The 72,089-nt window shown below is 41.8% G+C and overlaps 3 protein-coding genes across 6 annotated transcripts in view; 1 reads left to right on the top strand and 2 right to left on the bottom strand.

Moving 5' to 3' along the window:
* ATPAF1 (ATP synthase mitochondrial F1 complex assembly factor 1) overlaps positions 1-2,099 on the bottom strand; it is a 25,317-nt gene extending 23,218 nt beyond the window's left edge. Inside the window, exon 1 of the mRNA XM_068539825.1 lies at positions 1,711-2,099. Within this exon, the coding sequence (XP_068395926.1) occupies positions 1,711-2,033 (323 nt within the window). The 5' untranslated portion in view covers positions 2,034-2,099. The remainder of the gene's footprint in view (positions 1-1,710) is intronic.
* A 3,645-nt stretch (positions 2,100-5,744) lies between these two features.
* Positions 5,745-7,089, top strand: TEX38 (testis expressed 38). Its single transcript, XM_068537950.1, has 2 exons — positions 5,745-5,848; positions 6,482-7,089. Exons 1-2 carry the CDS (start codon positions 5,812-5,814, stop codon positions 7,087-7,089), a joined length of 645 nt encoding a protein of 214 aa, XP_068394051.1. The 5' UTR covers positions 5,745-5,811.
* Positions 7,090-8,722: 1,633 nt separating this feature from the next.
* On the bottom strand, positions 8,723-44,976 carry EFCAB14 (EF-hand calcium binding domain 14). 4 transcript variants are annotated; one of them, XM_068539821.1, is made up of 13 exons: positions 44,760-44,976; positions 43,796-44,166; positions 42,080-42,228; positions 37,652-37,797; positions 27,380-27,478; positions 23,803-23,913; positions 21,372-21,476; positions 20,147-20,338; positions 18,390-18,476; positions 15,854-15,965; positions 14,683-14,808; positions 12,030-12,197; positions 8,723-9,936 (listed from the first exon to the last, which is right to left on the bottom strand). In XM_068539821.1, exons 2-13 carry the CDS (start codon positions 43,975-43,977, stop codon positions 9,899-9,901), a joined length of 1,515 nt encoding a protein of 504 aa, XP_068395922.1. In that variant the 5' UTR covers positions 43,978-44,166; positions 44,760-44,976; the 3' UTR covers positions 8,723-9,898. The 4 variants fall into 4 exon arrangements, with proteins under 4 accessions (XP_068395922.1, XP_068395924.1, XP_068395923.1 ...); XM_068539823.1 differs by lacking the exon at positions 20,147-20,338 and having other exon boundaries at positions 43,796-44,976; XM_068539822.1 differs by having other exon boundaries at positions 8,723-12,197; positions 43,796-44,976.
* Positions 44,977-72,089: the final 27,113 nt, after the last annotated feature.

The following is a 72,089-nucleotide window of genomic DNA, read 5'->3' on the forward strand; positions in this document are numbered from 1 at the left end:
CAAGAAAAGGTTTTTAAGATGACAAATACTTGAGTATATCTGAATTCTGCTGAAGGAGAGCAAAAATACTCATTCAGTTATTCTGTCATTCTTTCAAAGAAAGATCATTATAGTAGCAGTGACATGGACTGGGGGTAGATGGGTCTAAGACCAGAAGTGAGGAAGACTAGTTAGAGCAGGGGTCCCCAACCCCCGGGCCACGGACCGGTACCAGTCCGTGGCCTGTTAGGAACTGGGTCACACAGCAGGAGGTAAGCAGCGGGCAAGCGAGCGAAGTTTCATCTGTATTTACAGCCACTCTCCATCCCTCGCATTACCGCCTGAGTTCCGCCTCCTGTCAGATCAGCGGCAGCATTAGTCTCATGGGAGCGCGAACCCTACTGTGAACTGCGCATGCGAGGGATCTAGGTTGTGCGCTCCTTATGAGAATCTAATGCCTGATGATCTGAGGTGGAGCTGAGGCGCTGATGCTAGCGCTGGGGAGTGACTGCAAATACAGATTATCATTAGCAGAGAGGTGTGACTGCACAGACACCATAATAAATCAATTGCTTGCAGACTCACGTCAAAACCCTATCAGTGAGTGGCAAGTGAAAACAAGCTCAGGGCTCCCACTGGTTCTGCATTATGGTGAGTTGTATAATTATTTCACTATATATTACAATGTAATAATAATAGAAATAAAGTGCACATTAAATGTAATGTACTTGAATCATCCCGAACCCTATCCCGCCCCCACCTCCTGCAGTCTGTGGAAAAACTGTCTTCCACAAAACCGGCCCCTGGTGTCAAAATGGTTGGGGACCACTGAGTTAGAGGATGACTGCAATATTCTGGGTGAAGATGATAGAGTAAATTAAGGCTGTGGAAGTAGAGATGAGCTAGAACTCCAAGAAGTTACAGTATCAGTCTTAGGTTTCCTTTCCTAAGACAACTGTCTGCCCGCCCTGCCAGATTCTCTCCCAAGTCCCTTCAATTTTCACTTTTGATCTCTTTCAGCTCTTCCCAGTTCAACTCTTTGGACCCTCCACGGCCCCCTTATACCCACCTCAACCTCCTCTAATCTCCAGGTTCTTCTCTCTGGAAGGTGAAGGGTAGTGTTAGGAACCCCGATTCCAAGTCAGACAAATCCCAACCAGCTGTGTGACCTTTGGCAGGCCTCTTACTCTCTCTGATCCTCAGTTTTCTCATCTTAATGAGAGAGTTCAACTGAGAGCCAACTGTAACACTATTAATCTTTGATGCTCTGCTCCCACCCAATCTCCTTTCCTTACAGTCAGGGTCCTCAGCTAGAAGCCTGGGAACCCGAGTCCTAGGACAGGGCTCAGCTGACTCAATAAGTGACCCTGAGCAAGTCAAGTCCCTTCTCTGGAAGGCTCCATTTTCCCATTTCGATAATGAGGACAGGTCTCTCGGAGTTGCCTGCCTCTTAAGGGCTGTCGTAAGAGTCGACCTCAGCGTTTTGAGAACTAAAGCAGACAGAAAGACAACTGGGGCTTCGCAGGGACTCCCGGCTCTCACACTAGCTGTGTGATCTTAGGCAAGTGACCAAGCCTCTCTGAGCCTAGATAACCATCTGTAGAGTGGGGACAGTGCCAGTGGTCCTCTGGCAGGGCTGCTGGAAGGGCTGAGAGCGCCAGATACAGATACACCAGGAGCGCGGGTCGAGCTCCGCCCCTCCTCCCCGCCCGCCGCTGGCCGGGCCCGCACCTGCGCAGCTGCTGGATCTTGTCGCGGTAGCGGTCGTAGAAGGGGTTGGCCTCGATCTCGTTCCCGACACCACTGCCTTCGGCGCCCCCCGCGGGCCGGCCCGAGCCGGGGCGCACCGGGAACACGCGCAGCTGCGCGGGTGACACGAGCCCCAGGCCCAGGGCGCGGCTGCGCACCGCGCACAGGCCGCGGTAGATGCCGGCCACCTGCAGGACGGCCGGGCCCGCGCCACCCGCTGCCGCCACCACAGCAGCCATAACCGCCTCCGCCTCCTCCTCCCCAGGCGCGTCGGCCTCGGCCCGCGGCCCGCGCGCCCACTCCATCGCCCTCCGGGTCCGCCGCGCCCGCGTTCCAGCAGCGAGGTTCCGCGCGCTGAAGGTTCCGGGAGCCGGTGAAGGGCGTGGTGGAAGGCAGGGGGTTCGCCGCTCCTGCCCCGGCCCCCGCCCGCGCCCCGCGAGCTCTGCAGCTCTAGCGCCCCCGCCCAACCTTCTCGCCGAGCCTGCGACCAGCAGCCCTTGCGGGCCAAGTCTCCTCTTGAAAGCTGCTCGGACTTACTGGTCCTCACCGAGCTTGCTCCCTTTTAAATTCTTTAGGCACATGCTGGAGTAGTCATCCTTCAGCATCGAAGGCCCTTTCATCAGCTGTAATCACAGTAGCAGCTTCTCTTTATTGAGCGTTTCTATGTGCAGGACACTATCTGCTTCATACTGTGAGAGGCAGGTTTTATCCCCATTTTACAGACGAGGAAACTGAAGCTGAGAATCATTAAGAGACTTGTCCCAGACTTGTCCAAGGGCTGAATTCTTTTAAAGATGCCAGCTGCCTCCGAAGCCTTTTCTTCCTCTGCTTCCTGACACCCACCTTGAACTCCAGCCAAACTGAACTACGCTTCTTCCCAAAGAGACACCTGGATTTGTCCTTGACAAGTCTTTATACCTGGAATGCTGTCTCTCCACCCAATGCCACCATCTTCTTCACCCCCTGAACCAGGTGTGAGTGAACTCCTGGGGTCAAGGACAGTGACATCAACACCTGGTCTCACCTGCGCCCAGCACAGGGCCAGGCCTGGAGCAGGCCCCCTGTGATGGCACTGATCAGTCTGCCCTCATAAAAGTCCTCCTGTCTGGGTCTTACCTGATAGAAACCCCTCTTGAATGACGGACCTCTCAGGGGCAGGGACAGTGCCTTCAACTCTGCTCAGTCCAGCCTGCACTTTTGGAGATGGGCCTTGGGCCCTGGCCTGTGCTGGGAGTAGTGTGGTGAACCCTGAGATTAGCAAGTCCTTTAAGTGTGCCAGCCTGTACCTGCCTTAGCATCCTTGCACTGGCTGCTCCGTTTGCACGTAGCTATCTCATCATCTAGGGCTCAGTTCACAAGTCAGCACCTCAAAGGGACTTTTCTTGAGGCACCCCCATCACTTTATATTCTTTATCCCACTACCTTACTTTATTTTCTTCAGAGCACTTAAGGCTACCTGAAATTCTTACGTATTTATTTCCTTGTTTACATTAATTCATGGAGCTTACATTCTAGTGGGGTGAGACACAATATGTATACATACCTACATACATACATAAATAATGTTAGGTGATAATACATGTTATGAAAAAAACAAAGCAGGCTAAGAGAGACAGAGATAAGGGGCCAGTTGAGCAGAGACCTGAAGGAAATAAGGCATGGTCTGTGTAGATATCTGGGGGAAGAGCCTTCCAGATGGAATAGCAAGTGCAAAGGCCTTGATGCAGGAGCATGCTTGCCCTGCTTGTGGAACAGCAAGAAGGTTATTGTGCGAAGGAGGCATGGGGAGGGGTAGTTTGATCGCTCAGGGCTTTGTAGGCTTTGGTTAAGGACTTTGGTTTTAAATCTGAGTGAGGGTCCTCCTTGGTGGTGCAGTGGTTAAGAATCTGCCTGCCAATGCAGGGGACACGGGTTCGATCCCTGGTCTGGGAAGATCCCACATGTCGTGGCGCGACTAAGCCTGTGCACCACAACTACTGAGCCTGTGTCTAGAGCCCGTGAGCCACAGCTACTGAAGCCCGCGCGTAGAGCCTGTGCTCCGCAACAACAGAAGCCACTTCAATGAGAAGCCCGGGCACAGCAACAAAGAGTAGCCTCCGCTTGCAGCAACTAGAGAAAGCCTGCACATAGCAACGAAGACCCAACACAGCCAAAAAATAAATAAATTTAAAAAAAAAATTTATAATAAAATAAAAAATATAAAAAAGGCTCATTCTGACTGCTGGTGGAATACAGGGCATGGGGGACAAGGGTGCAAGCTCTCCCAAGGGTGATTAATTTGTCCTAGTTTACCTGGGATTTTCCTGATTTTAGCATCAAAAGTCCTATGTCCTGGAAACTCCCTCAGTCCCAGGCAAGCAGGGATGGTTGATCACTCTAAAGGGAGACCAGGTGAGAGAGGGTGGTACTTGTATTAAAGTGATGGTGATGGAAAAATGGTCAGATTCTGGGTATGTTTTGAAAGCAAAGCCTGAAGATTTTGCTACTGGAGTGAATGTGGGTGTGAGAGAATGAAGGGAGTCAAGGGTGACTGTCAGGTTTTTGGCCTGAACAACTGGAGGGAGAGAGTTGCCACTTACAGAGAGGAGGAGGCTGGAGTAGGTTTTGGAGATGGACCATCAGGAGTTTGGTTTTGGACATGGTAGTTTGAGATAACAGACTGGCAAGGAGGGATGTCAGCCAGGCTTTTGGGAGTATGAGTCTAAAGTCCTGAGGAATGGTCTGGGCTGGAGGTACAACGTTGAGAGTTGACAGTATAGATATGATAGATATGCTATTTAAAGCCATGAGTCTGGGTGAGATCACTGAGGGAATGAATGTGGACAGAGGGCTGAGGACTGAGCCCTAGGGCACCTGACATTAGAGATCAGGGAAAAGAGGAGAAACTAGCAAAGGAGACTGAAAAGCAGAAGCCAGTGAGGTAGAGCCCAGAGTAAGTGGAACCTGGAAAGAAATCTGTGCTCATTAGTGCCCCAAGTCCCATGCTGGGGGCTTAAAGAGGGAAGTACTTAGATGGCGCCCAGAAGCTGAGCTAGGCCTAGTGGTGCAACCTTCAGGGAGGCTGACGTGGGTTTAGTTAGGGGAGGGCTTTCTAACTGAGCTGCCCATAAATGGATCAAGCTGCTTCAGGAGGTGTGGGCAAGTCCCTGACCCAAGCAATTCCCCAGGGATTAGCGCTGGGTAGGGGAGATCTGCCTCTAGGGCTCAGTCATGTGCTGGGAGTTGGACTAGACAACTCTCAAAGTGCCTTCAAACTGGAGACGGTGTGATTCTAGGAAGCCAACTGAAAGAACTTTGTCACAGAGTAGGGGGTGTTGAGCTGAGCCTTGAAGGATAAGTAGGTGTTCAGTGGGAGGAGAGTGGGGAGGGGCACTCCTAGGTGGAGAAGCAGTGTGAGCAAAGCTCCAGAGATATGAATAAGCAGGGTCTGTTAAGCAGGGTCTGGTCAGAAGGGAAAGGTGTGTGAAGGATGGGGAGGAAGGTGAAGCTGAAAAGACATGTAGGGCCAGATGGTGGGGAGCTCCCATAGGGCCTGATGCCCCGGAAGCACTTGCCAATACTTGTTGAAGGAAGGTAATGAAACAGAAACAAAAGAGAAATTGTAAGAGCCAAGGAAGGAGGTGTTGACCACATAGCTCCCTTGAGCGGGTTGTCTCCTGACAAGTCAGTCATAGCTGACTTGACGGCAGGGCTGCCCACTGCTCTGGGTGCTCCCTGCCCAGGGATCCATCAACTGTTCCTTAAAGCCTAGGGACAAAATAAGCCCCCGAGGAATCTAGGGCCCTTCCCTGGGGGCTGCTCTGTGGGTCAGAGGTAGGGGGCCGACAATTCAGAGGGTGGGTCAGTCCCTGGTAGAAGCAGTAGAGATGCACTATGCCTAGGAAACACCACTGGTAGAGTCTGTTCCTTCCATTAGACTTCACAAGCGTTGCCCTTGGATGCTCAGTGTTCAGAACTCGGTGACCCACCTTTAGGGAACAGTGGGGTCTGGGCATTCTGGGGACTCCTATTGGCTAGACAGATGGGTAGGTGAGCTCCCTCTCCCCAGAGCCATCGGCCAGCTAGGTACCAAGGTTTGACCTTATGGATTCCCAAAGGGAGGATCTCAGCCTCCCTGGAGGTAAATGTGCTCCCTCCCCAAATCCCTGCCCCTTGCTTTATGACCTAGGCTTGGGGGCACTCAGGGAAGACCTTTTGCATGGATGGGGGTGATGGCTGCCTGCGTGGAAGCATGCTTAGGACAGGGTTTCCTCTAGAAAACTATGCATTTCTTGAGGGCATAGACCATGTCTCTCTGCCGGCCCAGGGGGGTACCACAAATACCCCAGGGCATCACAGCTGAATGGTTAGGGGTGTGGTGGAATGGGATTGGACATTGGTGTCCCGTCGACTGGTAAACTTTTACTTTCTTGATGGGCTTTGCCTTTAGTGAGACTTCTCGTTCTGATGGATTGGATGGGGCCAGGGTTGGGAACCAGAGGCTTGAGTAAGCCTGGGCAGGTCGTGCCCCTCTAGACCTAGCTTCCCTTATCTGTGAAGAGCGAAAGGTGGCCTCTTAACCTCCCTGGAAATCCTGCTTTGACTGAATAAAAGAATGATGAGGCCAGTCAATGAGGAGAAAATCAAGGAATGCAGAGAGTGGTTAAGTGGAGGGAACGATTGGTGAAAGGGCTGAGGAGAGGAATGAGAAACAGCTGAGACCCCAAGCTACGGCTATCAGCCAGCTTGCTTTTTTTCTTATTGCCTTCCTTAGTGTGGGTGTCACTGTACTTTGGATTCCTGGGGCTGTGTTCTGTGATAACTGGCGGCTGCATTCTCTTTCTGCACTGGAGGAAGAACCTGCGGCGGGAAGAGCGTGCCCAGGAGTGGATGGAGGTGATGCGAGCAGCCACATTTACCTACAGCCCGCTGTTGTACTGGATTAACAAGCGACGGCACTATGGCATGAACGCAGCCATCAACACGGGCCCTCCCCCTGATGCCACCAAGACCGAGACTGACACCCAGAATTCAGATCACCCGTGGGAGTTGGACGTCCCTGAGAGCAGGAGCTATGCTACTCAAGACAGCAGCCCCAAGGTGGAGGCCCCCAGCCCCCTGCAACGTGCAGTGCAGCTGATCCCACAGCAGCCCCTACCTTCCCCGGTGCTGCGGCCCCAGGCCAGCCCCCCACTCCCGATTCCCATTTTTCAGGAGGCGCCCTTTGCCCTCTCGCTGTGTAACCTACCCCCGATGCTGAACCACTCAGTCTCCTACCCTTTGGCCACCTGTCCTGAAAGGAACGTCCACTTCCATTCCCTCCCCACACTGGCCCAGAGGGACCACTGCTTAAATGCCAAGCTGTCTGCTTCAGAATTGTAGCCTCCTCTCACTGAGGATGGGAGCTGGAGGTAGCGGGGCAGTGCAGGAAATGGAGCTGACCTCAGGGAGGTGGTACTGACACAGAGGCCAGGGCCCATCTAGATGCCGCATAATCAAAGATTTAAAAAAGTACAAGGCTCCCTTGTGTCTCATTTGCTGTTAGGAGGGAAAATGTCTGAGGGGGGCACTTTGCAAACCAAGCTGAAGGTCAGAGTCTCACCAATACCAATGGGAACTGAGGGTTGGCTGTGGGGAGACACGCTGAACCAGTACTTGTGATGGGCTCAACATCCCTCTATCCAGTATTTAAGAACAAAACCGTATGCCAGACCCTGGGCTACGTACCCAAAGGCACTGCCATTCTGTGGGACATTAAGCACAGTTGCGACAAGAGTGACAGCCACTGAGGATGCATGAGTGATGGTGATTGGAAGTGGCCAAAACAAGTCAGTATTAAACCCATGAGCCACACTGCACTGCTGCTGGAACTGCATTCTTTGTTAACATCTAAGATGTATTGCGTTCTTGTGTGGTTGTCTACATTATTTCTAATACAAGAACACTGCCAAACAGATATCACAATCCCTCTTACAGATGAAGTTTCCAAGGGCATTTGCCGTATCACTTTTTTTTTTTTTTTTTTTTGCCGTATCATTTTTATGTTGCAGAGCAAGGTCTCAAATTTATGTCTGTCTAGCATCAAATTTCCTGATCTTCCCACCATATACCATGGTGTCCATTCCCTAATGATGTCTTGTTTGAAGACACTTGGAAAATGATTTATTGTGTGTGTGGGGTGTAATTAACTTGGTTCAAGGATTGGCTTGGGGGAAGGGCTGGTCAATGAACCTCCTAAAAAATGTATTTTGTTTTTTCTTTAATCTTTCTCAAAGGGATTCATGGCCTCTCCCAAAGTTAAGATCCACTGTGTGCAAATATTAATTTTTGTACCTTCTGGAAACTATTCTAAAAGGAGAGACAAAGAGAATACTGGCTATTTGGTCCCAGTTCAAAGATAAGAAAACCCAGCTCTGCTCCAGGATATAAAATTTTCCCTTTCACTTTGGAAATGAGAAAATCATCTTACCATATCTGTAAATGAGCTAAGCTTTTTTCCTCCTGAGAGGAAAGGCCACCCAGATGGTGTGTGTGTGTGAGTATGTGTGCAATCTCAGAATCTAGCGGTCATGTAGAGCTATTAAAAATTTTTTTTTCCTGTGTGTGAAAAAAGCCCAGCCCCTCCCTATATGACCCCTTATCTTGAAATGGGTTTCAAGCCTTTTTCCTTCTTTTTTTCCAAAGACATTGGAATATTTCTTGTAAACATGCTCTTACATTGAATCTCAAAATAAAAAACAGGCGTAAGTGGAACTTCTCTGGTTGATACAGAGGCAGGGGCTCACTCTTCCCTCATCCTGCTCCCTTCCCACCCTGCACATGCCAAAACAGCCTTCATTTCTTCAGGCCAAATTGGGCGGGTCTTCAGGCAGATTCTTCAACGTTACTTTCTGTCCACCATCTGTTAGGCTTTGCATTCAAAAGGAGGAAGGAGTCCATAAAAATAGGGATCAAAGCAGATTTTTTTCTTAGTAATTGGGGGGATGGCGGGGCGAGCCTTTAATCACAGACACAGTGAGAGAAAAAAGAAATGTTTTATTTAAATTAAAATTGTTTTATTACTGATATTAAATTAGCAAAGCCCAAATCAAGTGATGGAAATCTTGAATTCCCTCCCTAAACAGAACCAAAATTGCTTAAACATTACCAAAATAGCTCCACTTAAGCAAAGTAGATTTACATTTCTTAATATGAGAAAAAAACAAGGTAGGTTAGGTTCGTATAACAAACAGTACACGCTCTATAAAGTCCTAGGAATACCCAGATGTATTCTGGTTTGGATATGAAAGAGGGGACCATATCAAACTGGCATTGGTAAGCAAGCCAATGAGGTGTAGCAAACAAAAGCTGTTACTAAAAACAACTCAACAGCAGGCCATATGAGTATGAGCCCATCACAGTCAAAATCTTCAACTGTGACCGGCAAGACCAACATGGGGGGGCGCAGGGGTGCACAGATGTGGTTACGTCCAGTGATATAACGTGAGGGGGAACGCCAAAGGAAGGGAAAGCAACCAGCAGCAGGTGAAGGGTGTCCACTCTTCAGCTGTGCTGTATCAGACACAATCCTAAGAGCCAGGCCCTTCTCGGCCTTTAAGACGACACTACAGTCATCCCTAAGCCAGGTTCTCTCTTCTTTTGGTTCTTCTCTTCCTATAATACATTGCCTCTCTGATTTATGGGGGAGGCTCTCTAGGTAAACATTATACCAGATAGAAGGCAAAAGAAAAACAGGACCAAGAAGACATGCTTTGGGTAACTCAGGAAAGCAGCAGGAGGAGCTGCCGGAGTGAAAAGGTAAAAGCATTTGAAACGAAAACCAAAACCAAACTCACTACTACTACCTAGCCTTCCTCTCAGGGCTGAGGTGTGGCAGGTGAGGCTTGATTACAGATCGACACAAGTCATAGGTTGGATAAGTTAAGACAACTTTCAAATAAAAATCCCAAATTAATACTGAATGATATACGCTTATGAGAATTCTTTTTTTAAGCCAATGAACATGCTCAACTTAGAACAAAGGAGTTCAAGATGTCCTAGTTCTGCCTGGGAGATATGGCACTTTCCCAGGCGGTGTGGCAAGGGTACTCACAGGTCTGAGGGTGCAGCAGGAACACCTCTGCCAAATCTGGTGGGGAGAGGATGGAACCATCCAGCTGGCTCAGGGATGATGGTAGGTGGCGGACAAGCTTCAGGTGGGAAGAATGGAGGCTAAACTAAAAAGCACAGCTGATGCAAAAGAAAAGTATATACGAAGAGTTAAGGTGTCCTCAAAGTATTTGCCTATGAATAAGAATTTGAAACTAAAAAGGACAAGTTACATTACCCTCAAGTATACTTCATATAAATCAGTTCTCAAAAAAATACCTTCCAGGTACGGACATACTATTTATGGTACAGTACATATAAATATAGCAGTATAATTCAATTTATTGCTAGAATTTTATTTGGTTGTTACAAAATCTGCAAGGGTATATATATTAAAAAGGGGGGGCATGAAAGGCAGCCAGAAGAGTAGGTTATCTTCAAGTTACCTAAAGTGCCAGGCTAATTTTATACTATATTTAAACCTTTCCAAGAAAGTAAAATAGCATAGGTAGGCAAAGGAATTGTTTGAGAGAGAGAAATAGAGCGAGAAGCATAAGCCATAATGAGGTAAGCAGACACATTCATGGGAAAAGACTTCATCCCACTTTAACTAAATTTTAATATCTCTAGGAAAAAAAACCAAGGTTAGCCAACACTGAGCTGAACATCATATAAAGAAAAAAACATCCCTTAAATATTTAAGGGTGCTCCACTGCATCCATGGCTAACAGGGCAACTTGGACAAAGTTAAAATGGAAACAAGGTTTACTAAAGAAGTCTGAAAGCTTCTCTAGTTTCTCCCTGACTTGGCCTACAGCACAGTTAAGTTTTGCAGAGTTTTCCTTTTGTGTTGCCTGAAGATTGCTTCTAAGGTCAACACAGCACACACAGAGGTGACATGGAGGAATAATTCCTTCCAGTTCAGGGACCTTTAGTAGCAGGGCTACAGAAGTATTTAATGGGAGAAGTACTGCACTTGCTTGTATTAGATTTGCTGCCATCACGTGAAGCCCCCCGCCCTAGGCCTGCCTGCCATGTTTGGCATCCTCCGGACAGAAAGCCTCTAGCTATTTCTGAGCTGTAATTGTAAGGAAACCTAATATGATTTCAGGTGTTTCATTTCACAACCTTTTTGGCCTTAGTCAGCCCACAGAAGGACATATTAGGTTCTTGGTTAGGCCCCAGGTAAAATCTCAATAAGTTTCCTGGATCAAAATTAGAGGCAGAGCTTTCCTCTATAGTTCCTGAGTAGCCAGGCTGAGACAGTGGCCGAGGGACTGCAGCCCTGCCATTCAGAATGGAGACAGTATCAGAGGTGAAAGTCAGTTACGGCTTAAAGGTAGACTTGAGTGGATGCGTGGGGGAAGATAATCTAGTTCACTCAGGGAGGAAATGTAGCTCCCACTGGATAACTTTTTATGCTCATAAACCCTGAAACAGGATTAAAAGAGAGAAAATCCCCAACAAGACTTCTCTGGTTCACAGGTTGGGAGGAGCTGAGAGGATAGACCGAAGAGCCAGAATCCTGAGCCTGGAGGCAGCACCGTACCCACAGTGTCCACTCCCTAAATCTACTCCCCCAGCACCAGGCCAAACCCCATGGCAGCACCCAAAGAGGATGTCTTAAGGAGATGGGGACACAGCTTCAAGCTGCTACCAGATCAGATTAGCAATTTTTAACAGCAAGTCATTTGTTCACGTCCTGTTTCAAACCATTCTTCCTACTTCCCACAAAATATGCACAACTCTTTCTTTCATTTTAAATATTTACAAACAGAAAAGGTCTATCTGTTAAAGGAAAGACATTTTCTGAGTCTGTATAAAGTGCAGCTAATTTAAGGCAAATTTATGCGAAATATAAAAGGTGGCTTATTCTCTCTATATACACATTTTCCAGTTTTAAAAGATAAGGTCTCCTCCCCTCAAAAAAAAAGGAAAGAGAAAAAAAGAGGGCTTGACTTTTTTTCTGGCAATTTTAAAATTAAGATCCTACTGGTTTAAGGAAATCATAGATTTCTGAGTATCCTATTATAAGTAAAATGGTCTTTTTTAAAAAAATAACTTTTACATAGCTTTTTCAAACAAGTTAAAAGGTGGCAATGTGTCTGCTACTGTAGTTTGGAGGACTGGAGGATTGATGGGTAGGTAGAAGGGTTGTTTTTGTTAGCTGAGTAGATATTAGGTAGTCCAGGGCATACATCCATTTCTAAAATAAGCGTGATGAGGCTAGACACCTAAAGCTACTCTTAGCTCCACGAATGAGTATCTTCCATCTCCATCAGAATCAAACTCCCTCAAACGCTCTGGTTCTGGCACAGCAGAATGTAAGGAGTCCCAGATTTCCTGGTAGGTCAGCTTCCCATCCACATCCTGCCCAGTCTTACGGAATAAATCCTGAAGATCTGTTAAAAAGGAATTACAAAAAAATGTGTATGTCTATACGTATAAGTAAATTTAGTTAACAGTTTAAAAAGTAGTCTCAACAGAATTTAAAGCACTGAAAGAAAAGCTACTTTGCAGACTTTGTTCCCAAAAGGTAAAGTTTAAGATCTCACTAAATCTGAAAGACTAATTCTTGATCCTTTAAGAATGAGAGGAACACTGTAGGGCACTATCGTCCCAAAATAGAATCAGTGACAGATAATCACAGGAGAAGTGAATGGACTGGCTTTCTCTCTGTTCAGGGCCGTTCTTTTAGATTTTCCAGATTTTATTCTTATGTTGAAGGGGTAGAAAGGACTGTAGAAGCCTAAAGAGCTAACTGATAGGAGCTCTGATAGCCTATAAAACAGACTACGTACGGCATATTGTCAGTTCAACAGTTACTATATAACCCAGCAATTCCATTCCTAGGGTATGTACTCAAGAGAAATGAAAACATGTTGTCTACACAAAAAGTTGTATACATATGTTCATAGCTTCATTGTTCCTAATAGTCAAAAAGTGGAAACAACCCAAATGTCCATCAACTAATGAAAGGATAAACAAAATGCAGTATATCCGTAGGATGGACTATTATTCAGTCATAAAAAGGAATGAAATATTGCTGCACGCCACAACATGCATGCCAACCTTGAAAACATTATGCTAAGTGAAAGGAGCATATTGAAAGAAAGAAGCATACATAAGACCACGTATTATGATTCCACTTATATGAAACACCCAGAATAGGCAAATCCAAAGAGACAGTGGTTGAGAGATTAGTGGTTTCCAGGGGTGGGGGCAGGGGGATAACAGGGTGTAACTGTTCTCTCTTGGAGACTGACCCCCTCCCCGACCCAAGAGAGGGCCCTATAATAAATACCTAGGAGGGCCGATTGTTTACACAACGTCTAAAAAGGGCTTGAATGTGTCCTCACTGAATGATTTAGTGGATTCAGTCTCTAATACCAGAGGACAGTACTATCAAGCAATTTTGTAGACAAGCTTTTGGGTAAGTCCCTACTTTTAGTCCTAAGAGAGCCCCAACAAAGCAGCTAAATAAAGTCTCAAAAGCTCTCCGAAAAGCCAGAAAAGCAGTGAGACACTTGTTCCCAATGCCTGCCACCAAGTGGCTAGCTGGAAAATGTTTGCGTGTGTGTACATGGGGCATGAGTTTATAGAGCATGCTATGTACTCTACAGCAGTATTCAAATAAAAATCTGATTGGTGCCTCAGGTCATTTATAAAATGTAGTCATTCAAAAGTGTGTAAGGTCTACGTTAGGGATTAAAGTATAAATGTTAAATTGGCTATTTCTTAATCTGCTCTAACAGTCTTTCCTTCTTTTATTCTCATCAATTCTTGATGTAATAATGAAGAGTAGGAGGAGGCAACTTGTGTTGCCAATAAACACAACTGAACACTCTCTTGTCTCTCCAGAAAACAGAAAAAAAAAATTGGGGACAGGGAAAAAAGTAATTGCATTTAAATGACAATATAAATTTAAGCCTTCTATGCTTTAAAAGCATTAATTGTAGCCTGTAGACAACTCATTCACTTAACAAATATTCACATGTACCAAGCACTAGACTAGGGGCTGGGAGTGAAGTTAAATGTTATAGGTCCCCAGGAAATTACAACGGAGTGACACGTGCAAATGTAAGATATTATGAGTGCATACACAGGAGGAGCCTAATCCAGTCCTGGGAGGTAAGAAAATGTTTCCTGGTGGAAAGGTATCTAAACTGAGGTGAAGAGCCAGGCAGAGATAGGGTGACAGGAATGGGTGATTTTTCAGGCAGTTAGCAAGTGCAAAAACAGGAGACCAAACACCACGAAGAGGGATGGAACACACACTGTTGGAAGCAAGGCAAGCACATTTCTCTGTGAATCATATCCTTCCTACTAAAGTTTTTCTTGCTGATTTTCAGCCAAAGGACCCCTCATTTTCGGAGGGCTCTGACAAATAGGGTCAACTTTTACTTTATTTTGCTAATCTCACAGTATTGTGTTTGCTTGCTTGTCTTCTCCACTAGACTGTTATATCCATGAAGAAAGTGAGAATGATTCTTATACTGTATTCTTACTGCTTACACTGGGTCCAACTAGGCACTCATTGAATGAATGAAGAAGACTCTAAAATACATTCATAGAGAGATAATATAGTGCAGTGTGGTTAAGAGTGCAAACTTCAGCGTCAAACTGCCTTGGTGTGAATTTTGCCTCAACCAATTATTTGCTATGTGGACTTAGGTAGTTTCCCTATCAGTAAAATGGGTACAATACATGAATGTTGACAGTCCCAGGTTTGTTATCAGGATTATATGATATAATGCATATCAAGTATCTGGCCTATAGGAAGTGCTCAATCAATGTTAGATATCATTCTTTATCTTACAAGTTAAAAAAGTCAGAAAGTTATAACTTTGAGCATTTCCTCTATCACTCCATAATATAAAAATTTACCTTCGATGCTAGAAATTCCTGGTAGGGAGACAGGCCTTAGCTGGGCGGCTTTCTCAATCTGGCCTCCAAGAGACCGTGGGAATTTTGGCAATGCTGATGGCTTTGATGTGAAACTCTGAACTTGCTCTGTAACAAACAATACAGTTTTAGTATTACTAATGTGACACCAAGTTAAACCAGTATTGAAGGTCCTAACCTTTTAGGACAAATTCATATGTACTTAATTTAAGAGAAACAGCTGAGAATTAAGTAGCATAGTGACTACATGAAGTTAAAGATACGAATTGAGATGTTTTGTGGATAAGTGAAGATCAATCAATATTATGTAACATTAAGGTTTGAAGCCGTGGTCCCACTGGATGCTCTTATAGTACAAGTTAGCATTCCACACGTTTAGAGGTTGAGAGTTCAAGCTGCAAGTGAGAAAAGCATTGCGTATTTGACATCCTAGGAGCTGTGCTATGAGCCCGATCTGGGGGTATGTGCCACCAGACCAGCTGGTGCTGAAAGAGTGCTAACATACGATTATGTAGCACAGTGTTAGGGCAAGGCCTCCCACTGTACTTTGTCTCTCACTTAAAAGAGAATAAGAGAAGTTGTATTGCTTTCCCCAAAATGAAAAATACTTGTGGGAGGGTAGGGGTCAAAACCAACATAATCTAATGCCGTGGTTACATCCTCATAGAGCAGCACCAGCAGAGGTTGATGCACCTGCTAATATCGATTAGGTTATGTCCCTGACTAAAGCCAAAGGCCCTTCCAACCCAATGATCCCATTGTTATTTGTTAATGGTTTTTCAGAAGGACTAATATTTAAGTAAATTTTTATGCATTTACAGAAATGAAGACTCCCGTAAACAACATTTAGGGCTGGTTTAATACATGCTACGACAGTAATGTTTTTGCCTATAATTGGATGCAGACAGCATGGAGAAGTCTATTTCCAGCTAAACATTACCCATTTTTCCCTTAATAGACTGGAGTACAAATCATGTGCAAAATGGGCTTTTTCTAAATGAAAGCAAAGTTTAGCAGCTTCACCTCGGTGCGCTCAGGCATCATTCACTCAGTGCCATCAGTCCTGCTGGAACACCTTTCCCCACTCTCTGTGTGGGAGGCGAGCTGCCCAAGCCTGCGTGAAATATTCAGAAGCCAACCCTGAATATCTCACCTTCATCGGCAGTCTCTGGAGGCCTGCTGCTCTCAGGTTTGCTTGTGAGAGCACTGATCAGCTGCAGTTTCTCTCTGAGCTTGTATACCTGAGAATCTGAACTATCTTCTTTCTGTCCAAAACAAAGATCACAGAAGGTTTAAGGCGGAAGGAAGACCTCATCTGATTCTTCATGATATACCCAAAGCCTATTTAGCCTGTATTGCTTGACCCCAAGTAGGCTTCCTCTGAAGGCAATGAAGGAATGAATCAACAATTAGAGATATCTTCAGTACTCAGCGTTGATCAGGGCCTGGCTGGATTTGAGCCTAGACCATCAAGGGAACATTATGCTACAGATGATCTGATTCACTGCGTGCATTTGGCGGACGGGGAAGGCAAGCATGTGTCAGCAGTAAAGGAAACATACACTTGCTCAGGTGCTGTTGTGATACCCATTTCCTAAATGGATAGGATATTGTTTTCTAGGTACTATTTCACACTAACTAAATAATTTTCCTGAATAGCTTACTTCACCCTGTGACTAGATCACTTTAGGCAGAGTTTTATGCTCTTATCACCTTAAAAAAAAAAAAAAGCAACCAAACCACAAATATTCCCCCTGACCTTCCTTCTCTGCCACCATGGTAATGATTCAACTGGTGGCAGGAACTGTTAGGAACATAAGGGAGCTATAATATTTCTTTTTTTTTTTTTTTACTGTTCTTCATTCATTTATTTATTTTTTAACATCTTTATTGGAATATAATTGCTTTACAATGGTGTGTTAGTTTCTGCTTTATAACAAAGTGAATCCGCTATACATATACATATATCCCCATATCTCTTCCCTCTTGCATCTCCCTCCCTCCCACCCTCCCTATCCCACCCTTCTAGGTGGTCACAAAGCACCAAGCTGATCAGGGAGCTATAATATTTCTAATTCGAGGCCTTACTTGTATCTTTAAAAAAATTTTTTTCCCCTACCCTGCCTCATTCCCAGATGATATAGTGGCATATAAAAAATACAATTAATTATAAAAAGAGAGAAGTCTGGTTTCTGTGAGGTCAGTTTCTAACTGCGTAGGCTAGCGTGAAAGGTCTTGAGCCCATGTTTAGTTAGAATATCGACCATTACACATTTCTTTTATTCAATATATATTTACTTAGTTCTCTCTTATCCTTAGTCTACCCTAATAGTTACTGTACAGTAGATCACTCTTAGTTTATTTAGGGAGCCAAAATATGGATGTATATAGCTAAAACTAGGTACTAAATGCTTGAATAATTTATGGCAAGGAGAAATTACATTTCTTTTGGACACTTAGATGAGGTAGGACAAAGGGACTAATACAATGGGGTAACAGTTAAAAACACAAAGTGTCAGAAAGTAAAGCCAAAAAATTCAGGCAAAAATGTGTACTAGCTCTATTTTATTCTGATATTTACTGTCAAAATCTGAACTGTTGCTGAAATCACGACTATTTTCCAATAATAACCACCCGTTACTTTTTTCATGCTTGAACATTTTTATCTGGATATTAAATTTTTCTTGTCATTCTCTAGGTGAAGATAAATTTTTTTTTGGGTAGCAGCAGTTAGAAAACTCAACAAAAGCCTAGCTTATAAAGCACTGAAATCTTAATATATGTGATTTTTATCCAGACAATACAAAACTGTTAAGGAAGAACAAGTCTAGATGCAAAGCATTACATTGAAAACTGCCTGACATATGGTTCATTTCCAAGTTCATTTCCTGTGAACCCCATCCTTGAGCTCATCGAATGCAATGTGCATCTGAAATGATATTTTAGTCACTCAGTCACAATCTTTCTGGCTTTTCCTTTATTTTAGCCCAGATCTTATAATATTAAACAGTACTCTAATCACAGAGAATGCTGAAAACAAACTTTCTTTCCTGGGATAACAAAGCACATCACAGACTACTTGTCTTATCTTGACAATATGTCTGGGAAGATCAAAAAAAGGGAAGGTACAAGGTGAAGGGAACTGGCTGAAGCTTAAAGGGACTATGTATGTACTGAGACTGCAATCTTTCTTTTCCCCCTTCCACCCCCCAAGAGTCTGTAATTTTAAAAATAAGAAATAATTTTTAGTTTAGACACCATTTTTAGATTATCTATGCCTCTCATCATTAGTACAGATAACTTACTGTCTTAGCTTAAAAGTCACTTCCTTAGGGAAGCCTTCCTGTTCTCTGTTAGCACTGTTATACCCTATACCTTTCCTTTGTAGCACTTATCATACTCGTGATTATCTGCTCAATTATGTGTTAATGATCTTCTGGCTGATGGACTTTGAGCTCCACCAGAATAGGTGTCACGTGTCTACCCTGCTCACTGTGGTCACACCAGCTCCTAGCAAAAAGCTGGGCAAGGGGCAGGTTCCTGATAAAGTATTTGCTTATTTACTAATATACTAATTTACTAATTACTCTGTCTTGAAGTTTCAAAAAAAGACCAAAGTGCTCCCTTTGAGAAAGAAGCAGGTGCTCATGCATTTATTCTTACTTCAGAGAAAGCCTCCTGTTATTTACCTTTATGCTCTGGGATTTTACTGACTCTGTTCTGTTGGTCACTTGATGCAAAGACTCTCTCTTCAGAGTGGCAGCTCTATCATTCATCTTAAAGGGTAAAAGGAACAAAACAAGAGAAGATTAAAGGAAAACATTAAAACTTAAACAACATCCAGCATTTTAAAAACAAACTGGCCAAACTTATTTAAAGGGTCTCGATATACAACTGATTCACTATGCTGTACACCTGAAACTAACACAACGTTGTAAATCGACTATACTCCAATAAAAATTAAAAAAAGTAAATATATAAAGGGTCTCAGAACACTTTCAACAGAAAACCAGCAGGAGAATGAGAGGAGAGAGGGAGAAAGGCCTCAGAGAGACAAAGCTGAAACTGGTGCTTCTAGTTTCCGTCACAAACTTTAAAACTTTGAAGTATAAAAGGCGAGAGGACTTCTACCCAAAACCATGCTGGGTATGATGCTGCTGGAAGAAACAGCAGGACAGATGGCACTATTAGCAATTTCCTCTTCTGGAAAAAAATAGGGTGAGGAGGGGAGGGACAGTATGGAGAGTTTTGAGGCTGGTGAGTTTTCACTATAAGCCTTGAAAACCAACCTTCAAGACCTAATACTCATCAAATCATCCAAAATTCCTAGCCTCTACCGTACTCAGTTTAGCTAAGTTCAAAAAGGCTTTTAAAAATAAGGCTCCTTTAATCTTCACAGCTTTGTAGTAAATTACACACCCCTGTAAAGGAGGAAGAGGAGCAGGTCCTCTTACTCTACCCTCAAAGCCAAGGCCGGGCAACTTGCCAGGGCTCCACTGTAGCAGAGCCAGTTCAAAGGCTGCTTCCGATGTGCCAGAGTTTGACTTTACTTGTAGGCTTGCTTCCAGCTTTGGTAGTTACTTGATTTACACAATTTATAAATTTATACAATTTATACAGTTACTTGACTTATACAATTTATACAATTTCCTGTATTTGGTTTCCATTTCTATATGCCTATGTCTTTGCTGTATGAAATCTTTAAGAGTGGGGCTTGCAGCTGTTAAAAAATAACCCACGTGGATTCCAGAACAATGTATATGTGAAAGGTGATTAAAAAAAACAACCACCACATCTTATTTGCAATAACATGAAAACCAGTAAACCATACGGTCTGTCAGCATCAGTGACTTAGTACGTCATTCAGGTTCCTCTTATGTAAAATGAGATAGACTCAATGATCTCTTAAGGGGAGGAGCTGGTCTGACTGATTTGTCTTAAATAGCTTTCCTGACATTATCTGCAAGGGGATCCCCCTCATATGCCCATGAAACAGGACAAGTCTGAAAGCCGAGTCTGGGCTTAAAGAAATGACAAAAGATTCTCTAGTTATTGTCACTGTCATTGTTCCCACCCTTAATAAATTAAAAAAGTAAAGATCAAGAAGAACTCCCTTGGAAATATGTGCCAGAGCTTCCCTACCAGATGAGTCACTGGTAACATAAAAGGAAGCTTGTCGTCTCTGCCAACTACTTGTGGTGAGGCCTTGGCAAGCAACTGAACCTCTCTACATCTCCCTTCCAAATCAGGACTGACATCGTCTGTGCCATTCACATCACAGAGCTAGTGTAAGGATTAAAGGAGACAAGGATTAAGCATAACACAAACGTGGACCCTCTCAAGTACCCTAGAAGTCGTGGTCTGAAAAGGTTGTGGAATGTCATCCGTGTACAGACAAAACACACTGCAACACAGAACATGTCACAAAAGACATGAAGAGGCTTACCATGCTGAAGGACAGGTTCGCTCGCTTTTCTACCTTGCTCATAGCAACCAGATCTCTTTCTATCAAGTTGACTCTCTGGGTAAGATTACTGACTGTCTCATTCATCCCCTCGAGTTTAAGATCATTCTCTCTCTGGTACCCCACTAGGGCACTGTTTACTTCCTCTAAAAAGTTGTGGAGGTACAGGATATCCTGGAGTGGAAATAAATCAAGTTGTGGAATCCAGCTAAAGACATGTACTAGACAAGCAGGCCAGCAGCACTGAACAACCATTACTATGTCAACTTATTGAAGTAAACTCCTTTTCCTGCTCTTGACCATTGATCGTCAGTCTCCGTTTTGTCCCTCCACTCTGAACTGCTCCCAGTTTACTCCCTCTGGAACTGTCTGACCTCAGTTAGACAGGAGGGGGAAAGAGGGAAGAGACTACCAACATGATTCACTCTCTGGTCCCAGAAAGCTGAGAGCTTGGGAATTGATTTCCCAATGTTTACCTCACCTGCTGGCGAGAAAGCCTGCTGGGTTATTAACTGAAACGCTCATTAACCTAATTTGTCAGAACAAAACTACCGTAGAAACAATACCAATTACTGAATTGGCTCATGTAGCAAAACCATAACAGGTAGTGCATTATTTAGCACAAGATTCAATTATTTTTGACATTCTCCAGTACTGATTGTTATTTAGAAAGGAATGATGATTATAGGCTTTAAACGGCATTAAACTCAGGACAGGAATTCTTCTCAGTGAAGATTTCTTTTATTCTTTTTAATGTGATTCTGAACTCACCCTTTTCCCTCCTCTGGTCTTTAGAAAATCTTGATTTTCAAGGATATGCTTTCTAATGTTCTTAGTATTTACTGTGACCCAAAACAGCCATCACTTTGAATTAATCTGCTATCCATCCATCTTTAACTTGCCCAGATTGCTATTCAAAAACTGTTCAAAAACAGTTTCAGGATAATCTGGTCACTTTATGACTTTCAAGATGTGAAAAGGAATTTACTCCACTGATCGACATGCAGCGAGAAAAAGCAGACTGCCAAGGAAGACACAGGCAGCATGCTGGCTCCCTGACAGAGCCACACACCCCCCTCTGCTCAGCTCTCAGGCAGACAAACGTGTGCACAAGATGCCTGCTCAGGGATCGTAACATGGAGCCTACACTACTCAGGCCGCTCCAGAGTTCACTGGTCACAGGGAGTTAAGCCAGAGACAAAAGTACCTGTTTCAAATTCTCACTGTGGGTTTTACTGTCAAGTTCAGATGTAGCTGAAGGTGATGGAATGATCTGGTTGCTTCCACTGGTTTCCTTTAAGGCATGCTGATTCTGTGAACAGGAATGAAGGTTGGTATAGGCAATAAGTAATAACTAAGTCTACTTATCCATCAGGGATGGTCCTGGAACATTCCAGCTTCTCACAGGTGGCATCCACAGATTAATCAACAATTATTTCCCAGGAGCCTTGGTATGACCAATCCTGTGCTAGGCCTGAGGGCACCAGGTACTTCTGGGGATCCCCAGCCTAAAGCCTGGACTGGATCAGTAGCACCCAGACTGCGTCAGGGAACTTTCTCAGTCTCTGAATGGAATGAACTCCCTAGAAACCAGGCCTCTTCTCCCTGTCACCTGTACTCCCAGAGAAACTATACAACCACTATATCTCCCAGGACCAACTCAGTCTGAACCTGGTTAGTGTCATTGTTTCCCCAGAACTAAAGAGATTTATACATTCCAAGAACAGCCAGTCAAGGAACCACTGGCTTTGGGCACTGAGCACGTAACCAACCATGCACATTATTAGCTTTTCAGTTTGTACAGCACATGCCAAGAGTTATGAGGGTTACCCTTCCTTTCTCATCCCCTTCCCACTGCTCAAATCTCTCCTGGTGGCGACTGAAGTATAACATGCTTATATACACTTTTCCCTCTAATGGAAAAACTTTGTATGGCTTATTCAGTAGGAGGATTACCACTGGCAATCATGGAAGTTTAAAAGATGCACATTTAATGATAACAGGATGCAACTGGTCAAAATAAATTGTTTTCCTTGAAATCTGAAATCCTAGACATTTGTCAACTCTGCTTTTATAGGAAACAAATGGTAACAATAAAGAGAAAAGGAGGAGAGGATGAGAAAAAAAAGAAAAAAACCCCATGGTTCTATAAAGTATGAATTTTTGAGTTAGTAAAAAGTATTTTAGAAAATAATTACTTTGAGAAAATGTTCAAGCTATTAAAATAATAATAATAATAATAATAATAATAATAATAATAATAATAATAAAAGAACTGTTGAGTTAGAGAAGTCTTTATTATTATGTATCACACAGTTACTCAGTGGCAAAGTTGGAATTAGAATCCAGGGTGTCTGGATACCTAGATCAAGGCTTTTTCCTCTGGGTCAGCCCCACTAAATAAAAGTGAGGAGTATTTGTTCTGAAGAAAATGAAAAACCCTCCTTTCTAGAGCTCTAAAATAGCCCAGGTCTCCTTGGCACAAACTGCCCAGTTTAAACTTGAAACTCCAAAGCTTGAAAAGAGCATGTAGGGCATATCTAGAAATTGGTGGAAAAGCTAGGGAACTTTTGTGTGCCTTGAACTGTCCTGATTTCACATATGTATAACTCATCTCTCCAGCAGGACAGCGAGGGCTGTGCCATCCTTTTTCACCCTTCATAAATCTTTCACGGAGCTGAGTATCCATTAGGAGATTAATTAAGGCCTCTGAATGACTGCAGACAGCTTACACCTGCGCAGCATTAAGCAATGTTTGAAAACAATTCCTGAGCACTGCAGGGTTTGCTTCTGTCTCAGTTATCTGTTGCTGTATAATAAATCATCCCCAGGGACTTCCCTGGCCGTCCAGTGGTTAAGACTTCGCCTTCCAGTGCAGGGGGTGAGGGTTTGATCCCTGGTTGGGGAGCTAAGATCCCACATGCCTCGCCACCCAAAAACCAAGGCATAAAACAGAAGCAATATTGTTACAAATTCAATAAAGACTTTTAAAACGGTCCACGTAAAAAAAAAAAAAATCATCCCCAAACTTTGTGGCTTAAAACAAGTTTATTATTTCTCATGATTCTGTGGGTTGACTGGGCTCAGTGGGGGTGGGGTGGCTTCCTGTTCCCCATGGTACAGGATGAGGTCACACACGTGGCTGTATTCGACTGCGAGACTGGCTGAAGCTGGAACACCCAAGATGGCCTTTCATCCTCTGGAGCTCCTCTTTGCTTTGCCTCTAATCATTCCACAGTCTAACAGCCCTGCCCAAACTCCTGATCCACAGAACAGTGAGAAATAATAAACTGTTGTTTTAAGCCACTAAGTCTTAGGGTGATTGTTATGTAGCAATAAATAAGACACCTCCCCACTCCCCTTTCCTTCTTTTCCATTTTCCTTCCTACCCATTCAACTTTAAGGACAGTGTCTTAGTGCTGTATCTCCTCTACCACGTTGGCAAAAGACTCAGCTTTTAATCCTATCTACCTCAATTTACAGATTGTAGTAAAATCAATCAACACTGCTTATTTTATCTTCTAAAAAGGTGCCTGTGGGGCCTGTTTAGGTAAATGGAAAATTGGTATCACAAGATTACACAGAAAAGGGTAGGCAGGAGTATGCTGACTTTCTGTAGCATTTGTAGATTTCCGTACCATATCACTCTGCAGTAACTCCATGGTTTTCTTGTGTTCGTCCACAGTCTTCTGTATTGCCTCCACAGCAAGATGGACGCTGTTTAAAGTATTGCCAATGGAAGCTACACTCTGAACAGAAACATGTAGTAGGGTCAATGTTTTTTCCTTTTTAAAAATTTTTAATAACTTTATTAAGATATAACTCAGAAACAATAAACTGCACGTATTTAAAATGTATGACGATAAGTTTTTACATATATATATATATATATATATATATATATATATATACACCTGTGAAACCATTACCACAATCAAGATAATAAACATCCATCCCACCCAAGTTTCCTCATGCCTCCTTGTAATTCTTCCCTCCCTGTTCCCAGGCAACCAATGATCCACTTTCTATCACTATATATATATATATATATATATATATATATATATAATGTCACTATCTATCTATCCATACACTTATATATATCAGTTTGCATTTCCTAGAATTTTACATAAATAGAACAGTGAGTGAGCATGTACATTTTTTTTTTTTTTTTGGTATGGCTTCTTTCATGCAGCATAATTATTCTGAGATTTATGCATGTTGTAGCTACTCAGCATGTTGTGGAGTAGCATTCCATTCTACAGATACATCACCTTGACCTGTTGATGGTGTTTTAGGTTTTAGGTTGTTTTCAACATTTGACTATTGCAAATAAAGCTGCTATGAACATTAACGTACAAGGCTTCATGTGGGCATATGCTTTCATTTCCCTTCATCATAAGCTTTCTCGTTATCACAAGTCCTAGGAGGTGAATGGCTGATCATACGGTAGATGTAGGCTTAACTTTTTTACTCCATCTCCTCATCAATACTGGTACCCTCAATCTGTTCCATGTTAGCCATTCTAGTGGGAGTGTAGTGGTATATCATTGTGATTTTACTTAAACACTGACCTAATGGAGGATTATTTCAAATATCTTCGAACTATGAACTCCATGTAGTTTATACTGACACAATTAACCAGAAACTACACATACACACACACACACATAATTTTCATAGAGGAAAGCCAGATCTTTCCTTAAAAACAAAACAAACAAAACAAAAAAAACCCCAAAAAACTAGTTTATAAATCTGGGATCCGTAGATAAAGTTCTCCCACAAACTGCCTCTATCAAGCCCTGCAGGCAGATGGCCAGAGCTATCATTGTAGACTGCCACTCTCAGGAGCAAATGATGACTTTTGAGTAAAAATGGGTGGAACCATTTCTGGCCTTGGAAAACCCAGCATTGCAGAGATGAAGGGAAAATTCCATTTGGCAGCATGTGTTCTTCTGCTTTAGAATCCCATCAGTAACTACTGAGTAGAGTTAGATATGGCTAGTTGCTTACTTGCTTTCATTAGGTCTAAGGAGCCCAAGTGGACTGCAGACTTAGGAATATAATTCAGAAACGATCTTTTAAAAAAGGCTTGTCCTAAAGGAACATCCAAGAGTGTTACTAATTTGATAGGTTTTGGTCTTTCATTAAGATATACTGACAATTTTATAGTGTCCCATTAGTATTTTTAACCAAGGGTGTTTTTATTATACTGATAGCCAAGAATCCAAGAGAAAAATAAATGACATTTTCAACATTAAAAAAAAAATAATTACATGAGATACATTGAAGTTAGGTTTTTTGAGATGACCTACCACTTCAAAACTGAGCCACCTGTAATAAAAGTAGTGCCTGACATTATAAATGCACAGATTTGCAAAGAGACAACATACTGGGTAGAAGTCTCTAAGCTGGGATTTTGTCTATGTAAGCTCTGTTGTTATAGAAGCTACAAGCATTCAAAGACATCCACTGTTAGAGAATCCTCACTGGCTGGATGCATGAGCCCATCAGGACGCAAGAAGATAGTAAGCTCTTGTTTAAGATTTTTTTTTTTAAGGAAGCAGCTGACAGAGCCATGTGAACTCTAGAGCAAAATCCTGAAACTAGTATTCTCACCAACTGCAAAGTGCCTGGCACATACTGGAGGAAGCCCCACAAATGTTTGTTGAATTAACGAATGCAAGAATAAACCAATTTCCTTTTTGAATGCAAGACTGCCAGAGTTGCTTCTGTATTAAAGGCTACAGAGGCCTACCTTTCCCCCTACTTGACCCTTGGGAATAATGGCAAAAACAGTCTGGCCTCATCAAAGTTGTCCCTACTTTTTTTTTTAAGTTGTAGGCAGATGACCATATTGGACAAACAGCAGACTATAGAGACTGAGCACACACAGGTGGTGTGGCTGTAAAATAAGTTTCTTTTCTGGCTTAGGAATTTCTCACTCCTTTGAGGAAACAATTTATATGTTTATAGAGCCTGGTATATAATCAAATCAAACTCAGCACACACTGACTTTCTTTTAAATTTTATTTATTTATTTATTTATTTTTGGCTGTGTTGGGTCTTCGTTTCTGTGTGAGGGCTTTCTCTAGTTGCGGCAAGTGGGGGCCACTCTTCATCGCGGTGCACGGGCCTCTCACTATCGTGGCCTCTTTTGTTGCGGAGCACAGGCTCCAGACGCGCAGGCTCAGTAATTGTGGCTCACGGGCTTAGTTACTCCGTGGCATGTGGGATCTTCCCAGACCAGGGATTGAACCCGTGTCCCCTGCATTGGCAGGCAGATTCTCAACCACTGCGCCACCAGGGAAGCCCCCACACTGACTTTTAAAAGCCAAAGATTCTATATTTGATACCCATTGTTTGGGGTTCCCTGCTCCAGAATCCCTCTTCCACTTCCTGCTACAGGGCCTCATGTTGCTTGTGTGCCCATTAAGCACCCTCTTTTCCTTCCATTCCCTACCCACTCTCCCCACCCAGCTCTAAAGATTCCAACATACTCTTCATCTGGTTGGTTACTGCCTCCTGCTCTAGGCTGAATCATAGGGATCAAGTAAACAGAAATTCTAAAGTAATGTTTGCCTAGGCCCTAGAGTCTAGGGCATATACCTAAGAGTGATTTGCTTAGAGGGTGTGTCTCTCTACCTTTATAAAATAATATATATTGCTTTCCAAAATGCTTTTTACCAATTTATACTCCCGGCAGGAGTGTTTGAAAGTTTCCCTCTATCCACATCCTTGCCAGTACTTATCACATCCTGAATTTTTATTTTGCACTTCCCCAAATTATCTTTTTTTAAAAAACAAAACCAACTAAAACAAACAAAAAATTCCCTCTCTTTCTCAATCATGGAAAATAATAGCAACTTAGAGCAACTCTCATGTACAATTGCTCTGCTTTCATAAAGACGTTGTGGATGATGAACTGAAAAGGCAAGTAATGAAAAGCAAACCCACACATGTTAACACAAGAGTCCCAGCAAAGCAATCCTGGGACTTGGAAAGCCAGATAAAAAGGTGTGAATCCATATAAACCATAGCTAAAACCACCTGTTGCAAATTAAAGGTCCAACTAACCAGACCAAAGCAGAGATGTCTTGAACTCTATTACTGTCCTCTTGGAGTAGCTGATTTCAAATGCCAGCCTTTCAAAGAGAATTTGTGAGAAGACAGAATTACAGTAGGTTAATTTCAGTGCCCATACACAGCACTTACCTTCTGAAGTCCCTCTACAGTGGCAGGCAGGCTAATTAAGTCTGCAGCTGACTTGACATTGGCTTTGAGGTGGTTTACTGCAGAAGTCAGCAGAGAAATCTGAAAGGAAATGAGTAATAACCAATGAAAACAGAACTTGTAGAACAATGCTCCCTTCACACACTCTACAGCTGATGGTGATGTCAAGCACCTTTGGACATCATGCGATTCTGTGATCCAGACGTTCTGCCCGGTCACGTCACAGGAGTAGAAGAACTCTGCAGAGTACCTTGGATAGACTTGAGATGTGGGAGGAAGCAGTAACACCCCTTCTCTCCCTGCCCAGTTTAAATACCAGTGCCAAGGAGGGAAAGGCAGGCATTATTCTTTACCCCACTCCTGGCAGCTACAAGATCCAAAAATCTTAAATTACCCAAAAGATGCAGTAATTACAACACAGTCCTTCAACAACTGGACAGGAAGAAAGCTAATGATCAAGGATCTCTAAAAGATTTTATTTTGGTAAAAAATACCACCTCAGTTATTTGCTGAACTTTTGTTTCTGCCCAAGTGGGAACATATAAATTAAAAGCCCAACATCACAATATACAGTTGACAGCAACTGAACCCTGACAACTTGAATAGCACTTTCAACTACTTGGGGATTTAGTTTTGGTTTAACAATGTGATTAATATTTCAAACTCAATAGCTCAACCAAAGCACTACTTTGTACCCTGAAGGGGCTCAATAAATACCCACTGACCTGCTGGCTGACTGATATGCTGAATGTATTAAAATAGGAACTGAATCAAAACAAAAAGTATCTTCCCTTCTGCTATTTATGGGTAAAATTCTAAATAGCTGGACTTCTCTCTAGAATGAGGACTGGTGGAACCTGTGTAATACTCAGTTTCAGGATGCAGAGATCATATTCTAAAAACCTTGCAATGTGGCTCAAAACTTGGTTCCACACTGCTTTCCTGTCCCAAATTCTAGGATGAGGACACAGATCTACCAATAGCAATTATATTCAGAATGGCCTCACAGAGTAACCATGAAAGTTTCTGGGCACTTGTGACATGCCTAACCCTGTGGTAGGCAACAGATGGATACAAGACACAGTAAACCTGACCCCTTATTCTTTTATTCAACAAAAGTCTAGCACCTTCTCTGTGCCCAGAACTGTGGAGAAAGTGGCAAATAAGACTGTGAGGTTTTGCTTTCATGGAGCTTACATCCTGGTAGGAGGTGACAGAAGAACAAAGAAGCCAAGTATTAGATAGTAATAAGTACTGTGTACAGTATTTAAAGAGAGCTCCTGGAGTGAGCAGCAGCGTGTTCTGAACAAGGGAGTGCAGTGAGGAGCCTTGGAACTCTTCTCCCTCTTTCCTTTTAGGAGGGATGTGTTCAGGGGTGTCAGACCATTTTCCTTTCATTCATCCACTCATTCATTCATTCCTGCAACAAATATCTATTAAACCCTATTTTATTCCAGTGGTGAACAACACAGATGTCAGTGGTCTTTGGTGTTTACATTTTAGTGCAAAGAGACAGACAATTTGATATAAGAAAAATATTAGATAGCAGGATACATTAGAGGAAAATGAAAATAAGGTGACTTCTGTTTACAACAGCCAGGACATGGAAGCAACCTAAATGTCCATCAACAGATGAATGGATAAAGAAGATGTGGTGCATATATACAGTGGAATATTACTCAGCCATAAAAAGAAACGAAATTGAGTTATTTGTAGTGAGGTGGATGGACCTAGAGTCTGTCATACAGAGTGAAGTAAGTCAGAAAGAAAAAAACAAATACTGTATGCTAACGCACATATATGGAATTTTAAAAAGCGGTACTGATGAACCTAGTGGCAGGGCAGGAATAAAGACGCAGACGTAGAGAACGGACTTAAGGGCATGGGGAGGAAGGGGAAGCTGGGATGAAGTGAGAGAGTAGCATTGACATATATACACTACCAAATGTACAATGGATGGCTAGTGGGAAGCTGCTGCACAGCACAGGGAGATCAGCTCGATGCTTTGTGGCGACCCAGAGGGATGGGATAGGGAGGGTGGGAGGGAGGCTCAAGGAGGGGATATGGGGATATATGTATACATACAGCTGATTCACTTTGTTGTACAGTAGAAATTAACACAACGTTGTAAAGCATTTATACTCCAATAAAGATGTGAAAAAAATAAAATAAGGTGACTTGATGAGTGTGACTGGGTAGCTACTTTAGATTGGACTGCCAGAGAGGGCCTCTATTAGAAGATGAAATTTAAACTGAGATCTAAATAATAAGGAATTAACCAGAGAGAGAAATAAAAAGAAGTACATTTCAGGGCAGAGGGAATCGCTAGGGCAAAGGTCCCAGTGTGGGGAAGAGCTTGGCATATTTGAAGAATAGAAAGAAGGCCTGGGGGACAGGAGCAAAATATGAGTGAGAAAAGGAGAGGGAGAGGGGGAGGGGAAGAGAGAGGAGGGGGAGAGGCAGAGGGAGGGGAGAGGGAGTGAGGGAGAGGGAGAGGTAGAAGTAGATAGGTAACATTAAAGAAACAAGTACTAAATGTGATACTGAATACAGTCTGAGAAAATATTAGCACAGGTTGAAAGGGACAGGCTTCATTGAATCAGGACTCAAATCAGACTCTGATAGAGAAGTAAGAGTTTTATATATAGAAATAAATCAGTTATCCTTTCTAGGTTAGAAGGGTGACTGTGGCATCAGGGTAGGTAGGGAGCAATAAAAAGAATAGGCCCGGGCTTCCCCGGTGGCGCAGTAGTTGAGAATCTGCCTGCCAATGCAGCGGACATGGGTTCGAGCCCTGGTCTGGGAAGATCCCACATGCCGCAGAGCAGCTGGGCCCGTGAGCCACAATTAATAAGCCTGCGCGTCTGGAGCCTGTGCTCCGCAACAAGAGAGGCTGCGATAGTGAGAGGCCCGCGCACCGTGATGAAGAGTGGCCCCCGCTTGCCACAACTAGAGAAAGCCCTCGCACAGAAGCAAAGACCCAACACAGCCATAAATAAATAAATAACTAAATAAATAAAAAATTAAAAAAAAAAAAAAGAATAGGCCCAGGAATACTTTTCCTTCATAGCATTTCTCAGAGTGACAATGATTTATTTATGTGTGTGATTTTAAATTAAGATTTCTCTCCTCCACTAGACTGTAAGCTCCATGTCATCAAGGACCATGTCTGTTTTATTTTCCATAATACGCCTGACACAAAGACAGGCATTCAATAAGTATCTACCAAATGAATGAATGGCTAAGAATGAACACTCTGTGTCTGGGATGGACGCTGAGAAGGCTAGTCCAAGCAGAGTAGAGGGTAGAGTCTAGGAAGTAGGAGATAAGGCTACATAAGTGTGAACTCATTTTCCTCACTGGTAGTATGGTATAACAACAACCATCTCACAGGGACATGTGATGGTCTTAAAATATGTCCACAAATTCTTTGATAGTCCTCCCTTCAAGAGGTGGACGCTAATTCCCTTTCCCCTAAGTGTGGCCTGCACTGAGTGTCTCACTTTTGGCCCACAGAATAAAGTGCAAGTGACAATGTGCAACTTTGAAAACTAGGTCATAAAAAAGCACTGTCTTCCTTTTTGCTCTCTTTTGGATCACTCACTCTGGATAAGCCGGCTGCCATGTTGTGAGAACACTCAAGCAGCCCCATGGAGAAGCCATGGTGGGACAAACTGAGACCTCCTGCCAACAGCCATGTGAGTGAGGATGCTTCAGTCCCAGTCAAGCCTTCAGATATGCAGCCCTGGCCGTATATCTTAGCTGCAACCTTAGAGAGATCCTAGCCAAAACAACTCAACTAAGCTGCTTCCAAATTTCTGACCCAGAAAACCTGCGAGCTAATAAATGTTTGTTGTTTTAAGTCATTAAGCTTTGGGACAAATGTAACACAGCAACAGATGACTAATACAGGCTATGAGGCTTAAATGAGATACATATCTAGAGCTCTCAGCACAGTACCTGATACAAACAAAATACCAAGTAAGTGTTAGCTCTTTAATAATGAAATTTAATAAGCACTTAAACATGCAATTCTCCATAAGTGCTCCAAAATACTCAGACTAATCTTCAACATTCTAACTCTATCCATTTAAAAATAAAATGGGTGAGAAACTTCAGCTCCAGAGAGATACTCTCAGCAAACTATAAACCTCTTAAGAGCAGCAGTTACATCAAGGAGGTTTTAACACATGCCCTTAAAAAGATATGAATAACACTTAGGTTTGAAAAGCACATACAGAAATAGGTATTCTCATGCACTGTTAATGTAAATGTAAATTGGAGACGACTTGTTAGATGGTTATCTAGGATTATCTGTCACAATTTGAAACGTTTACACCGTTTAATTCAGCAATTTCATTTCTAGAAATCTATCCTAAAGGTTACTTGTTTAATCAAGAAGAATAGAATACCTAGGAATAAATCTAACTAAGGAGGTGAAAGACCTGTACTTGGAAAACTGTAAGACCCTGATGAAAGAAACTGAAGACGACACAAACAGATGGAAAGACAGATCGTGTTCATGGATTGGAAAAATTATTGTTAAAATGACCATACTGCCCAAGGTAATCTACAGATTCAATGCAATCCATATCAAAATACCAATGGCATTTTTCACAGAACTAGAACAAATAATTCTAAAATTTGTATGGAAACACAGAAGACTCTAAATGGCCAAAACAATCTTGAGAAAGAACAAAACTACAGGTATCATGCTCCCTGATTTCAAACTATACTATAAAGCTACAGTAATCAAAACAGTATGAGACTGGCACAAAAGCAGACACATAGATCAATGGAACAGAATAGAGAGCCCAGAAATGAACGCACACTTATCTGGGCAATTAATCTACAACAAATAAGGCAAGACTATACAATGGGGAAAAGACAGCCTCTTCGATAAATGGTGTTGGGAAAACTGGACAGCTACATGAAAAAGAATTGAACTGGACTACTCTCTCACACCATGAACAAAAATAAATTCAAAATGGATTAAAGATTCAAACGTAAAGACCTGAAACCCTAAGACTTCTACAAGAAAACACAGGTAATAAGCTCTTTGACACTGGTCTTATTAATACTTTTTAAAATATGTCTCCTTAGGCAAAAGAAACAAAAGCAAAAATAAACAAATGGGGTTTCATCAAACTAAAGTGCTTTTACACAGTGAAGGAAACTGTCAACCAAACAAAAAGGGATCCCACTGAATGGGAGAAGATATTTGCAAATGATATAGCTGATGAGGGGTTAATACTCAAAAATATACAAAGAGCTCATACAACTCAACATCTAAAAAACAAACAACCCAATTAAAAAATGGGCAGAGGATCCGAACAGACTTTTTTCCAAAGAAGACAGGCACATGAAAAGATGTTCAACATCACTAATCATCAGGGAAATGCAAATGAAAACCACAATGAGATATTGCCTCATACCTGTCAGAATGGCTACTACCAAAAAGACAACAAATAACAAGTATTGGCGAGGATGTGGAGAAAAGGGAACCCTCTTGCACTGGGAATGTAAATTGGTGCAGCTGCTAGGGAAAACAGTAGGGAGATTTCTCAAAAAAATAAAAAACAGAACTACCATATGATCCAGCAGTTCCATTCCTGGGTATTTATCCAAAGAAATGAAATCATTAATTAGAAAAGATATATACACCTCTAGGTTCACTGTAGCATTATTTACTATAGAAAAGATATGGAAGCAACCTGAGTGCCCATCAATAGATAAATGGATAAAGAAGTTGTGGTGTGTATGATACACACACATATATATATACAAAATGGAATATTACTCAGCCAGAAAAAAGAATAAAATCTTGCCATCTGTGACAACATGGATGGACCCAAAGGATGTTACGCTATGTGAAATAAGTCAGACAGAGAAAGACAAATACTGTATGATATCACTTATATGTGGAATCTAAGAAACAAATGAACAAACATAACAAAACAGAAACAGTTACAGATACAGAGAACAAACAGGTGTTTGCCAGAGGGGAGGAGGCGTGGGGGAAGGAAAGAACTAAGTGAGGGAGATTATGAGGTACAAACTTCCAGGTGAAAAATAAATGAATCACAGGCATGAAATGCACAGTGTTGGGAATGCAGTTAATAACTATGTATTATCTTTATATGGTGGCATAAGTTACTAGACTTATTGTAGTGATCATTTTGAAATGTATATAAATATCAAATCACTATGTTGTATAACAGAAACAGTATTATAGGTCAATTATAGTTCAAAAACAAACAGACTCATAAAAAGAGACCAAATTTGTGGTTGGTTACCAGAGGCAGGGTGGGGGGGAATTGTGAGGGGAGGGAGAGTGGGAGGAAGGTAGTCAAAAGGTACAAACTTCTTGTTATAAGATAAATAAGTACTAGGGACGTGATGTACAACACGATAAACCTAATTAACACTGCTGTACGTTATATATGAAAGTTAAGAGAGTAAATCCTAAGAGTTCTCATCACAAGGACAAATATATATATTTTTTCTACTTCTTTAATTTTTTATCTATATGAGATGATGGATGTTCAGTAAATGTACTGTGATAATCATTTCATGATGTATGTAAGTCAAACCATTATGCGGTACACCTTAAACTTACACGGTGCTAAATGATAACTAGTATAAAGGCTAAATGATAACTAGTATATCAATTATATCTCAATGAAACTGGAAAAAAACAAATTAAAAAAAGGTTACTTTATGCTCACCAGCATAAAGATGTATGCTCAAGACTATTCACTGTTTTCTTATTTGTAATAGCACAACTCTAGAAACATCTAAATGTCTAACACTAAGGATGTAGATATATTGAGTAAACAGAGAAAGCTGTAGAATATATACCTAATGATTCCATTTAGTCACACACACACGTGTGCATGTGCACACGCTAACCTAAAAGCTAATTCATATTAAAAGCTATTACAATTCTGTAAATGCATATAAAGGGGACTGTAAGAATGTAGCCCAGACTATTGACAGCGAAGAACTATGGGAACAGGGAATGTGTGTTATGTGTCTGTATCTGTGTGTAATGGGGGCACATACAGAGATGGGGTTGAAGGGGAGTTTTCGTAAGAGTTCTATGTGTATTTTACTATTAAATCTTATATAAGAATACATTCACATATTACTCATGAAATTTTAAAGACAAAAGACAGGAAAGAAATATACACATAGGAAAACACATCACAAAGCTTTGGAAGGGGTGTGACAGATTTCCTTGGCTGGCCCTTTCCCCATGCCCTCCACTGGGCCTTCCAAGACTATCTTAACATACTCAATCATAAAGTACTTGGAAGGGGTCTACCCCATGTGTGTTTTACTCAGTGCCCCAAATCATGTACACAATTGGTGCTACACCAACTTGATGGGCAAGGATATGATTATTCCAAATGACCTATCAATTGTGTAGTTCCTTTTTTTTCACCTGAGGGAACAACTCCTTCCACTGACAACTGGCCAGATCTTAAAGGGACAACAAGCTGTGTTCTAGGTGGAACAATCTGGGTAGAAACTACTCTCCCAGGTACGGCTCTATCCTGAGGCTGTGGCAGAACCTGATGCTAGTCACAGGTATCTCAAGAATGGTAATGGCCTCACAAATGGCCAGTGTGGCTGGCTGACAGCTATCATTTCACCCAAAACCAGAGCAGCAGCCTGAAAGCCGAGGCAATGCAAGGTGAGGTGCTGTTCCGCTTCTCCCCATGCCCCAAACGCTCTAGGCCTAGGGTATCAGCTGCCTCACAGAAAGAATATGCTCTGGAGAGCTGACCACTAATTCTCCAATTACCAGGCAACACTTAGGACTTCTTACTCACTTATAAGACCTGGACCACATACTGTCACTAGGACCCAGCTACAGTCCCAGAAACTGCAAAGCTGGATTCCATTTTTCAGCATTCCTCTCTTGGGTGGAATAATGCCCAAATCTGTAGAAAAGTACAGCAAAGCTACATGTTTAACTAGAATAGAGAGACAAGGGGCACTCTCCCATTACTGATATCTGGGACTGCTTTGGTCTCTGATAGACACATTCTAGCACGTCAGATTGGATTCAAGTGTTATAGAACTTATCTCTAAAGTCACACGTTGCAATTCAAAGAGTCTAAAAAGTTGAATTAGGTACAAACCATTAAGGAAAAATCTCCCACATTCCAGCCAAAAGATGAGTCATGACTTTCATGCATATTACATGACTTTTCATTAGTGAAATTAAAAATAGCTACTGTAGACCATTTTATTAGACCATTTTATACTATAAAAGCCTGAAATGCTGCTTTTCTGCTTTGGGGTTAAAATTAAGTGCTCTTTAAATAGTAAGTAAAAAAGTTACTAAAACAGACAATCATCATTGATGAATGATTATGAGCCCTGATAGGGACTTGACTTCACATCCTTTCAGCTTTATCTACTAAGCACCTACTGTGTCCTTTAGAGGTTATAAAGATGGAAGGCAGAATAGAAAGTTGGAAAGAAAACAGGCTCCTATAACTTGAATATTTTGTTAGCATTGCTACACAGCTGTTGACCTTGGGCAAACTACTTAATCTCATTGAGCCTTAGTTTTCTTACCGATAAAATGGAGATAGCACCTCCTACTTCATAGAGTTATAGAAGCGAAAAAAGAGAAAGGAGATCTCATATGTAGTACATCTAATTGGGGCCTGCATAAAGAAGGCATTTAATGAGTGGCAGTTACCATCTTAAGTGCCATCATCATCAGTACTATGCTCAAAGCTCAGAACACAATATACAACCTTCTGGTGTAATTAGATGCCTCAGAATGGTAAACTCCATGACTGGCTACTATAAAGAACCCACAGTTTGCCCCAGAGAGAGATGCTAATTGTCTCTCAGTGCTTCATGGTGGTTTACTTTCACCTGATGTACTGTCTGGACAAACTGCTCATTTGCTCTGTGAATACAAGCAAGACCACGGTTTATCCTATTTTTCTTGTAAAAATGGAGTGAATACCTGCTTTTCCCTCATAACTCAGAATCCAAGGCTAAATGATAACTAGTAAATACTAGGTGCTGCAATCCATCAATTATTTCATGAATACTTCTTAAAAATGAAAGAGAACTGAATAAAAAATAATAAAATATCATAAGGCAGCATAATATTAAGGGCAAGTGACTGTTTTCAGAAACTTTTATTTCAGTTATATACATGTATGCATGTGTTTACTGGGTAATGATGGAAAATATTTCTTACTGTGGGTTCCAGGCAAAAGTTTGAAAGCTTCTGCCCCAGGCCACTGATCTCTGGTCACAAGTGCTGAACCACCCCACTCCCAAACTACTGCTGAAAGGAGAGGGTAGCTTCAAAAACATTGGCAAGCACTTTATTCTAGCACGGTGCTCTCTGCCCTGGCTGATTCTGAACTCTGCGACTCTACTCTGAAGAACAGAATATCCTCTTAGCCACGACAGGGATGACGAAACAATTTTTAAGCACTTTGTGGGTGTACCATTCACTTGGCACTTGAGTTTTCTTCTCGACGCACATGTCTTTCTTAACTAAGCCATGGAAACTGAGAACAGGGGCTATAGTTAACAAGTGGCAACTGCAGCACCTTATTCATATAAGCACAAGGTTTGACTGTTGAATCCTGACAATGCTGCATCAACATCTTCTGAATATGCTCTTTTCCTCTGGCAGAGTCCCTCTTTCGGAATGAATGTGAGATCTGGCCAATTTAGGGACTGGAAAAGTTTTGGCTCTAGTCCTGCTTGCCTGGTCAAGGTATTTAACCAACTCTGTCATTTCCTCCAATGCTATTCTAGAATAATACTTATCATTAGCTGCTGATAAGTTTTTAGTACAGCATATAGCACTACATCCCAAGGCTGTAAGTCTGTAAACTATATTAAACAAAATAAGCTCTCATTATCTAATAAAAACAAGTTATCCAATTTTCTTGGGCGTTAGATGACACTGTTCTTAAATTGAATACCTACACTGTTCCTTAGGAAAAGTTGATTCAAGAATTTCTAACTTCCTCTGTTAAAACTCTGTTCCTTTGCAGAAAGGGTTAACATTTTAAATACTGGGTAAATGCATAACTATTACCTATTTTACCTGACTTTAATGTGTTGGGATCATAGTATGCAAAGCACCATTTCAAAAAGTAAGACAATCTGAAGTGAGTTCCCTATACTTACAGTTACATACTAAACAGACAAAATGAAATATTCATTGCTTACACAGAAATAAAATCACACTTTTGCTACCTGCTTATTCATTTCTGTGATGTTTATCCAGACTTTGTTCAATCCCAGCTCTCCAGATTCAATCTTCTCAAGTTGTTTTTGTTTGCTGAGTAGTTCTTCGTTAAGTTTGGGTATTTCTTGGAATGAGCTTTTCTGATTAGATTCCACTAAAAGCAAAAATAAGAACAATAATAAATAGCCATAAAGTTCCCTCATGGCTCCAAGATGAAAAAATGATCATACAGCAGGAAAGAAGATAGATTAATGAAAGTTAATTCTGGGAGGATAATGACAATTCATATCTATCAACTCCACTGTTCTGTTCAGTGAGCACTGAACACACTGTGCTATACTTATTTATTTGTCTGTCCCCTCCATCAGACTGACAGAGAGCTGCCTGAGGACAGGTCTTATTGGGTCCTGTATTCCCAGGGCCCAGCACAGTCCCAGGTACACAGAAGCATGCAAATGCCTGTCCAGTGAAATGACTGTATGGTATGAAATGGAGTTAATGTTACCCTATTAAGTTAAACAAAGAAAACTCAACAAAAAAATAAATTCAACAACAAAAAAATCCCCACAAAAATCAGGGGGTGGCGGTGGTATCCTCACTGTAAGCAAACCCACTACCTGAAAATTCAGAATTATTAAAGGAAATTAGATATTTTTATTCACATTTCAAAGATATGTGCTGAAGGATTTCTTTAAAAATAGTAGACTTGGCTAAGTCCTTTTAATGTAACATTTGATTTACACACAGTTTGCAGGAATACATTCATCTCATGTGGTAGGAATATTTTACCAGTCAGTCGAAATTAATGTAGCACTTATAGCACCCAACTGAATTTCGTACACATATTCAGTTAGGTTATAAAGAAAAACTTATCCCACACACGTCTGCGATTCTCTGGTGGTAAAACATCCTAAGGCTGGGGGAGAGTCTCTTTTTTTCCTGCAATCTATATGAATTAAGTAGAAGAGGAAGTAAGACAAACACATAAATAACTTGGATTAAAATTATTAACTAATAAACATGTGAGTCTGACAAGCCCTGAAAACACTCTGGATCCTGAGGATTGTATGAGCTAAGAGGGGATTATATTCATGATCTGATTTGGGGTTTTTTGGGAGAGATAAGACAAGTAAAGGCACTCTGATTACATAAATGGAATGAAGTGTAGTAAACAAACAACTTATGATTACTAATTCATGTTCTTTCAACATGGAAAGCAACTTATTTAAAATTTAGTATAGTAATACTCAAAATAACTTACTTAGCTCTTTTCCTGATCTTTAAGATCAGGAAATGGAGACTTTTGCCTACACCCTTTAGATACAACATACAATGCCAATAACAATATTTTATAATTATACATCTTTATAATTTGCAATAAACTTTTATGTAATTACTCATCTTGTGATCGAGCCCCTACTATGTGCCCGGCCCTGTACTTGGCACTAGTGCATACAAAAGACCCTGAAGCTCTCAGTCTAGTGGGGAGCAAGGCGTCGCCCCAGAATTACTATACAGTGTGACAGATGTCATGACAGAGAAATGCCCAAAGTGCTTTCGTAGCACTAATACATCTTTACATATTATGGATGGGAAAATGAGGCTCAGAAAGAATAAGTGACTTGCCTATGTTTCATAGCTAGTAATGAGCAAGTCAGGATTCAACAGTCAAACCTTGTGCTTCTAAGACCAATACTCTTTCTAGTGTACTTCAGCTGTCACAGATGCTTATATCCTAACAAGACCATTCTTAAGCTCTGCACTGAATGACCAAACTGCTACTCTCCCTGTATGACCAGAAATGAAGATGTCTGATTTATCAATACTGTCCTTTTCTTCCAAATTCTTTCCCCTCACTTTAGCCATGAGCGATAGGGAAGACTGCTTGGGAACAGAATCTCCTTTATAATAACTGTAGAGTCCTTCCGGAGTACCTGGTTCTAGAAGAATACTGAGCTGAGAGTTTCAGGCCAGCCAGCACTTCAAGCTTAAGGATCAAGTTACTCCTTGGCCTCAAGGGAAAAATACCAAGCCTATCTGCTTTGCTTTCTGTTCCAGATATTTCAGCAATCCTGCCTCCTTTCCTCACAAGTGTCTCGGAAGATAATGAGATAAAGGACAAGGGGCTCTGAATTTTTCAAAAAGGTATCTAAACCAGGTCAGCAGGTGGTCTTATTTCCACTGTCCTCTTGAAAAACAAGAAATAAAAATAAACTTATTGAAATATATTGAAAGTAGAAGCATAATTCAAAGGAAGATTATTTAAGTTTAACAAGATTAACCTCATTTAGCCAAGAAAATGGTTTTCACAAAAAAACTCTTGCCAAGTAGTCCACAATGGTTCAGCCTGCAGACTGATTTATGCCCCAGGCCCTACCCCATCCTCCCTCAGGAAGTCCTGCTTTAGACAGAATAGGTGCTGGCATATCTATTGCAGCAAACCAAAGCCCACAGAGCAGCTGGACTGACAATTCCAAATCTGCTTCATTCAACTGGCTGACAAATGCAGTCAGAGTCCCAGGGGAAGGCTGCTCAGTGATAGAAAGCAGGTCTCACAGTCCAGGGTACAACTCCTGGCATCTCCTGAATAGAGTATTTCCAGGTATTAACATGTGCTCAGTAAATATTTGTATTAACATGTGCTCAATAAATATTTGTTGCCTGATCGATTGTCAGGTCTATTACATGTATACACTTCAAATATGCATTTCTAAACAAAGAAATTTCCTGAAAATGAAAAGCTCAGCTAAGGTACAAATTACACTGGTGTTCTGAAAACACAGGCACAGAGCAATCAGAGAAATGAATCCCTGGAAGGCAGAACTGAGCAATGTTTTGAAATGTATAAATAAATAATTGCTATATGTAACCAAAACAAGCTGTAGTACAAACGTAGGAGGCCCAACTAGTTACGGAGAGATGATGGCACAGACAGGTGTCGTCAGTGGTTATTTATAGTTAAACACTGCTTCTCAGAACCTCATTTCCAAGTTATGATTACTACTTACCAAGATAACACTGACCTTAAAAACACCTTGTAATACTGCTAAGGACAACATTCAGGAGGGAAAATAACTAGAATACAAATCTCATTCTTACACTGTACTCTGATCCCACCAATTGATAAAACATATAGGTCAGGATGATCCTGGCAGAGGACTGTGGCCTACCCAATCCCATTCCCTGAATCAGAAGCTCAGAAGAAAACCAAAGTTAGTATTTCAATATATTTTTTTCAAGCAACATCACCAGGAACGTCATTAACATACTCACTAAGGATTAGCTGTCCCTAGGTCAGGTTTGGAACTTAACTAACTGCAGGCAGCAAAGAGAAGCTGGGGTGAAGGAAAGCTAGGATGTTGTGATCACCTATGGCTTAAGAGAGGAAGTAAGGAAACAACTCTAATTCTAGTTCTGGGGCCAGATTTCTTTATGACCTTGAGAAAGCCTGGTGGTCAGTTTCCTGGTGTGTTAAAGCTGTTAAAGTTAGGGTATTTTTGATTAACCTGAAACTGCTTCCTTAGCTTAGAAATTTTTTTTAAAAATTAATTTTATTATTTATAATAAAATTCAGGTTGTAATTGTAGCTACACACTAATTGTTAGTTAAAACAAAGACTGAGTAAAGCATCTTTTGGGTATAACTTTACTTTCTTTTTTTTGGTACTTTGTTTTTGTTGTTGTTTTTTAAAAAGTTTTACTAGCTTTAGAAAATTAACCCTTGAAACCTAGAACTAAAGATCTCAGTGTTACTAAAGGAAGATCTTTAGGTTAAAACAGGTTGAAGCTACCATGCAAACACACCTTTCAGAAAAAGTACTTTGGATGTGCAAAATACAACTTGACAGTTTTGAATATATAAAACTCTTCAACTTAAAGTTTCTTAAACTTTAAAACACTCATGAGACAAATATTTATTTCTGACTTGGCATACAGTAAGCACTCCGTAAATGCTGGCTATCATTATTACTGCTCAGTCCTATGTTTCTATAGGTTCTTCTTGAGGAGGAAACTGTCTGACAGACACTCCCACATGCTTTCTCAAATGTCCCTGTGAGGAGGAAGGAAACAGCCTAGTGTTGCTATTGCCACTTTATAGTTGGGGAATATGAAGTGGCAACAGGTGGAGATTAACCAAGATTCTAGACTTCTGGATCTTAGCCCTTCCCTTCTGCACTGTAAGTGTTGACTGCAGTACCATTATTTCAGATGCTATTTGTCCTAGTGGTGCATAAGCACAGTTTTTTGTTTGTGGATTTAAAAATGAGTAACTGTTACTGCATTCAAGCTGACAGCTAAGAAAGAGTTTAAAAATGCTGACAGGAACATAACTGCTTCATCAGAGTGAGCAAAAATCTTGATTCAGTGTGGTTCACTTTGTCCTAGAACCTGGAAAAAAGAGTCCAAAATTATACTCTGAAAAGGGTGACCACTTACTTGTTCTAAATTTTTCCTTGAGGGCATCCAGATCCTCCTTCAGAGCAACTTGCATCCACACCAAGCCAACGCAGGCCACAACACAGGCGGCAAGGATGACAAAAGCACAGAGGGGATAACAGATCTTGCAGCATCGTAAATAGTCTCCCCTGATCATAAGGACAAATTCAACCAGGAGTACAAAAGAGATTATGAATACAGCTTTATTCAAAATAGCACGCTTCGCCATGCAATTATAATCTCTAATGAATACCAGTTAATTCACCAGGGAACGCAGGGGTAACACACTTAAATCTGAACAGCAGGTTGAATGTGTCTAAATTATTAATATGACCTATAAAGAGTTCATCTATAGGGGACAAAGGTTTCAAACTTCACATGAAACAGAGGGAGTTCCTGTAAGCTACAGGAAGCACCTGTGGGCACTGCAGCTCACTGCCATCATCAATTCACCATCAGTTTCTTTGGAAACTGGCTCAGGTTAGGGAAGTGTAAAGACCAGAGCTTCTCTGCCATTCCATCACTGTACTGTAATTCACTTATCTATTTCTCTCTCTTAAATATATATACTCACTCCAGAGGACCTCGTTTCAGTTTACTGAAACTTTATAAACTTTTGAGTGAGTTTTACTCCAAATGGAATGAAAAAAAGTGGACACCTGGTACACTCCAGCTTATTGGCTCAGAAGGAAGGGAAACATAGAAAGGGGTTAGATTTCACACCAAACTTCAACCAGCACTCAAGGTCTAAACTAACCCAACAGGATAACTATTCCAGTTAACTATTCCACTTCATCAGATCTTCACAGCCCAAACCCAGGATTACCCTGAACTGGCAAAGAAACCAATCTCTTCCTTTAACATAAAAGGACACAGACATTCTAAACAAACAAACCTCAAAGGATTCAATCTCTTTTCTTCTAGCATCCCAACCTTCTGCCTAGCTCTTGCTTCCACAACCTCAGCAGCATACTCTTCTTTAAACGTGCTCCTTAAGAGAGTCCAAGGGCACCTTCAAGGTGGCCTTGGACTCTTTGGCCCTTTTCTACCATAACCCCCAATTCGCAATGTCTTTGTGCTCACTACTGGATTTGTCTAGTGGCTGCACCATCTAAAAGTGGTTTGAGAAAACCTGCTTCTTCTTTTTGTTTCCCACCCGTCATTTCTCTCGAGGCTCATGCTTTTTACAGAATGTCCCTCACCATATTCCCCCATCACCAAGATTCAGACCCATCAAGAGTGCAAAAAAAACAGAAACAAAACAAACAAAAAAAACCTCAACAACAACCCCTCCCCCAAACAACCAAAAAAATCCAACTAACCTAACAAAAAAACCTGCAGTCTTAAGGTCCCTGTCTCTCCTATACTTAACAAAAGGTCTAGTCCCCCAAATTTCTCTGCTCTTAGTTTCCTATTCTTAGCTTCTTTGCTACTCCCCCCGTGGTCTCTCTGGGCTCTTAGCACATTCCCCAAGTCCACCCTTCCACCCTAGATTCAGAGCTCTTCTTTGTATACTCAGAGATAGACCTCTAACTTATCCTTCATTCAGAAACTGAACTCATCTTCTCCCTAACATTCTTCCTCCCTCCGTGCCTTCCAAGGTCTACACACTTTTTTCTTCCTAAGAACTCCCCTCTCCTTCCCTTTAATTTGCCTCCTTGGTAGTGCAAGGAGATGCCTTTTCCCCATCCCACCCCTGAGTATTGCATTACTCACTTGACAAAGCGAGAGCGATTTCCAGCTACACCAAATTCCTCTTCCTCCTCTGAGCTGGACTCAGAGTCTGAGTCAGGAGGCTCGGTGCGAAGCAGGCGGTGGCCTGAGCCTTTCTTGGGCTTCTTTCTCCGGCTGTCCCCAGCCAAGCCGATCAGTGCATTGAGCTCTTTGCGTTTTTTCATCTTCTTGTGTGGGGTAAGTGGAGCACCCACTCCTGAGCTGCCAGGTTCGTACCCGACGCCCAGTTCTCTCGAGGCCTTGGAGCCGCCTTCCAGGGTGAGGAATCCTGGGCCAGAGCCCCTCTGGTCAGTCCCACCCAGAAGTGGGACTGACCAGATCCGCTGGGGGCTGGAGATCGGAGCCAGAGGAAACTGTAACTCAGATAGGTGGGGGAAGTCACATAAAGATGGCCAGGGAGCTGGTGATCCAAATGGATAAAGCCCTAGGCATGCACTGTCAGTTACCGAAGGGGGTATTGGACATGGAGGAGGTGGGAACCTTTGTCTCCCAAAGAGGATAAAAAGTCAAGTCAAGAGATTCTCAGCCCTGGTCAGTAGATAGTATTTCTAAGGGTGCTCCAGGAGCTGGGGAAGGACACAGATGGGTGTTTTGGACTTCCGGGGTAGAATTTCCAATGGAGAGAAAAAAAGAAACTTGTTCTTCAATGGGAGGAGAGGGGGAGATGCAGAGCGAAACGGTGGGAAGGCGCTGTTCCCTCCCTAGCTGGCAGCAGGAGGGGGCTCCCAGCCGCTACAACCCCGACAGAGAAAATGACCGAGTCTGAGATGATCACCGTCCTCCGGCCTCCGTCCTGAGTTTGAAGGAAGCCAGAGGCCGAGGAAGACCCAGAGCCCGGCCTGGAGGGCTCGACCTGAGAGGAGCCAGTCCCGAGCCTGGGGAGACCCCAGCTCTGCTGTCTGGGCCTGGGGGCGCGGTGAGGAGGGGCGACGGCGGCTCAGCCCACCTGAAGCGCTCCCACCCAGAGTTTGAGGTGTTCCGGCACGGGCGACTCTCGGCAACTCACACGCGCCGCCTCCACTCCAGCCGCGACTCCGGCCCCCGCTCCGGCTGCGGCCGCACCTGTTCCCGACTCGCTGGTGGCGGCGGCGGCGGCGGCGGCGGCCGCGGGCTCCAACCCCGGGCCATCGCTCCAGCCCCAATTCACTTCCCCCTTGGCAGCGACCGCCGGCGCCGCCTGCCAGTAAGGCGCGCTCCCATTGGCCGCCCGTCTGGTGACGTCACGCGAGGGCCGGTGGGGAGGCGGGGTGTTAAAGGACGCAGGCTCAAGCGAGGGCAGGTCCCACCTGCCGGTCGAGGAGGCTCCGCCCCCAGGAGGTTCGGGGATCTGTAGCTCACCTGACAAGGGCGAGTTTTGTTTCTTGAGGAGCAGGGATGGGCCAGGCAAAGCATCCAGCTGCTCGGCCTTCTTGGGAAATTCATCAGCCGCCCGGGCCCCCCCAGTTGTGACTAACCCAGCCTAGAGGCTCCAACCCTCTTACTCTCATGCTGTTTGTTAAAGATTTAGGCGTGTTACAGATTAATGACCTGGTTGAACACGTTCATTCATTCATTCCGTAAATATTTATTGAGAGATTACCATATGTCAGGAGCAGTTCTACCGCTGAGGATACAGCAATAAACAAGATAACCACTATCCTTGCCTTCCTGCATAGGGTTGCCCAATTTAGCAAATAAAAATACAGGATACTCAGTAACGTTTGAATTTCAGGTAAACAACGAATATTTTTTTAGTATAAGTATATCCCATGCAACGTCTGGGACATCTTCATACTTTTTAAAGTTAATTCTATTTTACCTGAAATTACTTTTAACTGGCTGTCCTGTGTTTTATCTGCCAACTCTATTCCTGCAGCTTATACTCGAGTGGGAGGACAGCAATAACATATAAAATGTCAGGAGATGATAAATATTATGAGGAAAACTGAAACATGATAAGGGGACAGGGAGTGCCTCTGTGATAAGGGGACCTTCGGTTAGAGATCGGGAGGCAGTGAGGGAGTGAGTTGTGCAGTGGCCAAGAGGAAGGAGTGACCTGAAAGAACTGCTGTGGCTGGACTTGAAGAGCAAGAGGAGAGCGGTAGAAAATGAGGTCAGACAAGCATCAGGGGAAGATCTTGTAGGGCCTTATAGACCACTGTGAGGACTTTGGAAAACCCTTGGTGCTTTAAGCTCTGGCTTAGATTTTTAAAAGATCACTAGCCACTGTGTGGAAAAGAGAATCAGGGAACAGTGAGGGACAAATAAAGATGATGGCAGTTGTGGAGATGGTGAGCATTCTGGATGCTTCTTGACCACAGAGCTAACAATATTTGCTGATGGTTTACAGAGAAGGTGAGCAAAAAAAGAGGAGTAATAGATGACTCCAGGGTCTTAGGGTGCAACAGCTGGAAGAAAGGAATTGCTGTTTACTGAGATGGGCAAGAACAGATTTGGGGCAAACTTGAGAAGTCAATTCAGTATTCAGATGGACTGTTTGGTATACCTATTTGGAGTTCTGGGCAGAGGTTGGGGCCTGAAATGTAAATCTGAAAGTCATCAGATGTAGATGGTATTTAAAGCAAAGTGCTTTGAACTACTTGGAAAAGGGTCACTTAAAGTAATTTTTATACCCACATTCTTATTGTGGCAATCACACTGTCTTTGTCTAGGGATACCCACCCAAAGTCTGGGTCTGTCTCTTATTTATCTTTATGTGTCTAGACCAGAGGTAGATGATCCGATATATATGTGATGCCTACATGAGTGGGCAGAGTTATACAGAGGTATAAGTGGAGTTTTGGAATCAAGAGATCTGCAATGAAATCATGCTTTGAATATTTGCTAACTCTGTCAACATGGAAGCCATATTAATTCTGAGCTTCAGTTTTCCTCTCTGCAAAATGAGGATTAATATCTATTTCACAGGACAGACAAATGAGAAGATGCTTGTGAAAGTGCTTCTGAAGCCCCCAAACATGGGCAGTTATTTTGGTTTTTTTTTTTTTGTCTCCTTTTGTTTCTAGAGCTGCACTGCCCAATATAGTAAGTAGTCATTAGCCACATATGGCAATTTAAATTTACATTTAGCTTAATTAAAATTAAATTAAAAGTTTAAATTAGTTCCCCAGTCTCACTGGCCACTGTGCTCCACAACCATACGTGGCTAGTGGCTATTGCGCAGCACAGAACAGTACATTTCCATCATTATAGAAAGTTTTATTGGACAATTCTGCAGTAGCACCTCCCTGAAGGTCTGGGGATGGACAAGAAAAGGTCTTGACTTCAAGAACCATTTCACAAACAAACCCTATGGTCATAAGAGGACACAGGCAAAAGGGGTGACTGGCCCAGGATGGCCCTTCCCATGGCCCTCCTGTGCTGTAGATGTTACATGTTCACCAAGGGAACCAGGGGCTGAGGAACCCAAGGGAGTAAGGTGGAGCCAAGGATGTATCACCTAGTTACAATGACATCTGGTCAGCCAGGCCCTGCCCTTTCATGCAATGGACTGGTCATGGGTGGGGAGGCTGGAGGAGGGGAGTTGAGAGCTAATGGGATGCTTCTGCTGGACCTATCATTCAGTCCCTCTGTCTGACTGTTTGTCTATTGGTCTATAGATAACACACCCTTCTGTGTTGGGTAAACATCCCATGAGATGCTGAGTCATCCTCTGAAAACTGATGGCCAGATGTTTTTTTCTCTCAGGAGCTCTTGGTACCTCTCTAGCCTCCTCCCTCATACCTGGGACCCTCAAGGCCTGTGATTAATCCAACCGTCTCAGAGCGAGGGCTCCTGCACTGAGGAGCCCACGGTGCCCTCCTACACCAGGACTCCTCAAGGTTGTAACCCATCTTTTCATTTGGGGATGTTCATATTATGATCTTGTGTCTAGGGAGGCCTGTTACCCGTTCAAAACTTGCCTGAAACGCAATGTGATCTTGGGTAAGTCACTTTGCAGCTCTGGTACTCCAACTTTCCTGTCTGTAAAATGAGAATAAGAATATTTCCTGCCCAGCCTTCTGCTCTGTGCTTTTTGGGGGAGGGAGCAGCATGAAAGTGTTTATATGCTGTGAAGTGTCATGTAGGGTGGGCGATGCCTGCTGAATCCTCCTAGCAGCTCTGTGGGGAGAGTGAGCAAGGATGACTTCCCTGTGCTCAAAATTCCATTCTGTGTGAGTGGCAAAGCCTCTTGAGATGCTGTGCTATCTTAGAAGACTCTACAGAGCACTTTCACTTGGGAAAACTGAGGCAGGGAGTGGGGGCAAACTTGCCTAGGGCCATGATCAGAAATGGGATCCAGGACTTCTGATTCCTGGGCTGAAGCTCTTTAAGATCTCAGAATCCTCTCTTCTCTGGGGTCGAAGTCCACATCTGAACTCTGCCACTTGGCAGCTGTGTGACCTTGGGCAAATGGCTGAGCCTCTCTGAGCCTCCACTTTTGTGAAATGGTGGTAATAAGAGTACCCAGGACCAGCCATATAATTTGTGGGGCCCAGTGCAAAAGAAAATGCAAGGCCCCTTGTTTAAAAATCAGGAAAAAAGCTTTTTTCCGTTCTCTTGTGATTTCTTGTTCAGCACATCATGCTGTTTATTGCTCACTAGTTAATGTCGTGCTCTTTTGGGCATGGGGACCCTCACGGGGCAGGGGGGGGGCCCTTCCTCATGAGTTGGCATGCACCACCAACCCAGCCCTCTTTGTGCCTGCACCCAGGCCCCTGTCTAGGATGAGGTGGGGCAGGGGGACAGGCAGCTGAGAACCCATCCTGGGGATGCGGAGAGGGAGGTTAGGAGAGGCAGGACTATGTATGAGTGGAGCTTCCAAGTCCCCAGTGTATGCTCCATGTTCCATCAGACTTCACTTTCAAAACAGAAATTCAAAAATAAAATGATTAAGAATTTCAAGATGGCGACCACAGAGCATTAAACCCCAACTGTGGGGCAAACTTCTGAGTTACGGGTTCTGTGCAACTGCACTGGTCACATACCCACGAAGCTGGCCCTGACAATACCTAACTCACAGAATAGCTGTGAAGAAATAATGTGCCTGACTCATAGTAAATGCTCAATAAATGTACCTGTTCCATTAATGTGATTATTAATTATTAAATGTGATTTATTACAGATTTATTAAGTGTGATTTTGATGATGACCCAGTTGTGGCAATACATCTTCATTTACCCAATAGAAAACGCTGCTTCCATCTGCTACAAGAACCCCCTTTGCCATCATCTTTCTTGGTGTTTTTCTGTGGTTAAAGTGGGGGGAAGGAACAGAAACGAACTTTTAAAAATACTCAGGTATTAGGCATTTTTGTGTTAATTGTGACTGCAATAAGCTAATCCTCACTAGGCAAGCATCTTATCCTTGCTCTAACTGAGAAGAAAATTGATGTTCAGAGATTGTAAGAGGCTTGCCCAGGGACACACAGCACATCAGTGGCAGATACTGGGGCTTGAATCTGGATCTGAGCCTCTGAAGCCTGAGTTCTGCACCTGGTGCCCAGCTCCATACTGGCGGAGTCTGCTGCCTGGGCCTTTGTCTGCAGCTCATCTAGGAAGGGACAACCAGCTGAAGCGTCTTACCTCTCCTGGGATGGCCTCATCTGCTCCCCCCAGCCCCTTCCCCATTCTATTTGCTGCTGTGTCGGCAGCTGCTTCCTGTACCCTGATGAGAGGCCTAAAGACAATGGGAAGGGGAAGGATTGGGTGGTAGGAAAGGGGCCAAGCTCCAAGCTAAACAATGGTTTTTCTCCCGGTGGGTCCCAGGCAGCAGGAAGCAGCACTGGTTCCCAGCATTATTGTGGGCAGGGGTGAGGGCTGCCCCCGCCGGGTTTCTTCTTCTATTCCAGGCACAGTCTCCTCCGAGTTGCTGCAAGCTTTTGTCCCTTGGCTACGTAGTAGCCTCAGTTTCCCCATCTACTGACTGTGTCTTAGCACCCAGAACAGGGTCCAGTGTTGGAGGGACCTCAGGGACTGTTTGCTGAATTAAATTATTGGAAGAACAGAGGAGACTCTAAAGAGTTTCCAGGCATTGTCCTTCATCTTGGTGACTCCATCCATCCATCCATCTGACAATCCTGCCTTAAGGAAGCCCCTACCATGTGCGAAGCCCTGTGTGTGGCCCTGGAATACACCAGTAATATCCAGGCTCTGTTCTGTAAGAGTTCCCAGGAAGCAGGCAGTGGTCCCCAGGGTTTATATTGGGGGGAAAAAAAAAGAAAGTCTGGAGTGACTGGGTTTATTTTAGGATGAGAACAATAATCCCGGGAGGAAAGTATGTGCACTATGGCCTCCAGACCACCTGCTTCTGCCCTCTTCCCTGGGGGCTTGAGCTGGAGAGGGGGTTGCAGCTGGACCAGAAGGAGCCCTGGACCAGTACAGTCTGCTGTTGAGTCTCAGCTTCTTCACCCACTAAACTGTGTGATCTTAGGTGAGTTCCTTTTCCTCTCTGAGTCTGTTTTCTCATCTGTAAATTGGAACTAACAATGCACACCTCCTGGCAGTGCCTGCGGTAGGATTAAATTTAAATGGTGGGCATTAAAGGACTTCAAGGGAATTGCTAAGTGCATTGAGTGGACAGGGAGGCCAGGAAACAGACCTCTGAGAAATCCTATTTGGAGCAGGGAACTTAAACAGCACAGGCTGGGAGAGGAGGCGGTGGGATCTTGAAGGGAAGGCTCTTCTAATTGAGGAAGGGCTGTGTGTGTGTGTGTGTGTGTGTGTGTGTGTGTGTGCTCCCTCCATCAATGCTGGGTGTGAATGAAGGCATAAATGGCAGAAGATGCTGAATCAGCAAGGGGTGGGGGTAACCAGGAGAGGCTACCTTTACTGAGGGAATAGCACTAGCTCTGTGTGTCTAAGTCAGCCTGAGACTACAGTCCAGCTCCATCTGAGACCAGTCCCTACTTAACCTGAGAAGACTGGCACTAGAAGACAATAGACATGCGTGACATCGTGCTGCCCTCTGCTGGTTTCCTGCACAACTGCACCTCTTGGATGGGGACAATTTCCATTCAACACAAATGATAATTCTCCTGTGTCCAGACCTGTGTAGGGAGATGGGGATACACAGATAGACATGATCACACTCCTGTTGTGTAAGAACTTCTGGGGTATGTGTGTGCGTGTGTGTGTGTGAGAGAGAGAGAGAGAGACAGAGAGACAGAGACAGAGACAGAGACAGAAACAGAGAGAAACAGACACATGAACAATAAAGATGTGATCAGCACCATGATACAAGATGCAGAATGGGTAGGGATGGCATTAGGGAAAGATTTTGAAAGGAGGTAAGCTTTCATCCATCCATTCATCTATCCATCATATATTTATTGAGCACTTAATGTATTCTAAGCCCTAATCTTTGTGCTAGAGCTATAACAGGGAACAAAATATACAGATATCCTTGCCTGCATGGAACCTACATTCTAATGAAAGGAAACAATTCATAAATAAGATGGTAAATATATGCAGTGTTGGATGATGAGTACTAAGGAGAAAAATGAAGCAAGAAAGGAGGATAGAGAGTATTGTTGGAGTGATTACAACTTTTGAAGTGAAATTTGAATAAAAAGACCCAAGGGAGAGGGATTTTAGCTTCTGAACATGATTAAGTTGTACTGGACTTTCTGTCCTGTGTAAATAACTAGAAAACTGGACAAATATATGAAACAACTTTTCAGTCATTGCACAACTGTTAGCACAGAACTATGATCCTTGAGAGAAGGAAAACAAATAAGATGATTCTGATGATCACCCTAGCTTTATGCCTGAGGCACTTTCTGGCAGAGCAGGGAGAGAAAACCCAAGTATACCACAGGGGTATTTTTGTGTTGATGAGAGGGATATTGGAGTTTGGAAAGGCTGACACATTAGAATTTGCAGGGTAAGAGTACCAGAGAGGAAGCAGCTACTCAGAAATGAGCTCAAGAAATATGTATAGGGGGTCTCACTTGAGTCTTTGTCTAAATGCTAAGTTGTGCATGCACAGGATGAAACTCCATGAGTGTGGGTAAATAACTACTGGGGAGTTATACTTTCCAGAATTCTGACTGGGCTGGGAGACATTCATGTTCCATCTGCATAGAGTGGAGAGAACTTGCTGAACCAGGGACATTCAGTAGAGACCTCAAAAGAATCATAATAGTAGGGCTAAAGTAGCCTTAAAGACTACTCTAGAGCTACCTTAATAAAGCTTGAAAAAGGATGGAACTGATCCACAAGTAACTTAATTGCCTGCCCAAACAAAACACACTTCAACATTCTTTAAAGAAAGGAAACAAAATTCAGACTCTCAACAATGAAACATTTACAATGTCCAACAACCAATAAAATGATTAGACATGAAAAGAAGCAGGAAAATATCATCCACAAACAGAAGAAATCTTAATTCATAGAAACAGATCCAGAAATGACAGAGATGATGGAATTAGCAGACATAGACTTTGAAGCAACAATTCTAAATATACATTAAGAGATTTGAATGGAAACATGAACATAATGAGGAAAGAAGTTGAAGTTACCAAATGGAACCTCAAGAGTTTAAAAGTATAATATCTGAACTAAAGAATACATTGTATGTCTTTATAGCAGATTAGATACTGAAGAAGAAAATATCAGTGAATTTGAAAACACAGCCATAGAAAATATCCAAACTGTAGCACAGAAAGAAAAAAAGACTTAAAAAAATGAATAGAGCCTCAGTACTTATGAGCACTACAAGTAATCTAACATATTTGTAACTGGGGTCCCCGGAAGGGTAGGGGTGAAAAACATTTGAAGAAATAATAGCTCCATTTTTCCAAACTTGAAGACTATAAACAACAGACCCAAGAAACTCAACAAACCCTAAAAGAATAAGCACATAAAAAAACCATACCAAAGCACATCATAACCAATTTACTAAAAAACTAGTGATAAATAGGAAATATTAGAGGCAGACTGAAAAGAAGATCTGTATTATATACAGGGGAATAAAAAAAGAAGCATCACTGATTTCTCACTAGGAACAATGCAAGGCAAAACACAATGGAATAACCTCTTTAAAGAGGTGGGAGAGAGAGAGAGAGAGAAGAGAGACAGAGATCAAACTAGAATTATACACCAGTTAAAATACTCTTCAAAATCAAAGGAAAATAAAGACATTTTTAGACAAACAAAAGCTGAGAGAATTTACACAAACTACTTTGCACTAAAAGAAATGCTAAAGGAAATTCTGCAAGCTGAAGTAAGGTGATACCAGATGAAAATTTGGATCTATACAAAGAAATGACAAGCACAGGCAATGTTAAATACAGAGTCCTTTTGTCTCAGTTTAAAAAAATTTAAATTAACTATTTAATGCAAAATAATAACAAGGTACTGTGGTGTTTATCACATATGTAGAAGTAAAATGTATGGCAAAAAAGGATAGGAAGGAGAAATGGAAGCATATTATTATTTCCTTCAATATGTGTGAAGTGGTATAATATTGTTTGAAGGTAGAGTGTGATAAGTTACGGATGCATATTTTATTTTATTTTTTATTTATTTTTATTTTTATTTTTTTTTACTTGAGTGGAATTTTATGTGGAATTTTCACTATTTTGTTATATGTTTCTGTAACATCTGAATTTTCTAAAACGGCATTCAGAACAAGATAGACATATTTAAACTATTCAAGTTATAGACATGCCTGCAGAAAAAAGGCCTTTACTTCCTCTTAGTTAAGTTCAACCATCTGATCAGACCCGTCTCAGCTTGGAGTTTTTTTTTTTTTGTAATTTATTTATTTATTTATTTTTCACACACACACACACTGTATTTTATTTTTACAAGAGATAAATAGACTGACACCAAGCATTGTACATGGATGACCACAACAAAAGCAACAATGATTGCAATTACCAAACATGAAACACACTCATACTATGTCATAATATTGACATTCAGTCCAGTAATCCTCCACTGTAACAGCACGGATGCATATTTTAAACCTTAGAGAAAATAAAAGATGCATGACTGATAAGACAATGGTGGAAACAAAATAGTAAAACAAACAAATAAACAAACAAAAACCCCTCTATCCAAAAGAAGGCAGGAAAAAAGAAAAGACATCAAAATTTGAGGGTAGTGACTAAAATTACTTAAAATGAAATCTGTAATTTTAAATTCTTGCATTAGAAAGAAACAAAGGTTGAAAAGTAATTATACAAAAGTTTACCTTAGCATAATAAGAGGGACTTCCCTGATGGCGCAGTGGCCAAGAATCTGCCTGCCAATGCAGGGCACATGGGTTTGAGCCCTGGTCCAGGAAGATCCCACATGCTGTGGAGCAACTAAGCCCCTGCGCCACAACTACTGAGCCTGCGCTCTGGAGCCTGCTAGCCACAACTACTGAGCCCATGTGCCACAACTACTGAAGCCCCTGTGCCTAGAGCCTGTGCTCCGCAACAAGAGAAGCCACCACAATGAGAAGCCCATGCACCGCAACAAAGAGCAGTCCCCACACTCCGCAACTAGAGAAAGCTTGAGCATAGCAACGAAAACCCAACGCAGCCAAAAATAAATAAATAAATAAATAAAAGGCTTTCCTTAAAAAAAAAAAAAAAGCATAAGAAATAATTTTTAAAAACATAATAGGAAAAAAAAGGAGTAAATTAAGTTAAAAACAAATACGGTTGACCCTTGAACAATGTGAGGGTTAATCTGTGTATAACTTAGAGTGACCCTCTGAACCCGTGGTTTCTCTGCATCCACAGATTCAACCAACCACGTAGATCTGTGGTATTTACTATTGAAAAATATCCGCTTGTAAGTGGGTCCATGCAGTTTAAACTAACGTTGTTCAAGGGCCAACTGCAGAAGGAAGGAAATAATAAAGATATGAGTGGAAATCAATTAAGTAGAAAACAAACAACAGAAAAAAATTAAACCAAGCTTGGTTCTTTGAAAATATCAATAAAACTGGTATATCTCTAGCCAGACTGATTAAGAGAAAAGAGAGAAGATGTGAATTATCAATAACAGAAATAGAAGAGGGAACATCACTACATATCCTTCAGATGTGAAAAGGATAATAAGGTAATATTTTGAAAAACTTTATGCCAATAAATCTGACAACTTAGATGAAATGGACAAATCCCTTGAAAAGTACAAACTGCCAAAACTTACTAGAGAAAAAAACCTCTGTATTGAATAGCCCTATATCTATTAAAGAAATTAAATTTGTAATTAGAATCTCTCCCCACTTCCCCCCAAAAATAATAAAGGAGAAGAAAATCCAGGACTAAATAGCTTCTCTGGTAAGTTTTATTAAACACTTGAGGAAGAAATAATACTAATTTAACACAAACTCATTTAAAAACATGGGAAGAGGGAAATTTCTCCAATTTATTTTTTGAGATGAATATTATCCTGATATTAAAACCAAACAAAGATATTACAAAGAAAATTACTAATTTTCTCTTATGAAAATAGGTACAAAAACATTTAACAATTGTTACCAAACTGTAACCAACTACAAATAAAAAGCATATATCATGACTAAGTGGGGTTCATCTTAGAAATGCAGGATTAGTTTAACATTTGAAAATCACCATGTTATAAAATAAAGGAGAAAAACAAAATTTATCACAACACATGCAAATAAAAGAACATTGATAACATTCACCAACTACTTATAAGAAAAGCTCTAAGAAAATTAAGAGTAGAATGTGATAAAAAGCAACTATGAAAATCCTACAGCTAATATCATACGTAATGCTGAAAGAGAATACTTTTAGATTAGGAAGAAAACAAGGACGTCTGCTCTCACTATTTCTGTTCAACATTGTACTGAGGTCCTATTCATTGCCATAGCCAAAAAAAAAAAAAAAAAAAAAGGCACATAGTTAGACATGAAGAAGTAAACTGTATTTACAGATCAGATGATATGATCATATACTGTAAATAAAAAATCCTAAGGAATCTACAAAAGAGCTATTAAACTAAAATATTAATTTAGCAAAGTCACAAGATAAAAGGTCAATGTACAAAAGTTAATTGTATGTTTATATACTAGAAATGAACAACTGGAAAATAAAAATTTTAAAGTACCGTTTACAATGACTTAAAAACATGAAATATTTATGGATAAGTTTAGCAAATTATGTGTAAAATCGGTACACTAAAACTACAAAATATTGCTGAGAGACTAAAGTAAGACGTAAATAAATGAAGACATGTACCATGTTCATGGATTGGAAGACAACATTGTTATGATGTCAGTTATTCCTAAATTGATCTATAGGTTCAATGCAGCCTTAAGCAAAAACCAGCAGGCTTTTTTTTTTTTTTTTGGATAAAAATTGACACGCTGATACTAAATATATATAAAAATGCCAAAAACCTATAATAGTAAAAAAAAGTTTGAGAAAGAAGAACAAAGTTGGAAGATTTACAATATTTGATTCTAAGACTAGCCCCAAGGTGGGAGCATGTTTGCACGTTTGAGGAACAGTGAGGATATCGGTATGACTGTAGCAGAATGATTGATGCAAAGAGATAATGGATTTCATTCTAAGTGAGTTAGGGAGCTCTTAGAGGATTTTGATAAGAGGGATTATATGATCCCACTTAATGTTTTAATAAGATCACTTTGGCTGCCATGTTCAGAGCAGAATGAAAGGTGAAAGAGCAGAAGCAGAAAATCAGTTTAGAGGCTACTGCAATAATACAGAGGTGATGGTGATTTAGACCAAGTGGTAAGAAGTGGTTGGTTTATGGACACATTTTTGAAGGCAGAGCTGACTGAATTTCCTGATGAAATGGTTATAGGATATGAAAGAAAGAAAGAGAGAAGTTAAGGCCTGGGCAACTGGACAACAGAACTGCTGATTACTGAGATGGGGAAGCTGGTAGGAGGATGAGACCACGGGTATTGTGTGGCTGAACCACACTGACTCCATCTTGTCAGCTTCATCTTACACCTGAAGTCCTACACCCTCCCCTTGCTGCATGACTGAGCTTTAATCTACTCACAAGGAATGCGCCCAAGCCAGATAAGTTCTCTATCAACTTTCACCCTTGCCTCATTTCATATGAAAACTGGAAGAATGCTTTTTGCTGACGCAGATGATTAATGGTCATGAGACCGATAGGGGAGAGGAAAAACGCCCAGTTCCATCTGGTGCTGACGTGCTTCTCACTTGGTAGTCGGGTTCTACTTTTAGCTTTGGCCCCTTTAAATCCTCCTGTACCCCTTCCGCAGTCCGGTGTGCAGCACCGCTACAAATGCCTCTGGATCATAGTCTGCCCAGTCGTGCCTGCATGTAAGTTACCCACAGTAAACTTCATTATTGCACTTTATGGAGTTGCCTGCTGTGTTTTTCAATCTTAAAGTTCCTTCTCAATTCAGAGGATATTATTCCATATCCCTCCTCCCAACAATTTTGTTAGAGACGTAAATCTGAGATATCTATTGGTTACCCAAGTGGGGCTATCAAGTAGATAGATATATGAATCTGAAGTCTAGGGTAGAAGTCTAGGTTAGAGATGTATTTAAAGCCATGGGATTGGATAAGATGACTAATGGGATGAGTGGAAATAGAAGAAAAGTTCCAAAGACTGAGCCTTGTGGATCCTCCAATATTTAGCACTTGGGGGGATAGAGGCGTTCATCAAAGAAGTAGGAGGGAAAGCTTTGCTAGGAGCAAAGGTGTTAGGAAGAGAAGAGACTGATAATAGACATATGGGCAGCGGAAGTCTTGAAGGGCCTTGAATGCCAGGATAGGGATATCACTGAAGGGTTTCTAAAAAGACAGAGTCATGATCAGATTCAAGACATAGAAAGATTGTTCTGGTAGCACTGTGGGGCTGGAATGGAGGTTAGGAAGGTGTGAGGCTGTAGGCAGGAAGACCAGGGAAGAGGCAAAAGCAATCATGAGGTCATCCAATCAGGCCAAATCAGGACTGATGATCTCCTGATCTGGGATTTCCCTGTCCTTGAGCTCCTGGAGCCCAGGGATTTGTCTGCCAAAGATTCTAGCTGGGTGTTCCTGTCTTTACCTGAACGCTGAGAAAAAATGAATAGTCGAGGCCTCTGTCCGTGGTGCTGATTTGTAAGGTCCTCTCTCCACCTCTTGAAGGCACTTCTGTGTTCCTATCTCAGCTTTCAGGACGGGCACAGAATCAACCAGCTCAGCATCACTCTGCATATAGCCAGAGGCTCAGAGCCTTGGGATGTGATAAAAGATGTTTTTGGGTTGTGTGTCTGGCTCCACCTCTTTTCAGATCTCCCAGGGCATTGTTGCTTTGATAGAGTCTTACTGTCCAGACAGATTGAGAAAGGCTTCACATCTAGGGAATGGAGGGCTCTGACCCAGTCACTTTCCTAGGCCCCACCCCACCCATGTGTTTGAGGTTGTTGGATGTGCATAGTTCCTTAGACTTTTTTCTTATAGGGACAGTTCCTTAGCCTATTTCCCATTCTGCTCAGCAATTATCCTTAACAACCCAAGCCCAAACTTTCTGGCCTTTTATATTTGCATGTTGACTTTTCCTGAAAAGCCTTTTTATGCCTCCTTCATCTGAATGAATCCTAGGTGCTCTTCAATGCTCAGATTAGGGGTACCTTATTCCAGAAAGCCTTCTCTGATATCCAGGTTGCTTAGGTGTCTCTTTCTTTTCCTACTCCTCCTCTTCTTCTTAATTGACACCAGTTGCACAAAATTGGCTTATCTATAATCTTGGCTCATGACACTGTCATCATTAGTCTTTGCATAGACCTCTTTTCTTCCCTCCTTCCCTCCTCTTCCCTCCTTCCTTCCTTTCTCCCTTTCTCCCTCTTTCCTTTCTTTCTCCCTCTCCCTCCTCCCTCCATTCCTCCTGCTCTCTCTCTCTCTCTCGCACACACACACACACACACACACACACACATACAGAAGCTCACAACCCAACCCAGCAAGTAACATCAACAATAATTACAGAGATTGGTTCAAGATGGCAGAGTAGAAGGGTGGGTGACTCACAAACTGGAGAACAATTATACCACAGAAGTCCACCCATTGGAGTGAAGGTTCTGAGCCCAACGTTAGGCTTCCCAACCTGGGGGTCCGGCAAAGGGAGGAGGAATTCCCAGAGAATCAGACTTTTAAGGCTAGCGGGATTTGATTGCAGGACTTTGACAGGACTGGGGGAAACAGAGACTCCACACTTGGAGGGCACATACAAAGTAGTGTGTGCATCAGGACCCAGGGGGAAGGAGCAGTGACCCCATGGGACACTGAACCAGACCTACCTGCTAGTGTTGGAAGGTCTCCTGCAGAAGTGGAGGAGTGGCTGTGGCTCACCAAGGGGACAAGAACACTGGCAGAAGGAGTTCTGGGAAGTACTCCTTGGTGTTAGTCCTCTTGGAGTCCACCATTAGCTCCACCAAAGAGCCTCTAGGCTCCAGTGCTGGGTCACCTCAGGCCAAACAACCAACAGGGAGAGAACTCAGCCCCACCCATCAGCAGACAAGTGGATTAAAGTTTTACTGAACCCTGCCCACCAGAGCAACACCCAGCTCTACCTTCCACCAGTCCCTCCCATGAGGAAGCTTGCACAAGTCTCTTAGATAGCCTCATCCACCAAAGGGCAGACAGCAGAAGTGAGAAGAACTACAGTCTTGCAGCTTGTGGAATGAAAACCACATTCACAGAAAGATAGGCAAAATGAAAAGGCAGAGGACTATGTACCAGATGAAGGAACAAGATAAAACCCCAGAGAAACAACTAAATGAAGTGGAGATGGGCAACTTTCCAGAAAAAGAATTCAGAATGATGATAGTGAAGATGTTCCAGGACCTCGGAAAAAGAATAGAGGCAAAGATCGAGAAGATGCAAGAAATGTTTAACAAAGACCTAGAAGAATTAAAGAACAAACACCTAGAAGAATTAAAGAGCAAACAAACAGAGATGAACAATACAATAACTGAAATGAAAAATACACTAGAAGGAATCAATAGCAGAATAACTGAGGCAGAAGAATGGATAAGCGATCTGGAAGACAGAATGGTGGGATTCACAACTGTGGAACAGAAAAAAGAAAAAAGAATGAAAAGAAATGAAGACAGCCTAAGAGACCACTGGGACAACATTAAACACACCAACATTCGCATTATAGGGGTCCCAGAAGGAGTAAAGAGAGAGAAAGGACCTGAGAAAATATTTGAACAGATAATAGTCGAAAACTTCCCTAACATGAGAAAGGAAATAGCCACCCAAGACCAGGAAGTGCAGCGAGTCCCAGGCAAGATAAACCCAAGGAGAAACACACCGAGACACAGAGTAATCAAACTGACAAAAATTTAAGACAAAGAAAAATTATTAAAAACAATGAGGGAAAAACGACAAATAACATACAAGCGAACTCCCATAAGGTTAACAGGTGATTTCTCAGCAGAAATTCTACAAGCCAGAAGGGAGTGGCACGATATATTTAAAGTGATGAAAGGGAAGAACCTACAACCAAGATTACCCTAGCTGGCAAGGATCTCATTTAGATTCGGCAGAGAAATCAAAAGATTTACAGACGAGCAAAAGCTAAGAGAATTCAGCACCACCAAACCAGCTCTACAAAAAATGCTAAAGGAACTTCTCTAAGTGGGAAACACAAGAGAAAAGGACCTACAAAAACAAACCCAAAACAATTAAGAAAATGGTAATAGGAACATACATATTGATAATTACCTTAAATGTGAATGGATTAAATGCTCCAACCAAAAGACACAGGCTCGCTGAATGGATACAAAAATAAGACCCACATATATGCTGTCTACAAGAGACCCACTTCAGACCTAGGGACACATACAGACTGAAACTGCAGGTATGGAAAAAGATATTCCATGCAAATGGAAATCAAAAGAAAGCTGGAGTAGCAATACTCATATCAGATAAAATAGACTTTAAAATAAGGAAATAAGTAATGTTACAAGAAACAAGGAAGGACACTACATAATGATCAAGGGGTCAATCCAAGAAGAAGATATAACAATTATAAATATATATACACCCAACATAGGAGCACCTCAATATGTAAGGCAAATGCTAACAGCTCTAAAAGAGGAAATCAACAGTAACACAATAATAATGGGGGACTTTAACACCTCACTTACACCAATGGACAGATCATCCAGACAGAAAATTAATAAGGAAACACAAGCTTTAAATGACACAATAAACCAGATAGATTTAATTGATATTTATAGAACATTCCATCTGTAAACAGCAGATTACACTTTCTTCTCAAGTGCACATGGAACATTCTCCAGGATAGATCACATCTTGGGTCACAAATCAAGCCTCGGTAAATTTATGAAAATTGAAATCATATCAAGTATCTTTTCTGACCACAACACTACGAGATTAGAAATAAATTACAGGGAATAAAACATAAAAAACACAAACACACCGAGGCTAAACAATACATTACTAAATAAGCAAGAGATCACTGAAGAAATCAAAGAGGAAATCAAAAAATACCTAGAGACAAATGACAATGAAAACACGACAATCCAAAACCTGTGGGATGCAGCAAAAGCAGTTCTAAGAAGGAAGTTTATAGCAGCACAATCCTACCTCAAGAAACAAGAAAAATCTCAAATAAACAATCTAACCTTACACCTAAAGGAACTAGAGAAAGAAGAACAAACAAAACCCAAAGTTAGTAGAAGGAAAGAATCATAAAGATCAGAGCAGAAATAAATGAAATAGAAACAAAGAAACCAATAACAAAGATCAATAAAACTAAAAGCTGATTCTTTTAGAAGATAAACAAAATTGAAAAACATTTAGCCAGACTCATCAAGAAAAAGAGGGTGAGGACTCAAATCAATAAAATTAGAAATGTAAAAGGAGAAGTTACAATGGACACCACAGAAATACAAAGCATCATAAGAGACTACTACAAGCAACTCTATGCCAATAAAATGGACCACCTGGAAGAAATGGACAAATTCTTAGAAAGGTATAACCTTCCAAGACTGAACCAGGAAGAAATAGAAAATATGAACAGACCAATCACAAGTAATGAAATTGAAACTGTGATTAAAAATCTTCCAACAAACAAAAGTCCAGGACCAGAAGGCTTCACAGGTGAATTCTATCAAACATTTAGAGACGAGCTAACACCCATCCTCCTCAAACTCTCCCAAAAAATTGCAGAGGAAGGAACACTCCCAAACTCATTCTATGAGGCCACCATCACCCTGATACCAAAACCAGACAAAGATACTACAAAAAAAGAAAATTACAGACCAATATCACTGATGAACATAGATGCAAAAATCCTCAACAAAATACTAGCAAACAGAATCCAACAACATATTAAAAGGATCATACACCATGATCAAGTGGGATTTATCAGGGATGCAAGGATTCTTCAGTATACACAAATCAATCAATGTAATACACCATATTAACAAATCGAAGAAGAAAAACCATATGATTATCTCAATAGATGCAGATAAAGTTTTTGACAAAATTCAACACCCATTTATGATAAAAATTCTCCAGAAAGTAGGCACAGAGGAAACCTACCTCAACATAATAAAGGCCATATACGACAAACCCACAGCAAACATCATTCTCAGTGGTGAAAAACTGAAAGCATTTCCTCTAAGATCAGAAACAAGACAAGGATGTCCACTCTTGCCACTATTTTTCAACATAGTTCTGGAAGTCCCAACCATGGCAATCAGAGAAGAAAAAGAAATAAAATGAATACAAATTGGAAAAGAAGAAGTAAAATTGTCACTGTTTGCAGATGACATGATACTATACATAGATAATCCTAAAGGTGCCAGCGGAATACTACTAGAGCTAATCAGTGAATTTGGTAAAGTGGCAGGATACAAAATTAATGAACAGAAATCTCTTGCGTTCCTATACACTAACAGTGAAAGATCAGAAGGAGAAATTAAGGAAATAATCCCATTCACCATTGCAACAAAAAGAATAAAATACCTAGGAATAAACTTACCTAAGGAGGCAAAAGACCTGTACTAAGAAAACCATAAGACACTGAAGAAAGAAATCAAAGATGACACAAACAGATGGAGAGATATACCATGTTCTTGGATTGGAAGAATCAATATTGTGAAAATGACTCTACTACCCAAAGCAATCTACAGATTCAATGCAACCCCTATCAAATTACCAATGGCATTTTTTACAGAACTAGAACAAAACTTAAAATTTGTATGGAGACACAAAAGACCCCGAATAGCAAAAGCAATCTTGAGGGGAAAAAAACAGAGCTGGAGGAATCAGACTCCCTGACTTCAGACTATACTACAAAGCTACAGTAATCAAGATAATATGGTACTGACACAAAAACAGAAATATAGATCAATGGAACAGGATAAAAAGCCCAGAGACAAACCCATGTACCTATGGTCACCTAATCTATGACAAAGGAGGCAAGGATATAAAATGGAGAAAAGACAACCTCTTCAATAAGTTGTGCTGGGAAAACTGGACAGCTCCATGTAAAAGAATGAAATTAGAACACTCCCTAACACCATACAAGAACATAAACTCAAAATGGATTAAGGACTTAAATATAAGACTGGACACTATAAAACTCTTAGAGGAAAACATAGGAAGAACACTCCTTGACATAAATCACAGCAAGATCGTTTTTGACTCACCTCCTAGAGTAATGGAAATAAAAACAAAAATAAAAAATGGGACCTAATGAAATTTAAAAGCTTTTGCACAACAAAGCAAACTATAAACAAGATGAAAAGAGAACCCTCAGAATGGGAGAAAATATTTGCCAACAAATCAACAGACAAAGGATTAATCTCCAAAATATTTAAACAGCTCATGTAGCTCAATATTAAAAAACCAAACAACCCAATCCAAAAATGGGCAGAAGACCTAAATAGACATTTCTCCAAAGAAGACTTATAGATGGCCAAGAAGCACATGAAAAGCTGCTCGACATCACAAATTATTAGGGAAATGTAAATCAGAACTACAACTCACACCGGTTAGAATGGGCATCAACAGAAAATCTACAAACAACAAATGCTGGAGAGGGTGTGGAGAAAAGGGAACCCTCTTGCACTGTTGGTGGGAATGTAAATTGATACAGCCACTATGGACAGCAGTATGGAGGTTCCTTAAAAAACTAAGAATGGAATTACCATATGACCCAGCAATCCCACTACTGGGTATATACTCAGAGAAAACTATAATTCAAAAAGACACATGCACCCCAATGTTCATTGCAGCACTGTTTACAATAGGCAGGTCATGGAAGCAACCTAAATGCCCACTGATAGACCAATGGATAAAGAAGAAGTGGTACATATATACAATGGAATATTACTCAGCCATAAAAAAGAATGAAATTGGGTCATTTGTAGAGACGTGGATGGACCTAGAGACTGTCATACAGAATGAAGTAAGTCAGAAAGAGAAAAACAAATATCGTATTTTAACACATATATGTGGAATCTAGAAAATGGTACAGATGAACCGGTTTGCAAGGCAGAAATAGAGACACAGATGTAGAGAACAAACGTATGGACACCAAGTGGGGAAAGTGGGGGTGGGGGTGGGGGTGGTGGGATGAATTGGGCGATTGGGATTGAATGTATACACTAATACGTATAAAATGGATAACTGATAAGAACCTGCTGTATAAAAAAATAATAAAATAAAATTTACAAAAGAATAGCAAAAAACAAAAACGAAAACAATAATTACATTTAAGTGTCCATCCTCTTTCCCCATCCCATGTAAACACCATCCTGAAATTTCTATTTGTCATTTCTTTGATTTTCAAAACAAACACACATACACACTTTTTGTAGTTCTAGCTTTTTTTTTGAAATTTACAAAAAGAATATCATTCTGTATACAATCTTCTGAGACTTGCTTTTTTCTTTCAGTATATATATTACCAATATTCAACCAAATTGTAATATGAGCTATAGTTCATTCAATTTTGCTGCTGCATATAAAATATCCTTTTCTGAAAATATATCACAATTTATCGATTTTCCTGTCAATGGATAGTAATGGAGTTGCCTCTATTATTTTGTTATTACAAACAGTACTGCTAAAAATATTATTGTACATGTATCCTGGTGCATCTCTCCTCATACACACCCACACTTACATACACACACATACATATCTTGAAGTGGAATTTCTGGGTTGTAGAATATCTGAAAATTTAAACTTATAAGATAATACTAAATTTTTAATCAAAATGGTTGTGTAAATTTACACTCCCACGAACAGTGTATAGTAGAATAGTTGACCAACATTCTTTCTAACATTTGCTATTGTCAGACTTCTTTGTTTATTTTTTATTTTTAACCATTTTTAATTGAAGTATAGTTAATTTACAATGTTGTGTTAGTTTCAGGTGTACAGCAAAGTGATTCAGCTATATCTATATGTCTATATCTCTCTCTATATATACATAAATATATTCCTTTTCAGATTCTTTTCCATTCTAGGTTATTACAAGATATTGAATATAGTTCCCTGTGCTATGCTGTCAGACTTCTTAATCTTTGTAAATTGAATGGGGTTTTTGGGAGTTCATTGTAGTCTTTGTTTTCCTTTACCTGATTACTAATGAGGTTCAGCAAATGTTTATTAAAGATATGGTTTCCTTTTCTGTGAAATGCCTAATTGTGACTTTAGTTCATTTTTCTATTGTTTTTCCTTCTATGAATGACTTGAGGCATTTTATACATTCTTGATATAAGTCCTTTGTTGGTTTTCTGTTACAATTGTATTTTTTCCAGTTTGTAAATTATTGCTTATCTTTCTTTAAAATGTCTTTTAATGGACAGAAGTAATTATTTTAATATAGTTCGCTATTCTTTTTCTTTTATGATTAGCTCTTTTATTGTAAATTGTTTAAGAAATTATTTCCCAGGTCAAAGTTATAAAGATATTAACCTGTATTTTGTACTAAATGCTTCAAAGTTTTATATTTTCCGTTTTGGTCCTTAGTTCATCTTGAACGGATTTTTTGTGTATAGGGCAAAATATGGATCCAATTTCACATTTTTCATTTCTGTCATATTACATGATAGGTCTATTTGGGGATTGTCTATTCTAATTCATATTGGCCAGTTTCTATCATCACACTGTCTTAATTACCGTGATTTTATAATATATTCTGATAACTGGTGGGGCAAGTCTTTCCTCCCTTTTCTTCTTCAGAAATATGTAGGATATTCTTGGCCCTTTCCTCTTCCATATTAATTTACAATCAGTTTGTTAGGTTGAATTTTAAAAAAGCTCTATGGAGATTTTGATTGAGGTTGAATTGAATCTAAAATTAACCGTATTAAATATTTCTATTTGGAGACATGGGTTAGATATGTCTCTATTTATTTAGATCTTTCATATCTTTCAGTAAAGTTTTCCCCCCAGCTTTTAATTTGGGAACAATAATCAGGACTATATACACCCACAAGAGTAGTAAATCAATACCTGCGCACCCTTGCAATATTTGCTTTAGCTCTCTATATTTATATAAGTATTAATGTGTTCTTTTGTTCTGAACAATTTGAGGGTAACTTACTCTCAAATTATGAAATTGTACTCCCAAATATTTCTGCATATAACTCCCAAGTACATAGACGTTCTTCTGCATGAGTTCAGTGTAATGATCATGTTCAGGAAATTTGACACTGATGCATTATTATTTTCTAATATAAAGTCCTTAATAAAAATTCTTCAATTGTTCCTTTAATGCCCTTCATAGCTGATTTAAAAACATCAGGATCAAATCAAAGATCTCACACCATATTTAATTGCTTTGTCTTTTTTTTCCTTTAATCTAGAGCAGTTTCCCACCTGTCACTGACCTGTGTGAATTTTTGTCTTTTGCGATATTTTTGAAAGTATAGGCCAGTTGTTTTGCAAAAATATCCTTCAATTTAGATTCACAATGGTTGTCAAATATACACTCCCACCAGGAAGTGTTGTATGATTGTTTCCTCAAGGTTAGATTCAGGTTAAACACTTTTTGCAGGAATACTATAACACTGAGATGTCCATCTCAGTGTATCACATTTGAGGGTACAGTGTCATCTGTGTAATTATTGGTGAAGTTAGATTTGATCATTTGGTTGAGGAAGTATCTCTCAGTAATTTATTATAATTATTTACATGTAGATCTTACACAACTTTTAGTTACTATTATGCCTAAGTACTTTATAATTTTGTTGCTATTATAGTTGGACTCTTCTAAATATTGTTTTCTATGGCAATTGTTGGTTGCTGGTGTATAGAAATGCAATGACCTTTGTATATTGCCTTTATGTCCAATTGCCTTGCTCTCCTAATAATTCTAATAATTTGTGGATTTTTTTGTTTAGTTTCATTTTATGTGGACAATCATATTATCTGTGTTTAATGACAGCTTTATTTCTCCCTTTCCAGTCATTTATGCCTGAGTGTCTTTTTCACTTATTAGGGTTGAAGTTTCTCCTTTGTGCTCTCTCAGCCCCAGTGCTTCCCTGTCATACAAAAATTTTTCTCTTCTGAACCTAAATTCTAAGGAAGGACCAAATATGTGTGTTTCCCTGCCAGTTGGCCCCTGTCTGTTGTCTTAACTTCTTTCTGTCCCTGTGAGTCTTTGTCAATATCCATGTCCTAAGAAATTTCTATAGGTTGTGGGAACCAGGATAAATTTCTCTGGTGGAAACCCACCTGTGGAGTCTAACAAGATTAGTGGGGTGAAGTTAAAACAAAGCTTTGAAGGTGAGGGCAACTCCTTCAGGAGTTGGTCCAGGAATTCCAGTGAGAAGGTATTACAATGTGTGGCAAGGTCTTGAGAGCCTTACCTGAATACAGGGTGGGCTTATACTCAGAGACAGCTGTGGCTTTGGCTGGTTGACTCTGTTGACCTCCTACCACATTTCCCTGTTCACTGCTTTGGGGGAGAGGGGATTGAGGAGCAGAAAGAAGGATTATGCCAAGAGATGCTGTGATTGGAGACCTGTAGGTCATCCTGGGCTTGGCTCTATCCTCTGTTGTTTTAGGGCTGAACAACTGGGTCCTTGGGACGGGCTGGCACAACAGCAGGTCTTTCCTTGACTCCTCCAGTCATGCACAGTCCTCATCCCACCCCATCAATACCTGCCTGAAGCATGGCTGCCTCTCCCACCAGATTGGAGCTCCTCAAGGGCAGGGCCAACTTCTTATATCTTCCTGTGGTCCCTAGCACCCAGCACATTGGGGAAGGGACATCAGAAAATGCTTGATCATTAACATTTGTGGGGTAGCTCAGATCATGTCTGTCCACAGGCATTATCCAGGCATAATCTCTTTTCCCAAAAGTCACGACAATTCTGTGAAACATGGTAGGGTTCATCACCTATTTTATAGCCAAGGAAACAGAGGTGCAGAGAGGTGAACGATACATCCAATTTCACACTGCTGGTAAGTGGCTGGCAGTCTATATGCTGCTTCACATCTGCTGCCTCTGGAGGGATCCACATCTGGAGGGAGGCTGGTGTCCTCCCGCTGGGGAATGCTCCATGTAGGGAGATTCCTGCTGTGGCTGGGGAGATAGGGAGCTCTGTCTGGTTTCAGCCTCCTGTGATTCTTTCCCCGGTGGTGTCTGCTCCTTTTGGCCAGCAGAGGGAAGCACTGAAACACAGAACTTTCTAAAGCCCAGGACTGCTTTGGGTTCACCCTCCCTTTCCACGGTCAGAGCCTCGGCAGAGTTCTAGGCAAGTGATAATGACTGCCGTTTACTGAACGCCTACTATGTGCCACAATTATTATCATATATATTATTTTTAATCTTTAAAACAACTGCACGTGGAAGGGAGGACAGTCTTCATTTTCTGGATGGGGAAACTGACTCAGAAATTAAGTCACTTTCCTGTGGCCGTGGAACTGGTAAATGGTATACCTGGGATGTGAACCAGGTCTGCTGGTTCCAAAGGATTGGTGTGTCTCCCTTAGCAAGTTCAGGACAAATGTCTGTTGAACAAACTTGTTGAATGGAGTCAAGGCCGGGTCCTCCTCCCTCCCAGACACCCTATTCCTTCAAGCCATCCTACTTCTTGGGGTTGACACCACACAGAGCTGAGTGCAGATCTCCAGCTTGAGGAGGAAATCATCCTGCTCCCTGCCTTCTACCTCCTGATTCTGTCACTGCCCAAAGTCTCCCATAATGTCTTTTTCTTCTTTCTTTCTGAAGCTGCCTCCAATGCTTCTTTTCCATCCAAAGCTGGGACAGGAAACAGGAGCTTGGGGCTAGAGTCTGGGACACTGGACTGGACTGGACTGCTGACCTCTGACCTCTGGTCTTGCTGCTGCTAGTCTTACACCCAGGTGATCCTCAGTGGCCACTGCCCTAGTATAAGCCTCCACCCTCTCTTGTCAGCCCTCCTCACTGGTCTCCTACCCTCTAGGCCTTTCCACCTCTCCACATTAATCCCCACATTAGCCAGAGTGGCTAATGCCTCAGTTCCCTTCAAATCTTTCAGCCCTCCCCATGGCCTCTAGGGTAAAGCTCCAGCTCCTCAGCCTGGCCTGCAAGGCTTGGTGTGATCTGGGTCTGGCCTGCCTCTCCAGCCTCTTCCCTCAGTCTGCCCCATCCTCATGCCCAGTGCCCCGGCATTACTCAACAACTGGCTGGCTGTCCCCTGCCTCTGTGGCCTTGGCCATCCACATTATTTTCTCTGCTAGGGAAGGCTTGCTTATCTTTCCAGACTCATTTCTAGTGACTCTCTTCTGGGCATGCTTCCATGACCTCTCTTTCCACCCCAGCTGGAACAAATTCCTCCTCCACTCCCTTCCCTGTTGTTCCAGTAATGGGAAGCACTTCACTGCCCTAATTCGTTCCGTGTTTTTCTCTCCCACTCCTCTGTGAGTTCCTCCACGTCTGAGATAGCTCTGTGTCCCCAGCCCTCAGTACGGGGCCCAGCACATAGTAGTAGCTTAGTGGGTGTCTATTGAAAGCATGATGGCTTTACTGCTCAGGCCTGTGGCTTCAGGCTCCTGCTGCTCCAGTCTCCTCTGAAGTTATGGGAAAACTGGGCAAAGTTGTATGAAGAAAGAGCTGGCTTCAATGTCCCTGCTGGTCAGGCTCCCCCTTCCTCTGGACACCCTTCCACAATGAGTAAGCGTCCCCCATCATAGCCCGCCATGGCCAGAGGGAGATCCTGCCTTGGAGTTCTGCCTTGGCATAAGCCTTGAGGCACATTCCCTCCTTCCTTCTCTCCCAACCACTTCCCTCTCCAAAAGTCTGCCAAGAGTCTATAAAATGTGCAGCTCCTGGCATCCCCTGTTGCCTCCTGGCTTTACTCACCCTCTGTTGTCAATTGTCAGGAGAGAGGGAGAGGGAGCAGGTGGGGTTGGAGATAGGAGAGAGTGGAGGTGGAGAGGGTGAGTCATACCTTGATGTTCTAGGGCTTCCATCTTCTCGGTGAAGGGGCAAGGAAAAGTAACTCCTCCTCTTTGGCACTTTTTGCAGGGAAGGGGATGAATGATTTAATATCAGGAACCCCGACATCTTCCCTGAGGGAAGGTCCTCAGAGGCGCCTGGAGCCAGCAGGTGCCTGCCTTTTAGCAGAACCTGATTCACATTTTCTGCCCTTGTCTTGTCCTCTCCCACTCACAGACATGTTTGCAATACATAAGTTCTGATTTGCTTTACTATTAGACACTAACCATGTTGTGGAGGGATTCACTTTTCAATCCATCTATGCTCATTTTAACTGTCTGGTTTAGTCTGTGAGTTTTGACCGCTGGAGGAACCATCACCCACCTCTGGGTGTGTCCAGCAGAGTCCTGGCCAGTCCCAAAGTCAATTCCAGATGCTCATTCCCAAGTCTGCAAATTGCTGTACCCTCTCTTGTAGCAATGCTTGTAGTGAGGGCCACAAATTTTACACATTTGTCAAATTTTAAGCAACCATGTGCATATTATGGAAACAAGCCCTGAACAGTTTCACTTGCTCCGGGTTACTCATTCACCAGCGCAGTCCAACGTCCAAGGCAGAGGGTAGTGAGTTTACTGCCTTCTGGGGGGTGTCAGACAGGCAAACTGGCAGCAGTTCCCTGGGTTCCCCAAAGTCCTCTAGCCTCTGGGGTCACACTGCCCTTTGCCACTCAAATAGAATCATCTGGGATGCATTTCCACACATGGTGGAAGATTAGCCTGACCCTCACAATCAATATTTTCAGGGATTCTCAGGGGCTTGTGTTTCTCCTGGTGATTTCTTGGTCTTTGTGGTGATCTTAAACTTGTCTACAAATTCTTTCTATCAAGAAGTGACGTCTAATTCCCTTCCCCTTGACTATGGGCTGTCCTCAGTGATCTGCTTCTCATAAACAGAAAGAGGCAAGGGAATTCCCTAGTGGTCCAAAGGTTAGGACTCCACGCTGCCACTGCAGGGGGCGTGGGTTTGATCCCTGGGTGGGGAACTAAGATCCCACATGCCACATGGCATGGCCAAACAAAACGAAACAAAACAAGCGGAAAGAGGCGAAGGTGATGCTGCTTGATTCCTGAGGCTAGGTTATACAAGATGATAGAGCTTCTGTCAGGCTCTCTTTCTGGATGCTTGCTTTTGGAACCCAGCTGCCATGCTGTGAGGAAGCCCAGGCCACACGGAGAGGCCATGTGCAGGTATTCTGACCAACAGCCTTAACTGAGGTCCCAGGTGACATATGAGTGGCGAGTGAGGAAGCCTTTGAGAGGACTCCAGCCCCAGCCACTGTCTGACTGCCACCACGCTATGTCCTGGCAGTGCTATCCTCTTTCTTTGCTGCTTGGGTCCACACACACCATTGCTCCTCCTCCTTCATCCTTGCAAAACATTACTCATGCAAAGCTAGTATGTGCAGTGGATGATACTGAAGGTTTGGGGCCACAGAGGGGAGCTGCAGCAAAGACCAGGACAAATGAGAACTTGAATTTGAGTATATTAAACTCCCTTTAGGGAAAATTCACAGGCATTCCCTTCCACGGGGGATTTTTGCTGGTCCTGTCTACCCTTGGGTCAAGGCTTTCTGCCATCATCTTGGGCCTCTCTTTCTCCCTCTACCCTCAATCCTCCTCTCCCTCTGTAGCTGCATTAATTCTTGTTTTCACAGGCAGAGCCATCCAACCATTACAGTCTTAGTCCATAAACATAAGGCTCCAAGAAATGAAAGATGATTTCTCTCCATGTAAACTTATTTCCTTTTCCCAGCGCCCTTCCTATAGGTGGCAGAAACATATCTCAGTCACCTCTGGGTATCCTCACTCCTCTGCCAGGTGTGTGTCACATTCTGGGAGTCACTGCAAGACTAGTGCAGC

Source organism: Eschrichtius robustus, chromosome 3 (genome assembly GCF_028021215.1).
Source record: "Eschrichtius robustus isolate mEscRob2 chromosome 3, mEscRob2.pri, whole genome shotgun sequence".
NCBI lineage: Eukaryota > Metazoa > Chordata > Mammalia > Artiodactyla > Eschrichtiidae > Eschrichtius > Eschrichtius robustus.

Excerpts from the sequence above, each read along its gene's own strand:
- TEX38 (XM_068537950.1), top strand. The coding sequence starts at position 5,812 with ATGGATTCCCAAAGGGAGGATCTCAGCCTCCCTGGAG. Across the intron at positions 5,849-6,481 it reads GGATCTCAGCCTCCCTGGAG|TGTGGGTGTCACTGTACTTT; the intron begins GTAAATGTGCTC and ends TGCCTTCCTTAG.
- EFCAB14 (XM_068539821.1), bottom strand. The coding sequence starts at position 43,977 with ATGAAAAAACGCAAAGAGCTCAATGCACTGATCGGCTTGGCTGGGGAC. Across the intron at positions 23,914-27,379 it reads CTGTAGAGGGACTTCAGAAG|AGTGTAGCTTCCATTGGCAA; the intron begins GTAAGTGCTGTG and ends GTTTCTGTTCAG. Across the intron at positions 20,339-21,371 it reads ACAGTGAGAATTTGAAACAG|GATATCCTGTACCTCCACAA; the intron begins GTACTTTTGTCT and ends TTTCCACTCCAG.